We start from the raw sequence: 72,089 nt of genomic DNA, 5'->3' as shown, positions 1-72,089 counted from the left end.
CAGGGGTGGGACGCTGAAAGTTAGCTGAAAGACGAGGTACATTTCAACTAAGTATGGATTTTAGGGCTAAAATTCCGAGCTTAAAAATAGAAAGTAACGAGAATACTTACGGATCCGCCTGAACGAACGGTGTCGAGACGGGGACAGACCGTCTGTCCAGAAAAAAGCCTTCTTGAAGTCAGGAGGGTGGTTCGGAAGATCTTCAAAGATCTTTGTCTCTTTGGGGTAGCTCGAAAGATAGTAAAAGCCATCCCCTCCCCGAGCTCGGGAGGGATTACTCTTCAAACAAAAGAGATATAAAATCTCTTGGGGTGAAGGCCCTGTCCACCCCTGCTCGTGGAACAAGGACCTCAGGGCAGACAGCACCCTGTATGAATTGGTGTTGAGTTGGAATGGAGCCAACCCAACGAAATCAATGAAGTCGCTGAAAAAGGACTTCAGGGGCAGCAGAGCTCCTGCCCTTATATGTTCCTGGCTCCAGGCCGCGTATTTTACACTGGAATCGCAACCCCCAGGGGCGAAACAGCTCCGTTCGTGCCTTGTCGGAGCTCGACACTTCAGTGTGTCCAACGAACTAAGGCCATGGAGGGCCAAGATATCGGTTATTTGGTCGGTGGTGGTAACCGAGCTCTGGTAGAATTCGGCTTCAAACATCTCCCTCCTAGGCTGTGAAGACGAAGGCTCCGTCATTAAGGAAAACTGGAGTTCCCCTGGGCGGTATGCAACCGTGACCTTTAACGCTGGGTCGAGGGGGATTGGCCTAGGTCCTGGGTTGGGCTCCGGATAGATGGCCTCCCGAAGGACTTTTCTCTTCTTTTCAATGACCTCGTCTATCTGACGACGATAGTGGGCTCGAATGTCCTCCTGCTCGCGCGCAAGCTCGTATTCTTTTATCCGACGTTGGTTCCGGGCAAAGACCGATTCCGGGCTCGGAGATTTGGGCTCGTAAGGGATTGCTCGTAATGACCCCCACCGTCTTTCCAGATTCTGTGACATCTAACGAGAAAGAAAAAATGGTGAGGGCCATGCATGCAAGGATCACGAACTCGATAGGATGAGCTCGGATATCTAAGGACAAGAAACTAAGTATTAAGACCCTCACTAAAGAGTCAGAGCGCGTGTTCCACAGGGAAGAAAAAGAACGTGGATGATTTTTTGAAAATCCCGAAAGTCAAGGGAAAGAATGGTGGCGGTTAGCCAGGAAAGGGCATTTTTGGGTTTCGTGTAATTGTCAAGAACAAGGGCTTTTACCCGAAAAACTTAGTGTACAAGAAACATAGCCTAAAATTTTCAAAACCCAGAAAGTTGAAACTCCGTTCAAAGGACAAAACTGGGTATAAACCAGAGACGAACATCCAGAATAAAAATCTAGAAAACATAAAAGCCTATTGATTCAAAACTTCCTATCATATCATTCTAAGGACGAAAACTAGCATACACAACAAGAACAGTATGGGTAAAAATGGTAAAAACAAAAATGGCATACTTACACAGTGATGGTGATTGCAGCAAAATCGTCGTTCGGAGAAGAGGTTGCAAGAAAGAACTCACTGACTCGAACAGACCAGGATTCCTTTGTTTTTTGGGTCGAGAAAACATGCACGGGACGGAAGCTTCTTAAGAAAGTTTCTGGCTTTCTTGTTTTTTCTTTTCTTTCTGGTTTACGATGAACAAACGTAAAGAAGAAGACGAAGAGGAGGTCTTGTATATATAGGTGGGAAAATTGAATTAATCAGGAGCGTTGATTAAGATCCTCAACAGATCGGACGGATGGGGATCGGTGACAAGATGGCGCCGAAAAGTTGTCAGACGAACGATCGTGGGCGTGTTCCCAAGGTACTCGAGTACCTAAAGTGAGCAATACCCATCCGGCACGTGTCCATTTTCAAGAGTGTGACGGTATGGTTCCCAGAAAGAGTAGTTCAAAAGTTTCCTTCTCTTAGGATTCGAACAAATACTTTTGAGGGGGCAAAATGTTATACCCAGATTTCGAGCCATAGTAAATATGACCTCGAAAGCTGAGTTCGCAATAAATGGTCTCGTGAGGATTAGAGTGATCTAGGATTGTAAGTCGAGCCTGCAAAGTATGATGTATGATCTCGAAGGCGGTGATCTCGAAAGGTAGCTCCGAGAACACCTTCATCCTCAGGAACTTCGGAGCATGGGTCTTGAGCTCGATATCCCATCTCGACAGCAACGTTAGCTCAGTGGGATGTCAGTGGCTCGCATAGTGACATGAGACCAGAAATGCTGGAGCCTTGAAGATACGCTATAACCACCTTAAATATCTACAAGTATTATAACTATGAGATGTAGCCCTCATTAATTGATGTAAATCTCCAAGAATTGTGGGATATTATTTAATACAGTTATACGCCCCCTGATCTTTGGGGGACGTTTCCTTTTATATCTAATTATTGGCATTTAAAGCCATTTATTTTTATTCACAAAAGAGTAACTACCCAAAATATGTGGGATAGTATTCTGCATCCTTCTCTATAAATAGAGAAGCTATGCACCATTGTAAAGGACCGAAATTCTGATCCTTGAGAGAAAACTCTGGAGAATTCATGCTAAAGAATTGTTCAGAGATAATCTTAAGATTAATAACAGAGACTCGTGGACTAGGCAGATTTAACTGCTGAACCACGTAAAAAACCGTGTGTTTGATTCGTTTGTTTCTTTTGGCCATTGTCTTTAATTGTTTACGTGCTCTCTTCTTTTATCTGTTGACGAAAAATGGCGTCAACAGGTTGTTATATGAGTTGCTTAGGAGCTTTAGAGTTTCAAGGGTTACTTTCTGGGTTGCTTAAGGGTTTGAAGGGTTGCTCAATAAAGTTGATTACGAGTTTTAATGGTTGCTTAACATGTTGATATATAAGTTTGCTTAGGAGTTTCGAGGGCTATTTGAATGTTACTTAAGAGTTTCAAGGGAAATGGTTACTTAACATATTACTTATTAGATTACTTGTAAGAATTATGGGTTGCTTAATAAATTCAATGGTTTGTTAACAAGTTTAAATTGTCTTATTGTGTTGATTTATAAGTTACTTGGGAATTTCAAGGATTGTTTAACCTCATAATTTGCATATTTACTATAGGTTGTTTAAGTTTTTGTAGGTTGTGGTTGGTTGCATAACGGTTTAATTGTGATATAATTTCAAATTATATATTCTTAAAGCTACTTTAGGCTGATTAGGTTGCATAATGAGTTTGCTTTAGTTGCTTTACCATGTTGATTAAGTTGCATGATGAGTTGCTTTATCATGTTAATTAGGTTTTATAATGATTAAATTGCTTTGCCATGTTGAAAATAAAAATATATACTTGATTTGTTATTTGGGTTACATGAACTAGATAACATTGCAGTTATACTCCATCACAGTGGTCAACTTTGAAACATGTAGAATACTTATTCCAAATAATTGGTTGCTTAATAATTTCAATTTGGATGCTTAATTTGTTGCTAATAGTTGATTTGAGACATGATAACAAATATCACTTCAAATATGTTTCATATACATTAGAAGGGAAAGTAATACATATGACAAATTGGCAACCATAAGAACTCATGAGGAATGTTCTACTTGAAAAAATTCATGAATTTTCAAGAGTGATTTTCATGTGCTACAATTATCCCTAAATAAGAATATGAACACTTAGTATCAGAAGAACTAAACAAGACATTGTTCAAAAAATGCATCCAAGAAACCTTCAAAGCATCATCATAATTTTGCCAGTGTTCCCCATCAAAGCATTCCTTAACAATTTTCTTATTGATCTTTGAATAGTCCTTAAAATATATAGAATAAAGACCATCATCCTTCGTAACATACATCATCCTTCGTAACATATTTCATCTTTATATGTTGATCCCAAACAACGTAAACCTGTGACCAATGCAAACTCCCTCATCCTAAAACGAAGCTTCATTCCATTTATACCAACCCAAATCTCAAGTTTGTTGGGTTGTTGCATCTCTCTGAGCAATAGACTACAGATAAGTTGATGTTGCATTGTAAACTCTAGCAGAGTTAGGAAATAGCCAAAACATGAATTACCGAATTCACTAACTTGCTTTAGTGAAAGATTTTGGAGGATAGGTTGAATCTGTGAATGTTTGTTTGTAGAATAAATTTTTGAAGAACAGCAGTTATCCACATGAATTAGGAAATTCATACCCTACAAAACATAGTAAAAGAACAAACTAAATTAAATAGCAAAATACTTATTAATAAATTAAGCCACAATCGGCAACACATAAAGAAACATGTTAATTAACCATCGAAACTACAAAAACAACCCACAACAACCTATTAAGCAACACACAACAGCCTATTAAGCAACTCACACAACAACCAATTAAGCAACTGTTGAAACTTCTAATCAAACCATAATATGCTTTAAAAACATATAAAACAACCTAGTAAGGAACCCTATAAAATACTAAGCAACTCATAAATCAACAATGTAAAAAACTCACACAAAAACTAATTAAGAAACCCTTGAAACAATATAGCAACCCTATATAAAAACCCTAGGTAGCAACAAACTCATAAGCAACTCATAAACAACATGGTAAGAAACCCACACAGCAATCTCTTAATTAGCACTTGAAACAATACAACAACCCTCTATAACAACATAGAAAGCAACCCACACGACAAGCAGTTAAGCAACCCACACAACAACAATTTAAACAACCCTTAAAATAATACATCAAATCTATAGCAACCCTTTCTAACAACAAATAAAGAAACCCTTTCTAGCAACAAATAAAGCAGTCCTATAAACTTCGAAGCAATCCATAAACAATATAGTAAGAAACCACACAACAACCTCTTAAGCAATCATTGAAACAATACAATAACCATCTATAACAACATAGAAAACAATCTACACAACAACCAATTAAACAACCCACACAGCAACCAGTTAAGCAAATTGATGTAAATTAACATTTCCTTTTATTAGTATATATAAGATCGGGTCATACTTGGACACAATATTATAGGGTATATATGGTTTAGTCTTGGCTTTAATCAGATTAAGTCTCTGCTCTCTGGCAATCTAACTTATTATTACAACCATAAACCTTTATAAAATTTTTGTCAAATTAGACAATGATGTGTTTTTGTGCAGGGATTCCGATCCGAGCTCACTTTGTTGCCCAAAAAATTCATAAAATCAAGCAAGTGCCACACAAAGTGCCTAATAAATTGAAACCTTGAATTGGAAAACCCTACATTCCATTACCTTTTAGTGAAATCATTTAGAGTTCATCATAATGTGTAGTCCTCTAATATTTGTCTTTTTTATTGGTGTCTCTGATCTTAAGGTTCTCAATGAATTATGAAAATATGCACATATATATATATAGTAAGTTACATATAATAAAGTAGTGTGATAATACGAATCAAATATCTTAAAAGGGTCCAAAAATAGTACTTGTACTCTTCTAATAATCCATTTAGATCAGAGGCTTAAAGCACTGGCAAGTATAGTAGCCCCGTGGATCTCTACATAAAATACGTGGTCTAATTAGAAAAAAAACTAAATAAGTCTTGAAAAAGTTAAAACAAGATTATGAGTACATGAATATGAAAAGAAAAATGAGCCCTACGTATTTCTTTATCAAAATATAGGAGATAAAACATTTAAAAGATATAGTGAAAACAATAGAATTGACAAGCACTGCCTTAAAAAGTAATCCCCACATAAAAATAAATTTTATTTACAATAGACTCGAATGATTCGATGTGTGCAGTTTTATTTTTACTACACACGATTCTTCTGTTATATATATATATATATATATATATATTCATGCACATAAAAATTTGTACATACATGCATATATACAAAAGAACCACAGACCTAAACCCACTCTCAATCACTGAGATTTAACCAAATGCAATGATAGATAAAGATGAAAAATGAGAGAGTAATATGAACCAGAGATTTAACACACCAAAACAAGCAACTTTCTATTACAGAAGGAGCATTCATACCCAAAAACCAATTTTGAGAGCTTGGTTCTCTCCCAATGAATACTCAAGGGACGAATTGGCTTTGAGAGGGTATAATGATAGCTCAGTATCAGGGAAATGTATTCTTCGAGTCAATACAAAACTCCAAAAGTAATTAAGCTTAACAATCAACAACCGCCTCATTGAATACAATCTTGCTATTTAAACTAAGCAATTAGGGAAATCACAATAACAGAAAATCAGTTTGCTCCTCTGCTCCTTCTTCAGTGTCTCTCCATTCTAACAAACTCTTGGAGCCAACGAGGTCTCACACGCACGCGAGTCCCATGCGTTCTCACTCTCCCACCATTGCTGGTATGAGACTCCCTCTCTTCCTTGCTACCTTCGTTGGTTTCACGCAGAGGGCTGGGTTCTACTCCTTCTGCCGACTCCTCAAACCAGCCTTCCATTTTGTCTTGTATCTGATTTGGGTCAAGAGTTATTGGGCCACTCTTTTGATTTGGGTTTGGGCTAACACTACTCCCCTCCTCGAAAATGATCTTGTCCTCAAGGTTGGTAAGGTCATATAGTTGACAGAACTCATGAAAATCTTCCCAAGTAGCGTCTTCCGGTGCACTTAAAGACCACTGCACCAGTACTTGGGGCTTCTTGTGGTTGTTGTTGCCAATGAGTCTCGTAGCCAAAATGGCTTGTGGAACCATAACTGGTTTGTTGTTGATACTTAGTTCAGGTAGTGAATAGAAAGTGGGAGGTGAGTTACCATAGAATGGTTTAAGCAAGGATACATGAAATGTTGGGTGTATGCAACTGCCTTCTGGTAGCTCCAAAGTGTAGGCCACTAGACCAGCACGCACTTTGATTGTGAATGGCCCAAAATATCTTCTGCAGAGTTTAGAATTGAGGCGCTTAGCTACGGTGGACTGCCGATATGGCTGGAGTTTAACTAAGACCAAATCGCCAATCTTGAATTCAATGTCTCTGCGTTTCTTGTTAGCTTGTTGCCTCATTCGTTGTTGTGCTTGAAGTAAATTTTGTTTCAGCTGCTGCAGAATGTCTCGGGATATCAAGTCTTCTTCTACAGCCTGAATGGTGGTAGTACCCCGTGTATATGCAGGAATTGATGGTGGTGATCTGCCATAAATTGCTTGAAATGGAGTCATACCAATCACTGAGTGGTGACTAGTATTGTAATGGTACTCAGCCCACGAAAGAAACTTACTCCATTGTCGCGGGTTCTCAGCTGTAAACGCACGAAGATACTGCTCCAAATATCGATTAGTCACCTCGGTTTGACCATCTGTTTGAGGGTGGTAAGAGGAACTCATTTTCAAAGTTGTTCCCATAAGCTCAAATAATTTCTTCCAAAATGCACTGGTGAAAATTGGATCTCGATCAGATACGATGGATCTAGGCATCCCGTGTAATTGTATGACCATATGGGAGAATAGTTCGGCCACTTTGGTGGCTGAATAGTGAGTGGGCAAGGTGCCAAAATGAGCATACTTGGTGAAACGATCAACCACGACTAGTATATTAGTAACTCTAAAAGAATTTGGTAACCCCACGATGAAATCCATAGCTAAGTCTTCCCACACGCGGTCCGGAATTGGAAGTGGTTGTAGCAACCCGTGAGGAGGAGTAGGAGAATACTTGACAGTTTGACAGATCACACAAGACTGCACAAACTTACGTACCTCAGATTTCATATTAGGCCAGTAGAAATTTGCACTTAGGCGCAAGAAGGTCCGTTTTGCCCCAGCGTGTCCACCTACTGGGGTAGTATGGAATTACTGAATAATCTGTTGTTTCAAATTGGAATGTACACTCACATACAACTTCTGTTTATAGTACAGAAACCCATCCTGTGTTGAATAATTCGTAGTATCAATAGAACCATTGAGTAGCTGGTCATGTAGGTGTCTCAAGTCGGGACAGGTGATGTTCTCTCTTCTTAGTTCCTCCAAAAAATCAAAGCAACCTGATGTGATTGCAGCCATTAGTAAAGAAAGTGAACCCTCATGTTGACGAGATAGTGCATCAGCTGCTGAGTTCTCCTTCCCTGCCTTGTATTCAATTGAAAAATGAAAGCCAATAAGCTTACGAAGAAACTGTTGCTGCTCGGGGGTCTGAATAACTTGTGTAAGTAGCTCCTTAAGACTTTTGTGGTATGTACGAATGAGAAAGTGGCGTCCCAATAAGTATTGACGCCATTTCGTAACAGCTTCTACAATGGCACGCAGCTCTCTGAAATACGCTGAAGTGCCAGCGAATTTTGGGCCTAATTTCTTGCTGAAGAAACCAATAGGATGTCCTTCTTGCATCAATACTGCACCGATTCCCTCGCTTGAGGCATCAACTTCAATTACAAACTCTTTAGAGAAATCTGGCAAGATAAGAACTGGTGTCTCAGTCATGGCTTGTTTGAGTTGGTGGAAGGCGGCATCTGCGTGAGCATTCCAATGAAAATTATCTCGCTTCAACAACTCCATGAGAAGAGCAGCAATGGAGGCATAGTGCATGACAAAGCGACGGTAATATCCTGTGAGCCCCAGAAATCCCCTTAATTGTTTGAGATTACAATGCTGAGGCCATTCTAACATGGCAGAAATTTTTGAAGGATCTGCTTGCACTCCTTGAGCAGAAACTAAGTGCCCCAAATAATCAATAGTGGTTTGAAAAAACTTGCATTTACTTGCCGTGGCATAAAAACAGTGGTCACGAAGCAGCTGCAATACCACTCTCAGATGGTGGCCGTGGTCCTCCAATGATCTACTATATATGAGAATGTCATTAAAAAAAAAACGATAACGCATTGACGTAGCAATGGCTTGAATACTTGATTCATAGTAGCTTGGAAAGTAGACGGGGCATTCGTGAGGCCAAACAGCATTACGGTAAACTCGTAGTGGCCTTCATGCGTCCTAAATGTCGTTTTGTGAATATGTTGAGGGGCCATAAGGATCTGATGGTATCCCGCTTTAAGATCCAACTTAGAGAACACCTGCGCCCCCCCTAATTCATCTAGCAACTCATCAATGGTAGGAATTGGGAAACGGTCTTTAATAGTAATGTTATTCAATGCTCTATAATCCACACAAAAGCGCCATGACCCATCTTTCTTTTTTACTAACAACACTGGTGAAGAATAAGGGCTATTACTTGTCTGCACGAACCCATAGTTCATCATTTCTCGCACTAACTATTCTATGACATCTTTCTGAAAATAAGGGTAACGATAGGGTCTGACCTTGACCAGTTGAGTACCTGGTTGCAAGCAAATTCGGTGATCCGTTCCACGGTGAGGCGGTAAATGGGTCGGTTCAACAAAGACATCTGAGAATTCTGTAAGTATGCCCTTGGCAGCCATAGGTAAGGTAGCTTCTATTTCTGCCATCTCCAAAACAGTGTTATCCTGCTGTTCACGTCCCGCAGCCAGCATAAACATCTCGCACACATCACCCTCACGAACCATAGAGCAAAGTTGTGTGAACGATAACTGATGAGTTGCCAAATTCGATGATCCTGCTAATTTAACAACCGCACCTTGCCACTGAAATTCCATCGTTAAGGCTTTGTGATCATGGATGCAAGGCCCCAAGGTTTGAAGCCATTGCATTCCCAACACCACGTCGAGACCCCAAATAGGCAGAATATAAAGATCTACAAGAAATTTATGGCCCTGTAACAATAATTCCACTCTTTTGTAAAGCTGCAAACACCAGAGAGAATTCCCATTGCCCATGTATACTTTAAATCGTTTAGTTACCTCACAATTCAGACCCAACCGAGCTGCTAAGGCCTCTTGGATGAAATTATTGTTGCTTCCTGTATCAATTAGAACCTCTAGAGGCTCCTTGTCGTGGTGTGCCATAATGCGAAATATTCTCGGATTAGTTGAGTTAGATAATGAATTCAAACTAACCTCATCTGCTTGTGAGTCATCAAGTTCTGCCAATTCCTCTACGCCCGCAGGTGTATCCTCTTCCTCTTCTTCCTCTCCTTGAGCACATAAAATGAGTACCCTGTTTTTGCATTTATGACCGAAGCTATATTTCTCATCACAAGTGAAGCACAAACCCTTATCACGCTTCTCTTTAATCTCAGCAGGTGACAACCGTTTAACCGGTAAGGAAGAGTTGCTAGGTTTTTGAAACTTTGAAGCTGCTGTGACATTGGAAGTGGACCCAATGGAGACGGAACCTGCCCCATTGTGAGCCGCTGGAACTGAGGAATTCGAGAACTTAGGTGACCAACCAGAATGCACACTTTCGCCATGAGCACGACCTAACAAATCGTCATTGCGGTCTTCAAATAATTGAGCCCTGGCCATGGCATCCGCCAAATCAACGGGTTTAGCCATTAGCAATTCACTGCGTATCTCATTCTTCAAGCCCCACACAAAAAAATTCATAAAGTATTGTTCCGAAACCCTTGAAATCTGTGTCATCAGAGCTTCAAATTCCGCTCTAAAAGTCGATACACGCCCCGTCTGGACAAGCTTAGCAATCCTGCCCAATGGATCATCATAAATCGAGACTCCGAAACATAACCGTAATGCCCGCAAAAAGGACTCCCAATCCGAAAACCCTCCCCCCTTTTCCATCCATTGAAACCAAGTTGAAGGAGCTCCCTCAAGATGAAATGATACCATAGCCAATCTAATCTCGGGTAAGACACTGTGCAGATCAAAGAATTTATTTATTTTGTAAACCCAGTCCTCTACATTCGTTCTGTCAAAACGATGGACCTTCACTCTCATAATTTTGAGAATTGAATTCACATCCCGAGAGTCAATTGTAGCGTCCAGTCGTTGCCCAGGCGGTGAAACCATGCCACTACTCGCAGTTCCGTTAACCACTTGCGGTTTCGACGAGGATGATTGCAGCTGGTCCACACGGTCATCTAAACGAGCCACCTGCTCATCCAATCGTGCCTTGAATCGAGCGAATTGCTCCTCTGAGTGTTTCTGGAAATTAGTTCCAGAGCTTGAATCATGGCAGCGAGTTCCCTGTTCTTCATGCTGAAGATGAAGAGTCAATGAAGTCAATGAAAGCACCAGTGATAGCTCCGTATCAGGGAAATGTATTTTTCGAGTCAATACAAAACTCCAAAAGCAATTAAGCTTAACAATCAACAACAGCCTCATTGAATACAATCTTGCTCTTTAAACTAAGCAATTAGGGAAATCACAATAACAGTAAATCAGTTTGCTCCTCTGCTCCTTCTTCAACGTCTCTCCATTCTAACAAACTCTTGGAGCCAACGAGGTCTCACGCGCACGCTAGTCCCACGCGTTCTCACTCTCCCACCATCGCTGGTACGAGACTCCCTCTCTTCCTTGCTGCCTTCGTTGGTTTCACGCAGAGGGCTGGGTTCTACTCCTTCTGCCGACTCCTCAAACCAGCCTTCCATTTTGTCTTGTATCTGATTTGGGTCAAGAGTTATTGGGCCACTCTTTTGGTTTGGGTTTGGGCTAACATATAAGTTATGAAAAAAATGAAAATACAAACAAAAGTAATAAAAATGAATGAAGGCAATAATCTCAGGAACAAAATGAAGTTTCAAATCCCTAAGGGGCTGATTGGTTCGTGATTAGAAAACTGAGTTTTCTAAAATTGTGATTCTGAAATGAAAATCTGAATTTAGTTATTGAAAACATGTTTCTGAAAATGTGATTGGTTCACTGTCTGTAAATTGTTTTTGAATTTTAAAAAACTGAATCTGTGATTGGTAATAAATTTGAAAATATAACAGAAACAGAATATGTGATTGGTTCGGCTCAATCTGAAAATTATTTTAATTTTATATATTATATATATATAGGATGTATTATATTAAATTTTGATTTTTTAAAGAAACTTGATTAAGTAAAAATTAATAATATTGATAAATCAAAATTAAAATTTAATAATAGTACATTGATTATATTCATAATAATATTGCATGGTTACTAATTTTGGTTTTTTTCTAAATTAAAGTTACATTTTTTTTCAATTATTTAAGTATTGTTGTTATAACTAAGCCACATTTGTCCAGCAATGTCATCTCTAACATTTTCCATCTGGGCCATATAAGCTTGACTGAAATTCAACTCTGGTGTCTCGGAAATTCCTGCTCCATCTCCTTCTTGTTGGTTTTCAGTTGTTGTATTAGATTGGCTTTCAGTTCCTTCAATATCTTCTACAGTTCTGGCATCAACTGAATATTGTTCAAACATTTCATCATTAATAGAATGCATTCTAATCCAGTTATGGATAGCACAACATGCTATTGGTATTCGACGTTGCTTTCCAAGCAAGTATGGAGGCATTGACTTCAAAATTGGAAACCTAGCTTTTAGAAGTCCAAAACAACGTTCAATCACATTACGCAATGATGAGTGTCTATAATTGAATAACTCCATTGCACCTCTAGGGTGGTTCCCTCTTCCTCTAAAACGACGCAAGTGATAACGTTCACCACGATATGGTGCTAGAAACCCAGTCATATTTGGATAACCAGAATCAACAACATAGTATTTTCCTATATTAAAAGAAATTATTAATATATAAGAACATTTGAAAGAAAATTATAATGTATCAAAATTAGTTTATTTTAATACCTTGTGGTGGCATAGGGAAGTTATCATCTTTTCTCATTGCATCAAGAAGCACTCGGGAATCATTGGCTGTTCCTTCCCATCCAGCGTAGACATAAGTAAACATCATATTAAAGGAGCATGCAGCCATTACATTTTGTGTTACATCTATTTTTCTTCCTCTAAATGCAAGTTGTTTTAGAGTTGGTGCAACTGCACTTACATGAGTACCATCAATTGCTCCAACACAATCCTGCAGAACAAATTAGATAAATCATTACCAACATCAATTAAATTGATATGAATTATAACTGGTATATTATTAAAATTAACAGACAAAATTTACCTTAAACCATGGGAAATACTTTGAATTATTTTGAATTTCTGCTTGCACAGTGTTAAAGTCAAGAGGCCTTATTACTTCATTTCCTAAATAACACAATGCATCTAGCACTCTACCAAACTGACGACAAACAGTTTCTCCTGAATGTTGATATCTTTCAGCCACAGTTCTAACTCGTTGGTTGTGTGTAACTATCCATAGAAACATGACAACAGCTTCTTCAACACTAATTACCCTATCATGTTCTATGACTTCCATTTCAACTAATCGACGACATAAAGATCTAAAAGTATTAATGTCCATTCTAATTGTGTAAAACAATCTATCAGGGTGTCCATTTAACAGCTCAAGTAAATATTGACGTCCAGACATATCTGAAGTGCGTAGTGGTCGTCTAATCTGTTGAGATTTTTGCATCTCTTGTAATCGATTAAGCATGATAACTTGACCAATTAATTCCTCGCTTGATGAAGAAGAAGTATCACCAAATAATATTTCAAACTCCTCATCTGAATCATCCATCTTAGGTACCTAATTATGACAATAATAAAAGTTTAATTCGAAAATTCACAAAAGTTAAAGAAATAACAAGGCACCACATAAGATAGTTCAATCATGATAATAAATACCAAGTTAAGTTCATTACACATTATTTAAGAAAATGTAAACTTCATGGTTTAGTAGTTCATGACAGACAAACTCATAATTAATAAACAATATTAAATCACCCCATCAATGAATCAAGATAAGCACGACGACGCTCCTCATTCATTCTCATGAATATTCCACGCCATTCTGGGGTTGCTACAAACTCTTGCAACGCTTTGAGGTATATTTTGTTATCCAGATTTGGAATACCATCTAGAATGTTTTGACAATCTTCCACATTGTAAGAGTTAGTGACATTGCTGGTTTCCTCGCTAATTCTCCTTTCCCTCGATTCATAATACTTACGCATAGTCTCACTCCGTACTAGTGATGCCTCAGTCTTAGCAGAAATACTTTTTGCAAGTTCTTCCATCACATGGTCGATGGATGGATTGGCCCCTTTGTTCTTTTTCTCTTTTGGTTTTGGTGCATCTGGTGGAGCAGAAGTAGCTCGAGGACGTACACCAGTAACTTCTTCCTCCTCTCCATAATTATCACCATCAAATTCAAAACCAACATCAACATGTGCTCCAGTTCCAACAAAATGACGCTCTTGTTGGCGTTCTTCAACTGAAGAAGGCGGAAGTTGAGTGGAGGCATAACTCATCCCACCAGTGGCTGTTGTATTATTGAATATTTCTCCAAGCATCTCATAATGTTGCAATCCTTTTTTTCGAAATCTTTTCGCATTTGGATATTTCTACAAAAATCCAAAAACACATAACGTTACAATGTAACATGAATTTAGAATAATCAAGTAATCAACAACACAAGTATAATGTAAGTATATTACCTTTAGATAAGTGTCCCATACTTCATCATTTGCTGTAACAGTACTTGTTTGAGGATCCCATCCCATACCAGTTTGTTCCAAAAGATGAGAAAATTCACGATGTGCCTTTCTTAACCGATTGAATTTGGATTTCAATTGATGCATTTTATATCTCTTTCCAAAAGAATTTAATATGTCATTTTCTATTTTCAGCCATCCCTTTTTGTCCAAGGTTGTTGTTTGTAATCCTTTTTTGGCTTCTTCATATAGAAGACTAATAAAATGTGATTCAATAGCCTCAGGCCAAGAAGCATGATCGTCAATGTCTACATTCTTCTCAGCCATCTAATCATAATTTTAACTATCACAATCTATGTCTTCATAAATAATGCTTCTTTTAAATTTAATAGCCCAAGTTTTCAAAATCAAACATTCAAATCAAAGAATTCTAGAGATGTAAAGAAAGTAGAGAGAGGGAGAGAAAGAGCTCACCTTAGATGATGCAGGTTGAGCGTAAATGGACTACAATGGTGTGATGGTGTTGTGGTCAGCTATTGCTTCAAACAAAAGATAAAAAAAAAAAAAAAAAAGAATGCAAAACTTTTAGATTGGTATTCATCAAGAAGTCGAATATATGCTAATATACTAAACTCAACACAAAACAGAACACTATAAAGATTAAGCAAAACAAGAGAACTAAACTTATGAATCAAAACAGAAAGTAAAAATAAAAGGCAAGAAATTTTATTTTGTTTCGGCCTCAACAGTAATGGCCTACTTCTAGTTGTTTCACTCCAAACTAGAAATCAAAATGTCAACTAATTAATATTATTGGCTGCCAATCTGTCAACTTAAGATTGTCGCCAATATTTTTCATAAGGTTTTCCATTCTCTTTTTTAATTTTGATCTTGTTATAGATTTATTTCATAGTCAAATTGCTAAAATAAAACAATTTATATAACAATACTTTTATCAGCACCACCCATTTTATTATTTCCTAAGAACAAATTAAAAAATGGTTTGCACACCATACATGACAACGTGTCTATTATTCCTTTCTTAAATTGAAAAGTTTGTCTTTCAATAAATTCAACAGAATTCATCATAAAATAAAAAATAAAAAAAAAATTAACTCATCACCTCGTTCAATATAAAGTACAAACTTCATTCTTTTTTTTTTTCCAATGAAACCCGTCACAAAGGTACAAACCAGTAAAACACAAAGGCAAAACAAAACCAGGAAACACAAATTCAAAGTACTGCAAAACTGAAAACAAAATATAGACCACAAAAAATGAAGTTGCAAACATATAAATCGAAACATATAAATCGAACATGCTTATACAAAGAAACCTCAATCCACTTAGTCAGACTATACCTCAACCCGACTATCGCACTCAGTTCGGCAATGGTGTCTCTCCGTCAACCCGCAATCTTAGATCGAAAATGCTTCTCCCCTGCCTGGTGCTGGCAACGGCGTCCCTCCCCTGCCTGGTGTTGGCAACGGCGTCCCTGTGCTACAAATCAGCCAGCTGCACATGAGAAACCCCTCTACATATATATATATATATATATATATATTCAAAACTAAGTCATCTGCTGCAAAGCTATACATGAAAAATCTCTCTGTATATATATATTTGAAACTATACTTAAAAAAGTAGTAAATATATATATATATAAATATATACCCTGACCACTACTCAAAAGCCATACAATTTTTTCTTAAATCTATGTATATATATATATAGATATTCGAAACTATACTTAAAAAAGTAGTAAATATATATATATATATAAATATATACCCTGACCACTACTCAAAAGCCATACGATTTTTTCTTAAATCTATATATATATATATATTTACTACTTTACTACTCAGGAGATACTTTTATATATATATATACTTTTATATATATATATACTCATAACTTACTTCTTTACTACTCAGAAATACTCTTATATATATATATACCAATATATATAATATTAGAATATTTTACCTTGTGTAATGGAGAGGAAAAGGCTGGCTGATCACGAGAGAAGACAACAGAGGACTGGCTAGTTGATCTGATTAATAACAGAGAAGAAGAAAAGTTTGAATGGTGTGGTTTTGTGGAAGAAGAAGAAGAACTCTGCTTTTGACAGAGAGGCGGCGCAGAGAGAAAATGAGAAGGAGAAAGTTTACAAAATGATTTTAGGGTTTTTAGATTGAAATATTGCAAAACTCTGAAAACGTGTATTTATTGTTTTCTCATTTTCTTTATAAATTTGAGAAACTAATTTGAGTTTAGTTTTCAAAAATAAACTTCCAATCAGATATTTTAAAAGTCCCACCAAGCTTTAATATTTGAAAACAATAAATTCTATCCCAAAACCATACCAATCACACCCTAAATTTCTTATAAAAAATCAAGCTCAAAAATCAGTCATGCTGTTTTCAATTTAATCATAACTTAGAACAATAAGATGAAAATTAAATAGAAAAAAAAGGAAACATCAAGCTCAGAAAATCATCTAAGGAGCTGGAGTTGATTAAGAAAATCAACGTTAATGGCCGCCTCGACAAGACACTACTTGTTGAAATGCGTCGTCGGAGATTTCCCAACTCTGGCAAACGTTGTCGTTTCGGAAGAGATGAAACGAGGGAAGCTTTGTATTGGGGCGGAGCAACTCGCTTAGTTCAGTAATGCCGATGAATCGTCGACGAAGGTTGATTTAGAGTCTTAAATCGTCGACGAAGAACAGTGCGACTGAAATGGCGACGGAGCTCCGATGATGTTTGGATGATGGTGAGCGAGAAGGTGTCGAGGAAGCACGAGAGGGAGTTGGTTCTTTTGTTATTGGTTTTTGAAGAAGACAAATACAAAGAGGGAAAAAATAGAGAAGTCGTAAAGTTTGAAGAAACTTCTAGAGATAACAGTAAAATAAAATAAAGAAATATAAAAGTGGGTAAAAGAAAAAAATACCGTTAATAAGCAAAAAAAATTATAAAAATCTTGTACTATGGGTGATTTCCCTATTATTAATGGTCATATTAAAAAATGTAAACACAAAAATATAATATGTGTATTGAAGAGCAATTATTGAGAATATTTAAAACATCTTAAAACACGTGTATTATAAAAATATGTTTCAGTAGATATTAACCATTACTATTATTATTAATGATGGTTATCATTTTTTTAAAACGTGAACCAAAATAAATCTATATACAGAAAATCTATCTTTTTTAATTTCTAATTATTTTAAATAACCATTAATAATAATAGTAAAAATTGCGATTATTAATAAATATTAGCAAAAACAGTATATTTTGTATTATAAAAATATGTTTCAATAGATATTAAATAAAATATAACTTATACAATTTTCAAATTATTATAGATATTAATAATAGTATCAACCATTACTATTATTATTAATGGTTATCATTTTTTTAAAAATGTGAACCAAAAAAAATCTATATACAGAAAAATCTATCATTTTCAATTTCTTATTATTTTGAATAATCATTAACAATAATAGTAAAAATTGCTATTAATATTAAATATGAGCAAAGCTAGTATATTTTTGTTTCCATTTATTATTTAAGTGCATTTAAATAATTAATTATTATTTTATAAAAAAATTAATGAAAAGAAAGAGAACAATTAAGGTTTTGGAGATCCTTTATTATAGATTAAAATAATAATTAAGAAAAATAAATAATTGTGAAAAATTGAGAAAATAAAAAATAAGAGAAATAATTCATTTAGGCTACATATGAATATCAATAATGATGATTAATGATAATTATTATATTTTCTTAAGCTGTTACCGTTATTTATATTATTTTAAATTTATTTTGCATATTAAAAAGAATTAAAAAAACAGTAATAATCCCAATACCTACGAAAACTCTACTAACATATATCTCTACTATTTATTTATATATATATATATATATATATATAAGGATGAGCTTGGTCATCCTTTTTTTTTTTTGTTTTATTCTTAATTTGTTTTTTTTTTCAATTTTCTTTTATATTTTTTTAATCTTAAAAATCATCACACGTCTACATATTATGCGTTACATTATATTGTCTTTTTACTGAATAAATAAATATTTGACATTTATATTTTATTATTAATGTTATTTACTTGTTATATTTTTTATTACCTTTTTTTGTTTTGCCAAGATTTTTTTTCCTGGAGAACCATTATCCACTATATATATTTTTTTATACTATCATTGTATACTTTTATTTTTTCTTAAATCAATTATTCAGTAAAATTTACTCGAATATTTCTATTTTTCATTATTATTTTTATTCCCTTTCTTCTTTTATTTTGTATTGAGGTTTATTTTTTAATAGTATTTTTTAGAATTAAGTAATTAAAATGTGTTATCTTTTCATCATTTAAATAAATATTAACATTATAATATGATATATATTAGTTAATTATTTAATATCATATTATATATTTTTCAAAATATTATATTACTTTTTATAATATTTTCTTTTTAAATTTAATAAATAAAATATGTACTCTTTATGTCATATTTAAAAAAAAACATATTAACATTATGAAATGATATTTAATTATTTACTATCATATTTAAAATTTTTAAAAATATCATATTACAATATCTAGCAAAATTATAAAAAGATATCCACCAAATATAATTATGTTTAAGATTATTGTAAATAAAATTATACTATTGGTACAAAAAAAAATTAGTTTCATATTAATTATAAACAAATATATTACAACTTCATAGAATTATATTCAAAATAATAAAGAAGAAATAGTATTTTATGATAATTTTTTTAAGACAAATGTGATGATTCATTTTATTCATCTGTTATTGTTTTCTTTTTCTTTTAAGTTAATTGTTGTTACATTATTAAAACTATGTATGTATATTAATTTTTGCTAGATATGTATGTTATTGTATGTGTATTATTAACTTTGTAAAATTATCAAATAAAATATATTTTTTAAAAAACATTAAAAAAAATATATTTTCACTAATTAAGATTTTAGCTAAAGAGTCATTGTATGTTTATACACTGCTATGTGACATATATCTAAATTAATTTGAAATATATTTTTTACATACTAGACCGGTGTGATAAGTGTGTTACTTTTCTTTTGATATTTTACTTGGCGTTTCCTTTCCAATATATTATTATGAAGTTTTTCCAATGTATATAGTTAGTTTTTTTTTTTTTTTTAAAAAACTACTTAATTTAGTAAGTGTGTTAGTTTTCTTTTCTATTGAATATCCTCATTTAATTTTTCTTTTACACCTTATTGGAGTTTTTAAGAATAATTATATATACAATTTATTAATTTGCAAGGTAGTCATTATTTTTTTTTAATGGGAGAATGACGTCTTTATTTCTTCCAAATTAATAAAGTGTTTGTGATGTTGTAAATAGTTGAATTAAATATTTAGAAAAATATTAGTTTACAACTAAGTTATTTTCTCACAAAATATCAATTTATCAAACAAAGAAAATTGTCATAGAATCAGAGGAGTGACAAAATACATAATAATAATAATAATAATAACACAATCAATTCAATTTCCAAGCCAAGAGAAAAAAAATATTAATTATGAACTATTTGTTTATATTATTATTTAATTTCTTCACCTACAATTGTTTTATTCTTAATTTGTTTTTTTCTTTCAATTTTTTTTTGTATATTTCTTTAATCTTAAAAATCATCACACGTCTACATACTATGTATTACATTATATTGTCTATTTACTGAATAAATAAATATTTGACACTTATATTTTATTATTAATGTTATTTACTTGTTATATTTTTTGTTACTTTTTGTTACACCCAGATTTCGAGCCATGAGAATTGTGACCTCGAAAGCTGGATTTGTAATGAATGGACTCGTAATATCTGGAACACGTCCGAAGTCTAGGCATCGAGCCTGCGAAGCAGAGACGACTTCGAAGATGGTAGCCTCGAGATCCTCACAAGCTCGAAAGACAGACCCCGAAGTACGTTTGTTCTCGGGATGGCCTCGGATTAGGGCTCCGAGCCTGACACCCGTATGAGTCGAAGTCATGTGGTCTCGGAAAGATGCTATAGCTCGAAAGTCAACAAGAGACCTGGGTGAATAGGGCCTTGCCGATATAAGATAACAATTTTGAATATCTTTGTGAATCATCAATGAGAGATGAGGTCTACATTGATTGCTATAAATCCCCTATAATCAAGGGATATTAATTGTTCAGTTATACGCCCCCTGATCTTCAGGGGACATTTCCTTGTATATAGGATTACAGGCTTTGAATGCCATTAAATTTATTTGCATATAAAGAATAACTTCCCGAAATATGTGGGATAGTATTCTGAAACCTCCTCTATAAATAGAGAGGTCATGTATCATTGTAAGGGACCGAACTTTTGTAATCTTGAGAGAAAACTCTGGGGAATTCATCCTTGAATTTTCAGAGATCATCTTAAGTTTAATAACAAGGACTCGTGGACTAGGCAGAGTTAACTGCTGAACCACGTAAAAAATCTAATTTGTCTTATCATATTTTTATTGGCCATAACTGATTATTGTTTCGTGCTCTTATTTCACTGTTGACGAAAAACGGCATCAACAGTTTGGTGCTTTCATTGAGAGCCTTAAGCATTCAGTCCCTGAACAAGTTATGGCCGCTACTAATCAGAACATTCTTGAAGAAGATTATCCAAGACGTCCTGGGAAACAGCCGATGGAAAACCCAGATGTCGAAGAAAGAAGTGGATCCTCCGATTCTCGGGGACCACCTCCTCCACCAAGAGATGAGGATATGTATTACAATCCTGAGCGATATGTTCCCATTGTGGAACTTGAGAACCGGCAGTTGAAACAGCAGTTGGCAGAAGCCAACAAGCGAAATGTGGAGTTAGCGAGGATAGTCGCAGAGGCGCAGGTGGCTCAGCCCCCGCATTCGCGTGAAAATCAAGCTCCTCCTCCTAGGGACGTGCATGTTCCTCCCCGCAGGCCCCGTGGGCGTCCACGAAAGAATGCTGCCACAAGAAGGCCAGCACAACCTCTGGCACCAGCAGAGCCATCCGCTCCCCCTAGGCCCCAGAGAAGTACCCGGGCTAGGGCCCCAGTTAATCCACCTGTGGAAGTACCTACGGGAATTGAGAACAATCGAGTCCCTGCAGAGGCTCGGACTCAAGTCCTTGGGAATGCACCAGATGTAACCAACCCATCTTGGGCAAACTCCGGACCGTCTAGGCCGCGAAATGGGAGGCAGCCACTGTCACCTATACGGTTCCCTCCATCACCTATAAGATATCCTTCACCTCCTCGTAGGAATGCTCAACCAGTTCGAGATCAAGACGAAAGGCGTGCGGAGAGGAGACAAGGAAACAGGGAAACTTTTCAGGAGCGGAGAGGTGTCCTATCTGAAAGGAGTCAAACATCCCGATCTCGCACGGCAGAAACGAGGCGGCATGGAAAAGACCCATCTCGAAATAACCATGCCATAAGTTTTACTAGTGACGACTCTGGAGATACTAGATCGGTCAGCATGCATGATCGAGGTTGTAAGAATACTGGGGGCCGCAAGAATCGCTCCGACCTACGAGAACATTTGAATCAAAGTCGGGGTAATGTTAACCCAATAAACCCGGACCTGAGGGATCGCTTAAATAGGTGTAAAGATCCCCTACGGAGGCGCGAGCCTGCAATTGTGATCGACGACAACCGATTCCAGACAGTACCCCTCACGGACCCAGTCCAAGAAAGAATTGATCAGTTGGAAAAGGCCTTTAGGCTTTTGAAAAACGAGCAAGGTCAGGATCGATATGAAGATTTTGATGAGGAGCTTGAACCGTTTGCTCCCCATATTTCCAACACTCCATTTCCCCAAGGGTTCCAGATCCCTCACGTCCCAACGTTTGAGGGAAAGACCGACCCGTACAACCATTTGAGTACGTTCAACACCATAATGAGAGTCAGTAACGTGGGTTACGAGCTCAGATGCATGTTATTTCCAGCATCATTGACAGGACCAGCAAAAAGTTGGTTCGAAAAATATAAAAGACACTCAATAACTTCTTGGGAGCAGCTATCTAAAGACTTCAAGAAGCAGTTCAGAGCCATGATGGGGGTTAGACCTGAGGCGTCAACCCTAACTAATGTTTGGCAACACCCAGGTGAGACATTAAAAAGTTACCTTACAAGGTTTAATTTGGAAGTTGCCCGAGCTCGAAATGTGGATGACAGTGGACACCTAATGGCTGTCCAAGCCGGAGTAATGCCAAGAAGTGCCCTCTGGGATGACATGCAGAGAAAACCGGTGAGGTCCCTAACCGATTTTAATAGACGAGCGCAGAGGTTTGTCAATGTAGAGGAAGCAAGGTCGACACTTAATGTGACCTCCCAGCCTGAAACTACAACGATAAACGTAAACTCTGCCTCAACCTCGGCGGACCCAGTAGCTTCAAAGCCTACCGTGGAAAACCCTTCCAAGAGAAAAAAGAACGAAGGAAGTAACCCCGAGGCCGAAGGAGGAAAGAAAAAGAAGGGGGAGAGATATTTCTCTGTGTACAAAGTGTACACCGAGCTCAACGAGTCTCGGGAGAACATATACCTGGCTAATGAAAACCAGGTCCCCTTCAGGCGTCTGGACCCAATGAGAAATCAGAAGTCCAAGAGGGACTCCAGAAAGTATTGCCGATTTCACAGAGACACCGAGCATACTACTGATGAATGTCGACAGCTGAAAGACGAGATCGAAGGATTGATCTCGAGGGGTTACTTCAGACAATATGTCAAGAACCAGAGTACTAATCAAGTGACTGCGAGCCAGAGAGCAGCCGCGTCGCAACCCACGCAAAACAATAATTCTCAAGCTAGGGAAGAAGATAGGCCGCCGCCGATAGATGGAGAAGACGTGATAACCATCTCGGGAGGGCCTCATCCCGCGGGCATGGGCATAAATGCCCAAAAAAGATACGTTAACGAGCTGAAAACTAAGGACGGGTCTCCCTATGAACCCAAACCTAGAGCTCCAAAAAGTCAGAGAATTGAATCCTAACTAATAACCTTCACTGAGGAAGACGTGTCCCATGTTCAGTTTCCTCACCACGATCCGCTGGTCATCACTCTCCAGCTGGCAAATAAAAGGGTCCATCGAGTTCTCATAGACAATGGGAGCTCAGTTAACATTCTCTATAGAGCAACCCTCGAAAAGATGGGACTCTCCCTCCACGACCTGAAAGCACATGCGACTACTTTATACGGATTTTCAGGAGAAGGGACCGCCTGCATGGGATCCATCGAGCTCCCCGTAACCTTGGGAGACTACCCGATCTCGGCAACCAAGATGATGGAGTTTGTGGTAGTGGATCTACCTTCAGCCTACAATGTGCTGCTCGGGAGACCCGCCCTGGTTGGGCTGGGGGCAGTCACATCAGTAAGGCATCTGGCCCTTAAGTTCCCGACCCCTAGCGGCGTCGGGACATTGAAGGGAGATCAGTTTGCTTGGAGAGAATGCTACATCATTTCCTTAAGAGGAAAGAAACAGACGAGCGCACAAGCACTCGTCATTATTCAAAGTAAAGATGGGACGGTCTTAGAGATTGATGAAGAGATCGACCCCAAGGGTTGAGGAGAAAGCTGACCTCGAACCCTTAGAAGAGCTTGAAGAAATTCAGCTCGAACAAACCGATCCCTCGAAAAAGGTAAAGGTTGGAAAGCACCTCCAGGAAGAGACAAAATAGCAACTAATTTGCTTTTTAAAGAAAAACCAGGACGTCTTCGCATGGTCACATTCAGACATGGTGGGGATAAGTTCGAATATAGCAAGCCATGCATTAAATATAGACAAAAGCTTCCCTCCGAAGCAAAAAAAGCGAAGACAGCTGGATGATGACAGAAAGAAGGTGCTGAAGGAGGAGATCGACAGGTTAAAAGCAAACCGATTCATTAGGGATGCTTTTTACCCTGACTGGGTATCCAATCCGGTGTTGGTCCCAAAACCTAATGGGACGTGGCAGACCTGTATTGACTATTCAGACCTCAACAAAGCTTGCCCGAAGGACTGTTTTCCATTACCAAGGATCGACCAGCTCGTGGATGCCACGGCGGGGCATGGACTTATGTCGTTCATGGATGCCTATTCTGGATATAACCAGATTCCCATGCATGCCCCTGACCAGGAACATACGATCTTCATAACGGATAAGGGGCTATACTGCTATAATGTCATGCCATTCGGGCTCAAGAATGCTGGAGCCACATACCAGCGGCTCGTGAACATGATGTTTTCAGAAACGATAGGGAACATCATGGAAGTTTATGTTGAAGACATGCTTGTCAAATCTCAACTTAACAATAACCATGTTGATGACCTCAAAGAGTGCTTTGGCGTGCTCCGAAAGTATAACATGAAACTAAATCCCTAGAAGTGTACTTTCGGAGTATGTCAGGAAAATTCCTGGGCTTTATCGTGAACGCTCGTGGAATAGAAGCAAACCCCGACAAGATCCAGGCCCTGATTGACATGCCCTCACCTCGAAGACACAAGGATGTCCAAAGTTTGACCGGCAGGATGGCGGCCTTAAGTAGGTTCATTTCAAAATCTACGGACCGTTGTCTTCCGTTTTTCAACCTTTTGAGGGGAGGTAAGAAATTTGAATGGACGGAGGAGTGCGAGCTGGCTTTTCAGGAGCTTAAAAAGCACCTCGCAGAACCCCCCATCTTGTTAAAACCTGTTACGAGAGAAGTACTATACCTATACCTTTCCACCACCGAACACGTGATAAGTGCAGTGCTCGTGCGGGAAGAAGAGAAGGTACAGAGACCCGTTTATTACATCAGTAAAAGGTTACTGGGGGCATAATCGAGGTACCCCTTGATGGAGAAGCTGGCTCTCAGCTTAATACATTCATCTCGTAAACTTTGACCCTACTTTCAGGCGCACACCATCCATGTGTTGACTGATCAACCACTTAGGCAAGTCCTGTCTAAACCAAAGGCTTCAGGTTGACTTCTTAAATGGGCGGTTGAACTCAGACAGTTCGAGATCACCTACCACCCAAGGACGGCCATTAGGGCACAGGCCTTGGCTGACTTTATAGTGGAATGTACTGGCATGGCCAATGATGAGGTTATAGCCCCGGCCCACGAGCTGTGGAAACTTTACGTCGACGGCTCATCCAATGAAAATGGATCGGGGGCAGGGGTCATTTTGGTTACCCCCGCAGGGAGCTGATTTCATTCTGCCTTAAGATTTGGCTTCAAAGCGTCGAATAATGAGGCCAAATATGAGGCTTTACTAGCGGGACTTTGTATAGCCAAAGAACTCAAAGCTAAAGCTATACATTGCTACAACGACTCCCAGCTCGTGGTTAATCAAATCCTGGGAGAATACCAGGCTCGAGGCATGAGGATGGCAGCTTATTTAGAGAAGGCAAAATCCGCATTAGAGTGTTTCGAGTTTTATGCGATCGAACAGGTTCCCCGAGAGCGAAACTCAAATGCAGATGCTTTAGCTCGGCTCGCCACCTTCGCTGAGAATGATGAACTAAACGTTGTGCCCATAGAACACCTCTCGGCACCTAGCATTAACGAGCCAGAGGATGAAGACGTGTGTATGATTAAGTCCGAGCCTACCTGGATGACCCCAATAGTGGAATATCTTGAGACCGGCGTCCTTCCAAAAGACCGGAACCAGGCTCGAAAGTTAATGTATCAGCTTCCCCGTTACACCATGATGGACGGAAAGCTATATAGAAGGGGGTATTCCATGCCATTACTACGGTGCGTAACCCCACCCGAAGCCAAGAAAATCATCGAAGAAATTCATGAAGGGTTCTGTGGAGACCATACCGGGGGGCATAGCCTGTCCAAGAAAATCATACGCCAAGGATATTTCTGGCCTACCATTAAATCGGATTCTTTCGAGTACGTGAAGAAATGCGACAAATGCCAGAGATTTGCTACGATTCCTCGAGCTCCACCATCCGAGCCAACCATGTTGACATCCCCATGGCCATTCGCGGTATGGGGAATCGATCTCATAGGCTCTCTCCCAACTAGCAAGGGCGGCGTGAAATATGCTGTAGTCGCTGTGGATTACTTCACAAAGTGGACGGAGGCTGAACCGCTGGCAACAATAACCTCCAAAAAGGTCCTCGACTTCGTGGTAAAAAACATCGTATGCCGATATGGGATACCGAGGAAAATTGTATCCGACAACGGAACCCAGTTCGATAGCGACTTGTTTACCAACTTTTGTGAGAAAAATGGAATAATAAAGAGTTTTTCGTCAGTAGCTCATCCTCAGGAGAATGGACAAGTCGAAGCTGTAAACAAAACTCTCAAGAGTTCACTTAAGAAAAAGTTGGAGGAAGCGAAAGGACGATGGCCCGAAGAGTTGCCCCAAGTCCTATGGGGGTATAGGACCACAGCTCGAACATCAACATGACACACCCCATTCTCTCTAGCATACGGATGTGAGGCTATGTTGCCTATCGAGGTCGAAATCCCTACAATTCGAACTCACATTTATAACCAAAGCTCGAACCATACTCAGCTCGAAGAAACCTTAGACTTGATTGAAGAAAAAAGAAACGAAGCTCAGTTAAGGAACGCTGCCTACCAGCAACGAGCTACCATGTACTTCAACAAGAGGGTTCGAGATTGAAAATTCAGTGTGGGAGACTTGGTGTTAAGACGCGTATTTTTAGCAACCCGAGATCCAGAAGCTGGTGTGCTCGGGCCAAATTGGGAAGGACCATATCAGATAGAGTCCGTCATCCGGCCTAGTGTTTACAAACTAGCGAGGTTGGATGGGAGCCTGGTACCGCGAGCATGGAATGACGAACACCTAAGACCTTACTATCAATAGTATAGGAAGAGTGTTGCCTGTAACCATGATTGTTTATCTGTACTAATTTGTCTACTTTTGAATTCCATCAAATAAAGATTTATTTCGTTCAATATGTTATATCTCTTTTTATTTTTGCAAACTCTCTTAATTTAATAACCTATGGTCACACTCATAGGATATTAAGGGGGCATCATTGGTATATATACCATGAACTTGAAAAATAAAATAACACACACGAAATACATGCAAGTGTTTGGATGTAACCAGATGCGCGAGCTTGGATAGTTTGGACATAACCGAATTATCAAAAACATACAAGTATTTGGATGTAACCAGATACGCGAGCTTAGATAGTTTGGATGTAACCAAATTATCAAAAGATAAAAATGTTTGGATATAACCAAATATGTGAACTAGATTAAAAATATAAGTGTATGGATTACAAACCAAACACGACCTTAATAGGTTTGGAACAAACCAGCTAAAACTAATCGACAAGTTGGAATTTAAACCTACTTCGAGATAAGTTGAGATCGAGGCTGGAATATCTTATGGGAAAATAGTTTCGAAATCATAACTACAGAGAAGTAACCGAGGATGAGAAAAAGTAACTAAGCAATAAGATATAACTAAACCGCTTGCATTACACACCATACAAGTACTTTCGGGTCCATGGTTAAAGTAATATCCGACCTTGATAAATAATGAGATCGGAAGCGGATAATTCAAGCAAACGATGCATGAACGCGTTGAGTCTCGAGCCTAAATCCAAACTATGTTTGTATGAATAAATAAACATAAACGATTCATTAATATAAAATGTGCAAAATATTTCGAACCAAGAAATGTAAAGCATATGTATTAATATAAAAAAAAAATTTATCAGCCCTACGGGCATAAATTAAAGTAATTACAAAAATAAGGGGACGTAGCCCTAAGATGAGATTTCCCCCGAAATCATATTCAAGAAGAAGCACCCTCCTTGGCCTTCTCAGCGCCAACAGCATCGGACCCCTCAGGACGAATAGCATGACTATCCTTCTGAGCACCCTTGGAGGCGACCTCCCGAGCAGCCTCTTCCGCCTCAAGCCTAGCACTCCACTTATCTAGAAGCTTCGCCTCATGAGGACCTAGGAAGCTGGTATCGAGGTCTTCGTTGTTGGCCCACATTCTATACATGGCCGAATCAATAGCCTGGTCCTTCTTCTCTTTATACTCAGCAAGGAGGCGAGCCTTTTCACCCTCAATTATATCAAAAGTGGCGGCCCATTCTTCTTCGAGCTTTTTGTTAGCCTCTTGGAGCCAAGTGTTCTCCTTCTCAAGCTCTACGAGCCTGGAATTCTCCTTCTCAAGCTCCGCGAGCCTAGCATTCAGCTTCTCAAGCTCGGATGCCTTGGCCTTAAGCTCCTCGGCTCCTGCCTCAAGCTTTGCATTTGCTGCCTTCAGGTCATCACTTACTTTGAGTGGAAGGTCCTTCGCCTCCTGAGCATGAGACTTGCTCGAATGGATCTCATTGTTCAACTTATAGTTGAGCTGGGCAGTAACAGCAAGAGTCTGACAAAAGATAAAATCGTCATTAACACTAGAACTATCTATAAATATAACTAAGAAGTAGAAGAAAAGTTACCGCGGCAGCAAGCTCGACACTCTTCTCGTAGAGGGCAGTGCAGTCTTGGGCATTGTTCAAAAATTGCCAGTGAGGAGCGTCGAAGCTGCTAAAACTCTGGCTGATTCGGGACATAACATCCGAGCCCAGCATGGACCCATGGGATCCAGTCGCATTATCAATTACATACTCCTCAACGTGAGTAGAAACTGACAGCTTGTGAGTTCGAGAAGCAGAAGGCTTTCTGGGAGGTGGACCAAATGTCGGCTGGACCACTACAGGAAGTTGGGGCTCGGTCATAATAGAGGCATCGACCTGCGAAGTCGGTGCCGCGATGGAGCTCGTAACAGGCGGAGTCGGGGGAGGAGGTGTTTTCTCGGTCCTCTTGGGGACTTTGGCAGGCCGGTCAACCTTTCGTGACCCCACCCTGGGACGCTTGCTCCTCTTGGCACCGCCACTCTCGAGGATGTTTTCAAGGCCAGAATCCATCTTGCCAAAACAATCACGCCACAATATGAATGAAAAAAAAGGGGGGAAAAGTATATAAAGTGATTCAGCATCGCATAGATATACAAAGTAATGATAGAAGAAACCTAACTGGAACTCTCCCCCGAGCTCGAGCTCGGAGACCATAAAATTCCCCCATCTTCAGAAGAGGCGGGGGGAGTACCTTCCCTATAGGTGGACATCAACCTCGAGAGGTCCCTATAGTCATTGGTCCCATATTGGACGGCTATCCCATCCCACACCTCGTTCAGACTGTACATGGTGTCATACTTCCTGAGCCAACTATCAAACCTATGAACTCGGTCATCTACCCAAGTCCATATATAGAAGTGGTCCCTATCATCTGGGCACAAGACTAACCTATTGGGTTTGTGCTTTAATAAGGTGGGGGACCACATTTTTGAGCTAAGGATGACTTTACCTTGATCATCCGAGTCTGAGCTCGAGGCTTCATCGTTAGCCTCGTTCCCCAATGGCGGGCTTCTTCGGCGAGCTGGAGGCGGGGGCCTCACCTCTCTCCTTGGAGGGAGGATGCCTGTGGGCAAAGGCACAAGCTCCCAGTGGTCGTACTTTTTATTGGACCAGTCTAAGGTGGACTGGCCATCTCCCAAAAGCCCGCAAGCTCAGAGCTTACTCTCATGCAAAAGGTATGAGAGAGACCTCCTGCCGTAAGGGAGTTGGAGCAGAGTCTCTCTATGCTCGTTCATTGCGTCGTTGGGAGTAGGACGGTGAAAATTGGCTGGAAAATAAGACACATTTCAACTAAGTACGGACCTACAAATAAAAGCCCGAGAACAAAGATAAAGAAGGTTGAAGTACCTACGAATCCGTCTGAATGAGTAGCATCGAGACGAGGACAAGCCATCTGTCCAGAAGAAGGCTTTCTTAAAGTCAGGTGGATGGTTAGGGAGGTCCTCAAACACCTTTTTCTCTTTGGGGTAGCTCGAGAGATAGTAGAAGCCGTCTCCTCCCCGAGCTCGGGAGGGGTTGCTTTTCAGACAGAAGAGGTACAAAATCTCCTGTGGTGAAGGTCCTTTCCACTTCAATTCGTGGTATAACGACCTCAGGGCAGACAAAACCCTGTAGGAATTAGTGTTGAGCTGGAACGGGGCCAACCCAACAAAGTTCGTGAAATCCTTGAAGAAAGACTTCAAAGGTAGTAGCGCTCCTGCCTTCATGTGTTCCTGGCTCCATGCCGCATACCTCAGCCTGTTGTCAGGGTTTCTAGTCCCTGGAGCATAGCAGCTTCGTTCACTAGAGGTTGGAGCTCGACACCTTAAGGAGCTTGACAACCTGAGACCATGGAAGGCCAGGATATCAGTTACCTGATTTATCGAGGTGACCGAGCTCCAGTAGTGCTCGTCCTCAAAGAATTCCCTCTTCGGCTGCGAGGTAGAGGCTCCCCCATCAGTGAAAATTGGAGCTCTCTTGGACTGTATGCAACGATCACTTTTAACCCAGGGTCGAGGGGGATCGACCTGGGCCCTGAATTAGATTCTGGATAAAGAGCCTCTTGAAGGGTTCTCCTCTTCTTTTCTATGACCTCGATGATTTGGCGGCGATAGTGAGCTCGGGTTTCCTCCTGTTCGCGTGCGAGATCGTATTCACGAATCAGACGTTGATTCCGAGCAAACAGCGAATCTGGGCTCGGGGTTTTTGGCGAGTAAGGGATTGCCAGCAACGACCCCCACCGTCTTTCCAGATTCTGTGACATCTAGCGAGAAAGAAAAAATGGTGAGGGCCATGCATGCAAGGGCTCAAGAAATGCAAGCTTGACAAGACAAGCTCGAAGAATGCTTGAATACGAAATGAGCTCGATACTAAAAGCCCGATTAAAGAGTCGGAACGTGTACTCTACGAGAAAAAGGAGGAGAGTGGATAATTTTTTTTGAAAATCCCGAAATATCAGGGAAAAAGGGTGGCGGTTATTCAGAAATGGTAATCTTGGTTATCGTGCGTTCTTTAAAACCAAGATTTTATACCCGATATCTTGGTGTGCAAGATATGTCTTTTAAAATTTTGAAACCTAGAAAAAAGAGACCTTGTTCTACACCAAAACTGGATTTGGAACCAGTGATTTAAACCTAGTATGGAGACTTAAACGTGAAAGCCTATCGGTCAAAAATTTCCTAGCGTATCATACTAAGAAAATAAACTAGCGCACTCCCAAAAATAACAAGAACAACATAGACAGAAACCGGCATAATGGGAAATAAAAAGACAATCAGATACTTACACAATGATGGCGATTGCAAAGAAATTATTGATTGAAGGAGAGGCTGCAGGTATGAGCTCACGGTCTCGAACTGTTATCCCAAAATTTGAAAATGGTGACGTGGCAATATAATTGACACGTGGCATGGATTAGTTGGGTGATCTGGCTTAGTAATAGCCCAGTGCGTCAGTGAAGAGTTTGGACTGCTTGGGAGATGTCATAACCAAGCCAAATGCACCCGAGGGGAATACTTGGGCTGAGGAGTGCTTGGCTCGGACCCTGGTCCAAGGATGGCATCCCAAGTGCTTGCCTCGGACCTTAGTCCGAGGAGATAATTCAAATAGTTGGCTCGGACTCTAGTCCGAGGAGAAGCCAAGTCATTGGCTTGGACCTTGGTTCGAGGAAAGGCCATAAAAGCTCCGATCGGACCTTAGTCCGAGGAGCCCTTAAATGCTTGGCTCGGACCTCAGTCCAAGGAGCTCCTAGATGATTGGCTCGGACCATGTCCGAGGAGAGCCCTGGGTGATTGGCTCGGACCATGTCTGAGGAGAGCCATGCATGTGTGCCAAGGGATTGGCTCGGATCCTAGTCCGAGGAGCCCCCTAGATGCTTGGCTCGGATCCTAGTCCGAGGAGGCGCCATGAGGTTGGTTCGGACCTTAGTCCGAGGAGGAGCCATGAGGTTGGCTCGGACCCTAGTCCGAGGAGGAGCCATGAGGTTGGCTCGGACCTTAGTTCGAGGAGGGCCAAAAATATGTGGCTCGGACCCTAGTCCGAGGAGAGGCTCCAAGTGATTGCCTCGGACCTTAGTCCGAGGAGAGCCAAAGTGATTGCCTCGGACCTTAGTCCGAGGAGAGCTATGCATGCATAATCTTGGTCCGAGGAGAGTAAGGGGTATGGTCCATATGCAGGTGTCCAGCATGCATATGACCGACCAGAAGACGATATTCATCAGCAAAATAGACTAGACTACGTCAAAATTCCAGAAACAACTTCAGTAAGAATCGGTTTGGGCACCGCGTGAATCTCTCATTCCTCACTCAAATTGAGGAATCTGTTGTATTTTGAATATTTTGTGTAATTTAAATGTAATATAAATAATAGAATACCCCGATTCTAGAGGGATATCAGTTTAAAATCCCAAGCCTATAAATAGAGGGTGAATGGGATCAAAAAAGGACTTTTTGGGCAATTTGAGAATTAGTCTGAGTTCTAGAGAGAGAAAGTGCCTTTTTCTTGAGAGAATCCTTTTTGTATTCTTGAATATTTACACTTAAGAAACTTAGTTGACACTGGTTCATCTGATCTTGAGTGTGGATAAAGTAATAAAATCTCTAAGTGGATTAGGCTATTACCGACTGATCGGGGCTGAACCACTATAAAATCTCTTGTGTTATTTACTTTTCTTGATAAAACTGTCTGTGTCGTTTACATTCTCTTGAAGGCTTGTCGTTATTGACGTTCTCACGTCGTTGGCTAAAAACACAGTCAACACGAACAAACTGGCGGTCCTCTGTTTCTTCGGCTGAGAAAACATGCACAAGCAAGAAGTTCTCAGGGATAGTTTCTGGTTTTGTCTCTTTTCTTTCTTCTGATGAGCGCAAAATAAAAGGAAGACGATGATTGGGGTCTTATATATAGATGGTAAAAGGGGATTAATCTGAGCCATTGAACAAAACCCTTGTAAAATCCAACGGATAGGGATTAATGATATGATGGTACCAGAAAGGTGGCAGACGAACGATCGCGGCAGATTTCCAAGGTACTCGAGTACCCTGAATGAGCAATACCCAACTGACACGTGTCCATTTTTAAGTATGTGACGGTGCGATTCCCGAAGAAAGTAGTTCAAAAGTTTCCTTCTCATAGGATTCGAACAAATACTTTTGAGGGGGCAAAATGTTACACCCAGATTTCGAGCCATGAGAATTGTGACCTCGAAAGCTGGATTCGTAATGAATGGACTCGTAATATCTGGAACACGTCCGAAGTCTAGGCATCGAGCCTGTGAAGCAGAGACGACTTCGAAGATGGTAGCCTCGAGATCCTCACAAGCTCGAAAGACAGACCCCGAAGTACGTCTGTTCTCGGGATGGCCTCGGATTAGGGCTCCGAGCCTGACACCCGTATGAGCTCGAAGTCATGTGGTCTCGGGAAGATGCTATAGCTCGAAAGTCAACAAGAGACCTGGGTGAATAGGGCCTTGGCGATATAAGATAACAATTTTGAATATCTTTGTGAATCATCAATGAGAGACGCGGTCTACATTGATTGCTATAAATCCCCTATAATAAAGGGATATTAATTGTTCAGTTATACGCCCCCTGATCTTCAGGGGACGTTTCCTTGTATATAGGATTACAGGCTTTGAATGCCATTAAATTTATTTGCATATAAAGAATAACTTCCCGAAATATGTGGGATAGTATTCTGAAACCTCCTCTATAAATAGAGAGGTCATGTATCATTGTAAGGGACCGAACTTTTGTAATCTTGAGAGAAAACTCTAGGGAATTCATCCTTGAATTTTCAGAGATCATCTTAAGTTTAATAACAAGGACTCGTGGACTAGGCAGAGTTAACTGCTGAACTACGTAAAAAATCTCATTTGTCTTATCATATTTTTATTGGCCATGACTGATTATTGTTTTCGTGCTCTTATTTCACTGTTGACGAAAAATGGTGTCAACACTTTTTTTTTGTTTTGCCAAGTTTTTTTTTTTCTGGAGAACCATCATCCACTATATATATATATATATTTTTTATACTATCATTGTATATTTTAGTTTTTTCTTAAATCAATTATTCAATCAAATTTACTCGAATATTTCTATTTTTCGTTATTATTTTTATTCCCTTTCTTCTTTTATTTTGTGTTGAGGTTTATTTTTTAATAGTATTTTTTAGAATTAAGTAATTAAAATGTGTTATCTTTTCATCATTTAAATAAATATTAACATTATAATATGATATATATTAGTTAATTATTTAATATCATATTATATATTTTTCAAAATATCATATTATTTTTTTATAATATTTTCTTTTTAAATTTAATAAATAAAATCTGTACTCTTTATGTCATATTTAAAAAAAAACATATTAACATTATAAAATGATATACATTATTTAATTATTTACTATCATATTTAAAATTTTTAAAAATATCATATTACAATATCTAGCAAAATTATAAAAAGATATCCACTAAATATAATTATGTTTAAGATTATTGTAAATAAAATCATACTATTGGTACAAAAAAAATAGTTTCATATTAATTATAAACAAATATATTACAACTTTATAGAATTATTTTCAAAATAATAAAGAAGAAATAGTATTTTATGATTATTTTTTTAAAGACAAATATGATCATTCATTTTATTTATCTGTTATTGTTTTCTTTTTCTTTTAAGTTAATTGTTGTTACATTATTAAAACTATGTATGTGTATTAATTTTTGCTAGATATGTATGTTATTGTATGTGTATTATTAACTTTGTAAAATTATCAAATAAAATATATTTTTTTAAAAACATTAAAAAGATATATTTTCACTAATTAAGATTTTAGCTAAAGAGTCATTGTATGTTTATACACTGCTATGTGACATATATCTAAATTAATTTGAAATATATTTTTTACATACTAGATCGGTGTGATAAGTGTGTTACTTTTCTTTTGATATTTTACTTGACGTTTTCTTTCCAATATATTATTATGAAGTTTTTCCAATGTATATAGTTAGTTTTTTTTTTTTTAAAAACTACTTAATTTAGTAAGTGTGTTAGTTTTCTTTTCTATTGAATATCCTCATTTAATTTTTCCTTTACACTTTATTGGAGTTTTTAAGAATAATTATATATACAATTTATTAATTTGCAAGGTAGTCATTATTTTTTTTAATGGGAGAATGACGTCTTTATTTCTTCCAAATTAATAAACTGTTTGTGATGTTGTAAATAGTTGAATTAAATATTTAGAAAAATATTAGTTTACAACTAAGTTATTTTCTCACAAAATATCAATTTATCAAACAAAGAAAAATTGTCATAGAATCAGAGGAGTGACAAAATACATAATAATAATAATAATAATAATAATAATAATAATAATAATAATAACACAATCAATTCAATTTCCAAGTCAAGAGAAAAAAAATATTAATTATGAACTATTTGTTTATATTATTATTTAATTTCTTCACCTACAAGAATTCACCACAAAAATATATTTCTTCACTTATTCATTTTTAAATCACTTTTAGTTTTTTGGCAAGAAGCAAAACGCTAGAGAAAGAATAACAATATTAACTGGTTGCTCGTGCTTTAGGCACGAGCCATTCACTAGTATATATATATATATATATACACTAGATATAGGTGGACCATGTGTTTAGATTATTATTATTGTGGGTACAGATTTTCTTTTCTTTTATTTTTTTGTTGATTAAAACAGACCTGGGTCCTGAAATTCTAAGGATTGATTAATAGGTTACCTAATATAATTGACATAGTTAGTAGTGCTAAGATGAATATATATATTATAGGTACAACCAACATATAATACATGTTTCCTTAGTTTTTAAGTTGTATACATTGTCAATAATTTTAAAGTTGTCAATATATATTAGAACCAACATATAATACATGTTTCTTAGTTTTAAAGTTGTAAACATTGTCAATAATTTTAATAAAAATTGGTTCATTATTTAAAAATATATATATATATATAATAGAATGAATTATAGTACTATAGTATATACAAATATTTATATCAATAATATCTACATACATGATATATATATATAAAATACAATAATATTTAAAAAGAAATTTATAATAAAAATAAAAAAAGTCATAGTGTAGACAGTAATATATGTGCATCAACTATTTTTAGTTTCTAATGTATTTCGCAATGTTTTTTTAGTGAATTTGATGAAGAAAAAGAGTTCCAATCACTTGATAAAAAATAAACTATCACACAAATTTATAAGATAAAAAAAATGATACATACGCCTTTATTATTTTTAAATAAATATGATTTAATTATTTAAATTATTATAAATTTTCTTAAAGATATCCTATATGTTTTAATTAATTAATTAATTTTTGTTTAAGTTTATGTTTGTTCTAGTTTTTAAATTTTGTAGTGATAACAAAATATTATATATTATATGTTTAATATAATATTAAGTTTAAATTTAATTAAATTTTATTTAAGTTAAAAAATGTATGATTTTATTATTTTTAAATAATTATTGAGGTAAAATATCTTATTTTAATTTTTTTAATTATTTATTTATTTAAGCTTAAGTCATGTTTACAATCTAATGTTAAATATTAGAATATTCTGTTAAAGTTAGCGAAAAAAATAAAAAACGGTTAAAACTAATAATTTTCGTTATCTACACACTTATTATATAGAAGAGATATATAATCTCTAATTTTTCTTAATTATTATATTCCTAGTTCAGATTATTAAATATATATATTTTGTGAATCTCTAATTTTTTCTCTCAATAAATATATAGTCCACGTTTTATTTTGTTTATAAGAAGTAGCTTATCTCTTTGTTCATGTATATACAATATTTATTAATATTATTTTTTCAAAACTCGTTGCTTGAAGTTGGTGGATGCATTTAGCTCACTAATCCAAATAGTGAGAAATAGTAAAATGATTTTTTTTTAATGAGAATCACGTCACATGAGTCATGAGATAACGATTCACAATCACATGACTTGCTAACTTTTGTATACTCAATTGGGAAAAGGCCTTATCACAATTTCAAATTAATAATAAATTGCTCCCAATTTAATTTTGTGTTACTGAAAATTAGATAACAAAAAATAATTGTATTCAATGCAATAGTAGTTCCAAACATGCACATAGATAGACCGAAAATAGAAAATGAAATGTAACACCATACCATACTAAAATTGTAGAACTTAAAATAGAAAACATACACACATGTAGAAAGATAAACAATAACAATACTAAACACAATTTTTGTACTTATTACTTCCACCATCACTAACTTCTTCATCATCTTCATCTTGAATTTGGTTTCTTCTCTTCTTATTATTAGAAGAAAAAGTAGTAGGATAATTTTCCACATAATCTTCTAATTCATTCGATAAGATATCCTAATGATCCTGTAATTTATTTTTATTAAAAAAAATTGTACACACTAATCATATTAAAATCAAAATGTGATTTAGAGTAATTAAAATTACCTTCTCTTGGGAATGGTCTTCCTTCCTTTCATTTAATTTTTCATTTGGATAAACTTTTTCCTACAAAAGGCATTCAATAATTAGTTTATTTACATCACGTATACTGCATACAAATTGAACTTTGCATAAGTAAATAGTAGTACATTCTTCCCTTTCTTCAATTCACGAGCTTGTTCAAATTTCTCCTTAGGCGTGAAAAACTTTGACACAGTATAATTCTAAAGCCCCTCTTTCAAATTATATTAATTCAATCTTAGTTTGTAAAAGAAATCTTTCCGACAAAGGGTTTTAATTTCAGTAGGAACATCATTGTTTACGCTGTTTTTCGTCAACTTAATTATGTACAACAATAAACAATTAATTAGGAAGAAAAGAAAAGACAAATATTTTTAATGTGGTTCAACAGTTTGTAATCTGTCTACGTCCATGAGTCACTATTATTATGAACTTTGTGTGAAAGCTTCAAGCAATTTGGTAGAATCTTTCTTAGTACAAAATTGTGCTTGAGTATAAATGACTGAATCCGGGCTATATAAAGGTCTGGTTACAAGAATATCTTTCCCCCAATTTAGGAAAGTTACAATCATGTATTTAAATTCAAATAAATATCAGATATATCATAATAATACACCTTAAATGCATTGTTTAAATAATGATCCCATAAAAATAGGGATTTGACACACGGTCTTATAACTAATCCCAAAGAAATAGAGATTTTCTAACAGCTTTTCCGTGTGGTAAACACATCGTCGAGCTTGAACATTGCTTCAACGCACTTTCAAGATCACTCATAGCCTCGAGCTTATCATTCCAGTTGTTGCTTCCTCCTCCCTCACTAAGTCTGTTGAGCTCATCCTTTGGAGAAGGTTAATTCCTTCGAGCCTGAAACTCCTGCTCAAACACTTATGGTAGATCTAGAACCATGTGGCCATGACATTCCATGATAATCATCACAAGTGTAATGTGGAAATTAATTTATTTTGAGCCTGTGCTCTTACGAGCCTACATTACGAGGTCATTTACTTAATCTCGAAATTTGGGTGTAATAATTTTCCTGCTCAAAAGTGTTGGTTCGAATTATGTGAGAAGGAAACTTTTGAAATTTACTTTTGGGAAACGTACCTACCTACCACACTCGAGTGTGGAATGGTGTCCTTAGGAGATTGCATATTGAGAGTACTCGAGTACTCTTTTCTCTGCACATGTGCTTTCCTATTCCCGTTCTTGCCGCCAACCTTCGGAATTAAACACGGTCCATTGGATCATGATTCAATCCGCTTCAAGGGCTTAGATCGATTTCCCAATGCCACCTTTTCTCCTACTTTCACTTATTTAAACTCCCATTCATCTCCTCCATCCCCACTTTACAATCTTATCTTTCAGAAAGAAAACTCGAACCAGAACCGAAGCTCTTGCATGCAATCTGAGAAGAAACAAAGGGAAATTTCAAGAATCTCCCAATTTCCCACTTGATCTCCTTTTGAAAACGAGTTTTGGAGGATCTCCTTGCACCATACTACCAGTCGGCTCTTCAATCTCCCCATCAACTTCCTACGTGTAAGTTCTCTTATCTTACTTCTTTTTTTTACGATTCTTGATGTGTTCTTACAATCTTTACTATGTATATGAGTTTTTTTATTCGTAGGGTGCATAAGTTTGATGGGTAGAGACTTGTTTAGGCCAAAATTGGTAAAAAAAGGCTTCTTTTAAATCATAGGGTAATATGATATAGGTTTCATGTAGTGTAAGGAATAGGGTTTTGAATTAGGGTTTTAACACACATATCCCAATGAGATCTACTCTTTGGGTAACGACCCATTTCTTAGAAGTTCTATATACTCCAAATTAGAAGTAACTGTCCCACTTGGACGTGGACTCACTCTCGATGCCCCAAGCTTTTAATATCTTGGTTATGACGTTTGAGCAGTCTCGCTATTTTGAGCCTTCGGGCTCGATTAATTCGAGCTTGTCATCTCGAGCTTACATGCTTGAGTTAAGTTTCTACCTTCCCATTTTTCTAAATAATGGACCCTCACCTTTTTCTTTCTTTTTAGTTGTCGCAGTCTTCAAAGAATTGGTGGGGGCCCGAGCTTGCGATTCCTTACCACCCACAGTCTCCTCGAGTTGAGTCTCCATTTTCTCGAAACCAGCGGCTGATCCGGGAGCACAAGGAGTGCCTCGAATAGGAAGACATTCGCGCCCATTTCTGATGTCAGATTGACAAGGTCGAAGAGGGGAAAAGAAGGAGATTACGATTTTCCGTGCATTTGGATCTAGACCCCGAGGTTTGGCCAGTTTGCTATATCCTAAGTGTAGGGTCACAATAGCTTTTTCTCTAGGAGAACTCTCATCCGACTTCATGGAGTGTACATCGAACCAAATAACCACACACACCGCCTCCAAAGTCCCTTCTGCCTCGACCTCGGAGAACTCTTTCTTCGAGGCTAAACATTATCAGAGTTCTGTCACATCCACTAGGCAGATTTTGGAACTCCTGTCCTGCCATAGATTAAAATTGTTCGGAAAGCTTGTGTGTTCGCCCACTAGCTTCGATGAAAGGACCTACTTTGCTCCGGGTGAAAACAACCCAGAGAAGAAAATCAATCTTGTGGCCTGGAGTCGCGAGCACATGCGAGCTGGGGCATTACTACCTCTAAAGGACTATTTTTTTGGAATTTTACTGACTACGTTGGTATTGCCATGTTCCAGCTCCAGTCCAACTCATACAAGGTCCTGGCAGCACTAAGGTCACTATACCACGAGATGAAGTGGGATGGACCCTCGGCATACGAGATCCTATATCTCTTCTGCCTTAAAAGTAATCTATATCGAGCTCATGGTGGGGATGGCTTTTATTATCTTTCGAGCTACCCAAAGGAGAAAATGTTGTTTGAGGACATCCCCAACCATCCTTTCAACTTCAAGACCATATTCTTCTGGACTGACAGTTTCAGTCCGCCCAGATTTTACTCGTTTCAACGGATTCGTAAGTATTCTGTCATAGTTTTCTTTGATCTCATTTCTTTATTTCATTTTGAGCTCGTAATGCTCATATAAATGAATTGTTCAGCCAACTACCACCGCCCATAACCTTCAAAAGACATGATAGACCACCGGGAAGATCTCAAATATATCCCCATAACACTGAGGTCTCACTCACAACACATACATAAATCAAATATACCCTCAACAGGTCAAAAATTACAAATTTGCCCCAATTTACAGAAACGGTCCCACATGCATATTTAATACACATAAACATGCATAATATTCACATTACCACATATATCAATTATACCGCATAATCACACATATGTTCCACTAATCCCACCTATAATTCTGATTATGCCCTTGAGGCACAGTAATCAAGGCACTTAGCCTTCATAACAAATTTGGGATGTTACAACTATCCATGCCTTATCGAAATTTCATCCTTGAAGTTTATTCAAACGTCTTGGGATACTAATCCCGCAACTCGGACTATAACTTTAGAGTCTAGTCCTTTACCTTGTTATCTCTTTGTAACACCCTCGCTAAAGTAATAGTCTTATTCCATAATACTTTATCTCATTTATCCAGAGTTCCATTGGCTTTTCCTTGCAAAATGAATTCCACTGAAATTCCAGGGTCTCTTCACCCAATCAGGGGTAGTGCTCAATACCCTTCCTTTAACATTGGCACCGGTACACCTTATAAGCCTCTACCCATGTTGGGGTAAGGGTAATCTATAGGCCCTTGGCCTAATCCTTATTAGGATCTCACAAGTCTATCAAATCCAGAGTCAAAACTCCTCTTTCTTTCCCAAACTATTTTATCCTTCTTAGTCCACAATACTCGGAGAAGTACAAAGTCTCCAATCCTGGAACCCACGTACCCATACTTAAATTTGCGAACTTTTTGTCCTTTCAATAAAGCAGACACTCCTGCCCTAACAATCCTTAACAATTTCATTGGTCCTCCAAACCAATTTTGAACCAGGATACTTCCTGTCCCTCATCTCATTTCCCCAGAATAGGAAATTCTCATTACCTATCTCACAATACCTTATTCAAAGTCACTCTGACCATCGACTGGTATTCATCACTAGAACAATCCATCCAAGGGACCGTGTTTGCCTTACTGTCCTGAAAACTTATATATTCAAGGTAAAATTCATAAAATTTGAGTCGTTCCTTCAGGTTTTCAGTCTATCTAAAGGTAACCAATAATTCTAAATCCCAATCTTATACTCTTCACCCTCTACAACCTTTTACAGAAATTGGGAAATAAAGGGTCTCAATTCGACACTATCGACTTAGGTGCCCCACGGAGACGTACGGTCTCCCTTCGCACATACACATTCCTATGATAACACACTCATACAAACTAGAGTGTGCTAATATAATATGTCAAGTCACCACTCCCCGCACCCACTCATCTCACCTGCAATATGAGGTGATCCACCCTTACAGCCCATAATTATATTCCTCCATACTAATTCCAGGATACCCTAGAGTCATAATAGCCCTTCTAGCTTTTGTTTATAATTTCTCACTTACTAAAATATTAGGCAGTGCACCTCTCGATATAAATTTTTTCTGGCCTTAACACCCATTCAATCTTCCTGGATACAACAATTATAAGGGGTAACCTAAGACTCGTCCCGAATCTCCCCCTCGACACCAGCATCCATCAGATCACTCATCTGATCCGCATATCTTAACCTATTCATGCAAAAGTTGTAGGATTCTTAACCATTCCTATAAGATCTTCTTTTTGTGTTTCATTGTTGTTCATACAAGTATATCAGCCAATCATTAATCATAGGTTCCATACCAATCTCGGTCGTTACTTCACCCTAACCGTGGCTAACTGGCATCATTATCAACTTAAAGTCCCATGTAGAGCATCTATGTTATTATTCCTTTATCCACCATGAAGCATGAACAATCACCTTTCCAATTTACACACGACACACCCTAATCTTTAATGCACCGCACTATAACTTCGTGTTTTAAGTGTCCATCACACCGTCCACCTGTATCAGCCCATCACATGCATATTTTAATACCATGGCGTGTGAGCTAACCCTTATTTCAACTTCTAAAAATCTGGCATGCAACTATCCATTTAGATAGACTTTAGGTTCCCACATTACTTCAATCAAGGGTATGGTAGTCCTCGAAGATGCTTCAAGTAAAAGCCGATGTGCTTCGCCAATCTCACCATGCTTCTAACCCTTCAAGGCGTTCCTTTAGAAAATTCCTTATTGTTTCTATCTCAATTAAGTCATACACAATCCCATCCTTTCCCCATAATGTGACCTTGATTATTCTATGGAGAAGTCAAAACTTATTCCCTCTAAAACCCCACCTGTAATCCTCGCTTCCTTAGCCTTGGTAATATCAGCGAAGTTGATACTCGTGTTCTGTTCTTAACCAGAAGTAGTCCAAAACATTCTCGATCGAGCTGGATATGACTTGTCCAAATCATCCCTATATTCCCCACTTGTTAAATTTATGTGGGCTACTGGAGCATTATTCGGTTCAAGAGCCTTCACTGAAGATCCATCACATCATACCTGATGCAAGAGGTAATCTTTGAAATGTCTCTTTCCTCAATCCTCAGCTGGTAATAACCAGGTCGAGGGTCAATTCTTGAGAATACTGTCCTACTTTGCAATCGATCAAATAAATACTTCATTCTTGGAAATGGATATCTATTCTTAACAATTACTTTATTTGCCTATCCATATGCAGTACAAATTTTTGCAGACTTGGCCTTCTCCTTAACAAATGGCACTGACATGTCCCATGGTGAGATGCTCCGTTTGATCACCCTTAAGTCAAATAGCTTCTTTGACTGAACCTTTAATTATTTCTGCTCAGCTCGCATCAATCTTCATAACGTCTCTGATACTGGTTCTATTCTTGCCTTAATTTCGTAGCACACTTAATTTCCTAGTCGCGACAGCAATCCTGACGAATCCTTGTAAACCTATCTAAAACCTCACTGATCAATCCAGTTTCCCTCTGGTCCAATTGATATAATCCTGGTGGTACATACTACAATAGCTAAGCATCTCATGAACACAACCGGGTCCTTCCCTTTTCAAACTCAGAATTCTCCATCCTTCCCCACGGTACATGGTTGTCCCTTATTTGGCAACTAATCCATACTCGGAATCATTTCAAAATCCTCATATAACCAGCTTAATCATTATTACTGCTAACTTTCTACCCATAATACTCTGACCCGTTTCCTGGAAATTACCAACTTTTCCTAACAGACACAAGATCTCGAGCCCCATAGCATAATAACCATACAGTATGTACCACATATCTATGTCTCCACTAGGAGATATGTAGGACCAGGCTTCATCATCACAATATAAAAGAACGAGAACTAGAAAATCAACTTGTCACCTCTGAGGGGCTGGCCTTGAGCTCTAGCTGCATCAAGGCGGACTCTCAAGCCAGAGTCAGGCTATCTTCACTTCTTGGTTCTTCACTCTTCGATCTCGGGCAATCCTTCTTGAAGTGCCCAGCTATTCCACACAAAAGACATGTCTACACTTGACATCCTCTCAGATGGCGTCTCCTCCACTTGCGCACATTGGATAAATTCTCCAAACCTCATTGCCGCTTTAGCGGCCACATTGAGTACTATAAGCCCTCCTGTTAAGACTATGAGTGGTAAAACTATCAATGGTCTTTCTTTTCTGGTTACTGGGGCCTCCGCCCCTACCTGATCCCGCAAACGGAGGTACCATTGTCATAGCTTCCTGCCTTACAACACTCTCGCTCCATATCTCACCTCCTGTGTGTTGGGAATAATACCCTTAAAGCAATTGTGTTGAAAAATGTTTTAAATGAAATAAATAATTGAATTAAATTATTATATATATATACTATGTCCAATATTATATGATAATATTTAGTGAATATCAGAAAATTCCAAAGTTAATCTATATGGTCTTAATCTCATATTGGTATAAGAGGATCAGAATTAAGATAATAAACTTAAAACAGTTCGCAGTAAAATAAAGTTATGGAATCTTTAGATTAATTACTGCTAGTACGGTCCACTAGTATTATGAATACGTGTGACCTAGATCAGGGTTACTAGTGTACTAGTAAACTTTAGTGGAGGTACTTTGCATGCTAAGAGTATGTAGAACTGGACCAGAAGTGATTTGTTAATACTTGCTTAAACACCATTTCATAGTATTAATCAAACACATCAAACAATGATCTTAATCCCAAGGTTGCTATGAACTCCTATATATGTCATCTGATCCTTTGATTCATGCGTTAAGTATTGTCAGAATGATTAGGCTAAGAACAATTATTTTGGGGACTCAATGATGTTTATGGTTTGGATGTAGTTTAACAAATATGGGATTTGTACCTTCTTATAGATTGAATAATGGTTACCTATTGGGTTGGCTTTTGGAACTGAAAAGGTTATGAGCGTTCACGTTGCAAACTTGTTGTGACATAACCTTCAATAGTAAAGTCAATGGTACTCTAGGAACAAGATATAGTTAAAGGGTAAAATGGTAATTTTATTCCCTTTTAATTATGAAGCATTAATTGAGGATTAATGTTGTATGTAATGATTATATCAATGGATACTTTATTCTTTAATAAAATACTCAGTAAATATGTTTGTAATTATCAAGAGTTCAATCTCATATTTATAGTGGAGTAATCATGAGATTAATAAATATGATTATATAATCAAAGAGCTTTGATTAATAATGTAATATTTATTGGAGCTTGATATTATAGGTCCATAGGTCTCCAGGGTGGCTCTATCAACACCATATAAAAGTAAGAGTTGATACAAGGGTATAATTGTAATTTGGGAATTTGAGAAGAATTTTATTCTTCGGGTGAAGTATACAATTATATGATAATTGAGGTTGAATAATTAATGTGGAATTAATTATTAAATTTTGAAAATATATTTATTAATTTAAATATATAAAATTTCGAATTTCCAATATATATAAATAAATAAAATTTTGAAATTAATTATTTTATTTGAGTGGGAGAAAATAAAATTGTTAAGTCAAAAATAGTTTTTGATTTATTGAATTTTAAAAGATGACGATAATGATTATCATCAATTTGAATTTTGAATTTAAATTTTGAAATATGGTTGTCATCTTTTCCTTAAAAATATTATTGTTATTAGAACTTAAGATGATTTCTGGAAATTCTTCAAGAATGAATTCTCTAGAGTTTCTCTCAAGATCACCAAATTTTGGTCCTCTACAAAGGTACAAGACTTCTCTATTTATAGAGTAAGTCTCAGAATACTCTCCCACACGTCTCTGGGAAGTTATTCTTTATGTAAATAAATTTAATGGCTTTAAAAGCCTATAACTCCTATATACAAGGAAACGTCCCCTGAAGACCAGGGGGCATAATAAATACCCCTTTATTATAGGGAAGTTACAACAATAAATGTAGACTGCGCCTCTCCAAAATGACTCATTAAGATATTCAAAGTTATCAATCTACATCGTCAGTGCCGTGCCAGCCCAGGTCTCTTAATGACTTTTGAGTTGTATTATTTCCCCCGAGATCATGTGGCTTCGAGCTCATACTTATGTCAGGCTCGGAACCCCTGATTCGAGGTCATCCGAGAATAGACGTACTTCGAAGTCTGTCTTTCGAGCTTGTGAGGATTTCGAGGCTACCATCTTCGAGGTCGCCACCTGCTTTATAGGTTCGGTGCCTAGGTTGCGGACACGTATTTCTAGATATCGCGAGCCCATACCTGACGAATCCAGCTTTCGAGATCACAATTCTTAAGGCTCGAAATCTGGGTGTAACAAAAATCAATCTCCTACAAAATATGGTTAAAGTGATATCTGACCTTGATGAATAACGAGATCGGAAGCGGATAAATTCGAGCAAACGGTGCATGAATGCATTGAGCCTCGAGCCTAAATCCAAACTATGTTTGTACGAACAAATAAACATACGCGATTCTTTAATATAAAAAGTGTAAAATATTTCAAACCAAGAAATGAAAAGCATGAGTATTAAAAGAAGAGAAAAAGAAATTGTATCATCCCTACGGGCATAAAATAAAACAATTATAAAAATATAGGGACGCATCCCCGAGATGAGATTCAAGGAGCAGTCTCCTTAGCCTTCTCAGCACCAGCAGCACTAGGCTCCTCAGAACGAATAGCATGACTATCCTTCTGAGTAGCCTCCCGAGCATCCTCCTCCACCTCAAGCCGAGCATTCGACTTATCTAGGAGCTTTGCCTCAAGAGGGCCTAGGAAGCTGGTATTGAGGTCGTCGTTATTGGCCCATATTCTGTACATTGCCAGATCGACCGCCTGGTCCTTCTTCTCTTTGTACTTGGCAAGGAGGCGAGCCTTTTCACCTTCAATTATATCAAAAGTGGCGGCCTGGTCTTCTTCAAGCTTTTTATTAGCCTCTTGGAGTCGAGTGTTCTCCTTCTCAAGCTCCGCGAGCCTGGCATTCTCCTTCTCAAGCTCTGCGAGCCTAGCATTCAGCTTCTCAAGCTCAGATGCCTTGGCCTTAAGCTCCTCGACTCCTGCCTCGAGCTTTGCATTTGCTGCCCTTAGGTCATCACTTAGTTTGAGTTGAAGATCCTTCGCCTCTTGAGCATAGGACTTGCTTGAATGGATCTCGTTGTTCAACTTATAGTTGAGTTGAGTAGAAATAGCAAGAGTCTGACACATAAAAAAATCATCACTAACACTCGGACCGTCTATAAATGTAGCTAAAGGAGAAAAAAAAAGTTACTGCGGCGGCAAGCTCAATACTCTTCTCATAGAGGGCGGTGCAGTCTCGGGCGTTGTTCAAAAATTGTCATTGGGGAGCGTCAAAACTGCTAAAGCTCTGGCCCACTCGGGACAAGACGTCTGAGCCCAGCATAGCCCCATGAGATCCAGCAGCATTGTCAATTACATACTCCTCAACGTGAGTAGAAACTGACAGCTTGTGAGTTAGAGAGCAGAAGGATTTTTGGGAGGTGGATCGAGTGTCGGGTGAAACAATACAGGAGGTTGAGGCTTAGCCATAATGGAGGCACCGACCTGTGAAGTCGGTACCACAGTGGAGCTCGTGGCAGGCGGAGTCGGGGGAGGAGGTATCTTTTCGGTCCTCTTAAGGACCTTGGCAGGCCGGTTAACCTTTCGCGACCCCCTGGGGCGTTTGCTCCTCTTGGCACCGCCACTCTCGAGGATATTGTCGAGGTCGGAGTCCATCTCACCTACACAGTCGCACCGTAGTAGAGTCAACAAAAAGAAAGGAATATATAAAAAGTAACTCAAACATCACACCAGTATGTGAAGCGAAAAAAAGGACAGGTGGAGAAAAACCTAACTGGAACTCTCCGTCGAACTTGAGCTCGGAGACCAAGAAATTCCCCCATCTTCAGAAAAGGCGGGGGGAGTTCCTTCCCTATATGTAGACGTCAACCTCAAAAGGTCCCTATAATCATTGGTTCCGTATTGAACGGCTATTCCGTTCCATACCTCGTTCAGGCTATACATAGTATCGTATTGCCCGAGCCAGCTATCGAACCTATGAACCCGTTCATCTACCCAAGTCCACACATAGAAGTGGTTCCTATCGTCCTTGCACAACACTAACCTATCGGGCTTGTGTTTTAGTAAGGTGGGGGACCACATTTTCGAGCTTAGGATGACTGTACCTTGATCATTTGAGCCCGAGCTCGAGGCTTCATCGTTGGCCTCATTCCCTGATTGTGGGCTCCTCCGCCAAACTGGAGGCGGGGGCCTCACCTCTCTTCTCGGGGGAAGGGTGCCTGTCGGCAAGGGCACGAGATCCCAGCGGTCATATTTTTTGTTAGACCAGTCCGAGGTGGACTGGCCATCTTCCAAGAGCCCGCAAGCTTGAAGTTTACCTTCATGCAAAAGGTATGGGAGTGATCTCCTACCATAAGGTAGTTGAATTAGGGTCTCCCTACGCTCCTTCATCTCGTCAGAAGGAGTGGGACGATGATAGTTGGCTAGAAAATAAAATACAACTCAACTAAGTGCAAGCCTATAGACAAAAGTTCGAGCACAGAGATAAAGGAAGTTGGGGTACTTACGAATCCGTCTGAAGGAATAGCATGGTGACGGAGACAGGCCATCCGTTTAGAAGAAGGCCTTCTTAAAATCAGGAGGATGGTTGAGAAGATCCTCAAACATCTTTTTCTCCTTTGGGTAGCTCGAGAGGTAATAAAATCCATCTCCTCCCCGAGCTCTGGAGGGATTGCTTTTCAAATAAAAGAGATACAAGATCTCTTATGGTGTGGGTCCTTCCCACTTCAGCTCGTTGTAAATCGACTTCAGGGCAGACAGAACCCTATACAAATTGGTGTTGAGCTGGAATGGAGCCAACCCAACGAAGTCTGTGAAGTCCTTGAAGAAAGACTTCAAAGGCAGTAACGCTTCTGCCTTCATATGCTCCTGACTCCAAGCCGCATACCTCAGCTTGTTATCAGGGTTTCCATCTCCTGGGGCGTGATAGCTTCGTTCTTGGGAGGTAGGAGCTCGACACCTTAAGGAGCCTGACAGTCTGAGACTGTAGGAGGCCAGAATATCATTTATCTGTCCCAGCGAGGTAACCGAGCTCCAGTAGTGCTCGGCCTCGAAAAATTCTCTCCTTGGCTGCGAGGTAGAGGGCTCCCCCATCAGTGAGAATTGAAGCTCTCTCGGGTTGTATGCGATCGTCACCTTTAACCTGGGATCAAGGGGGATCGGTCTGGGCCCTAAACCAGATTCTGGATAAAGTGCTTCCCGAAGGACTCTTCTCTTTTTCTCTATGACCTCGATGATTTGGTGGTGATAATGAGCTCGGGTATCTTCTTGTTCGCGCGCGAGGTCGTATTCACGAATCAGACGCTGATTCCGAGAAAATAACGATTCTGGGCTCGGAGTTTTTGGGGAGTACGGAATGGCAAGCAGCGACCCCCACCGTTTTTCCAGATTATGTGACATCTAGCGAGAAATAAAAAATGGTGAAGGGCCATGCATGCAAGGAGTTAAGAATTACGAGCTAGGCAAAATAAGCTCGGAAAGTGCTTGGGTACGAAATGAGCTCGATCCTGGAAACCCGATTAAGGGTCAGAACGTGCATTCTACGAGAAAAAGGAGGGGAGTGGATCTAATTTTTGAGAATCCCGAAATATCAAGGAAAAAGGTGACGATTATTCAGAAATGGTAGTCTTGGGTATCGTGCATTCTTTAGAACCAAGATTTTGTACCCGATATCTTGGTGTGCAAGATATGTCTTTTAAATTTTGAAAAGCCAGAAAAAAGAGACCTTATTTGAGTTTGTTCTACATCAAGACTGGATTTGGAACCAGTGACTAAAACCTAGCGTGGAAACTTAAACTTAAATGCCTATCGGTCAAAGCTTCCTAGCATGTCAAACTAAAAAATAAACCAGCACATTCCCAAAAATAAAAAAGCAACACAGACAGAAACCGGCATGAAGGAAAACGAAAAGATCATCAGATACTTACACAATGATGGCGATTGCAGAGAAATCGTTGATTGAAGGAGAGGCCGCAGGTATAACCTCATGGTCTCGAACAAGCTGGCGGTCCTTTGTTTCTTTGGCTGGGAGAACATGCAAAAGCAAAAAGCTCTCTGGGATGGCTTCTGGTTTTGTCTCTTGTCTTTTTTTTCTCTGATGAGTGCAAAATAAGAGGAAGAAGATGTCCAGGGCCTTATATATAAATAGTAAAAAGTGGTAAAAAGGATTAATCCAAACCGGCCAGAATCCTTATAAAATCCGACGGCCAGGGACCAACGACAAGATGGTACCGAAAAGGTGATAGGCAAACGATCGTGGGCGGATTTCCAAGGTACTCGAGTACCTTGGATGAGCAATACCAAACTAACACGTGTCCACCCTCAAGTATGTGTGACGGTGCGGTTCCCGAAGAAAGTAGTTCAAAAGTTTCCTTCTCATAGGATTCGAACAAATACTTTTGAGGGGGCAAAATGTTACACCCAGATTTCGAGCCTTAAGAATTGTGATCTCGAAAGCTGGATTCGTCAGGTATGGGCTCGCGATATCTAGAAATACGTGTCCGCAACCTAGGCACCGAACCTATAAAGCAGGTGGCAACCTCGAAGATGGTAGCCTCAAAATCCTCACAAGCTCGAAAGACAGACATCGAAGTACGTCTATTCTCGGATGACCTCGGATCAGGGGTTCCGAGCCTGACATAAGTATGAGCTTGAAGCCACATGATCTCGGGGGAAATACTACAACTCGAAAGTCATTAAGAGACCTGGGCTGGCACGGCACTGACGATGTAGATTGATAACTTTGAATATCTTAATGAGTCATTTTGGAGAGGCGCAGTCTACATTTATTGTTGTAACTTCCCTATAATAAAGGGGTATTTATTATGCCCCCTGGTCTTCAGGGGACGTTTCCTTGTATATAGGAGTTACAGGCTTTTAAAGCCATTAAATTTATTTACATAAAGAATAACTTCCCAGAGACGTGTGGGAGAGTATTCTGAGACTTACTCTATAAATAGAGAAGTCCAATACCTTTGTAGAGGACCGAAATTTGGTGATCTTGAGAGAAACTCTGGAGAATGCATTCTTGAAGAATTTCTAGAAATCATCTTAAGTTCTAATAACATAGACTCGTGGACTAGATAGAGTTAACTGCTGAACCACGTAAAAAATCCTGTTTGTCTTATTGTATTTTTCTGGCCATAACTATTTATTGTTTTCGTGCTCTTTATTCACTGTTGACGAAAAACGGCGTCAACAATTTTAATTAAATAATTACATAAAAGAAAAATGCAAAATCCCTGAAAAAGGAATAGTGGGTCACGCACGATAAAGTCCAGAGACTGTACCATGCGTGTAAGTTAGATATTTACCTAAATCAAATCCTATCATCATTATGATATTTTATAATATTACTATTTTATTATGAATAATAAGGTATTAGGAATATCTCTCTATATATGATATAGAATAAAGAGAAAGAAGATAGAACAGAACAATACAATACAATACAATACAATACATAATTCAGAATTGTTCTTAGAGTTTTTGTCAGACAAAACTCTTTCTTTTTCTTCTTTATTCTAGCCATTCTCAGACCATAATCCAAGATCTCATGTGTTGAGAAATACGTGTGATTCTTAAAATACAAACCCATGTTCTCCATGTGCTCACACACATCTTGAGGTGTAGAGAACACTTTCGAAGATCGTGGTTTGAGTGCTCAAGTTTTGGATAGGAAGATCGATAAATATACGAAAAGACTCAAGGACACTTGATAGGCTTCAAGAGGTAAAAGTTCATGTTATTGTATGTTTATATATTTATATATATGTTGCATGATTAATAATATTGTAAATGTTTTTGGATTATTTTCTTGTTCATATAAACTTTTTATATGAGTGATGGAATTTTTTTATTGTTGTTGTTCTGGTAAATAGTGGGCCCTCCACGCCAATTTTGCTGCGTTCTCTGAATGTTTTTCCAACAATTGGTACCAAATCAGGTCATTAATCTATACATATTATTAATTGCTGCGTGGGGTTATATGCATTTTTATATTATATGTGATATATGTTTGAATGGATGGATGTTTATTTTTCATGATGATAGATTCTTAAGGGTTGTTTATAATTGTGTTTTTGGGTTTAAGAATTGTTCTTAAAATTTCTAGATGAAAAATGTAAGCCATTTTGGGGCATAGGATTTTTGTAATTTTTGTTTAAAAATTATGGGTAAAAACTAGAGCACGAGCCCGAACCCCAAGCTGCTGCCCAGCAAGCGTGCCCCAGCCAGTCGCGCGCTGTGCCTGCTGCCAGCCACCACACCCCTTCACGCCTAGGCACCGCGCCCCTGCTGTGAGCCTCCTGCGCCCAGTCGAGCTTCACCGCCGGACCACCTGCTGCCGGCGCACCATTGGTATCCACCTAGTGTGTTGTTACCATAAATATATTTTTAATTATTCATTTAATTATAAATTAGAAATTGAATTAAAATGGTTTTAATTTAGAAATTTCTTTAATTGAAATAATGTTGATTATTTACCTTAATTAAAAATGTTTTATTTGTTATCTTCCATAATTAAAATTGTTTTAATTAAGATATAAAAAATTAAAATTATCTGGAATTTTAATTTATTAAAATTAAACTATCTAATTTTATTTTTGAATTAAATTACCCAAATTCAAATTGGGCCTTAGAAACTTTTGAGTGTTAAAACCTAAAGTTTAATTATTTTAAAAAGTTTGTTTAAAATAATTAAAAAGTTGTATAATTCAAAATGGATATGGAAAAATGATGACATTAGCTCAACAAGACTACAATTCAAGGATAAAAATCAAAGTGCTCTTTATCACACCTTAGTTAGTCTAGGTTACTTTTTCATGTATATTTTTGCAAGTGTTGTAATTTTTCTAGAAATACCCAAAAGTTACCATACCCGATTTTATTTACTTATTATAAATGTTTGAATGTGATTAAAATGTTTAATATTTTGTCATGCATTATAACATGCCATTCATATACCCACACAGTATGCAACTAGCATGCATTACATTCGTGTAGAAACATTCTATTAGGAACGTCTTATAATTTTTGCTATATGTCTATATTTGATAATTCATATAATAATAAATTTAATCTTAATTAGTTAAGATGGTAAATCAAAATTAAAGTTGTTTAATTTGTTGTTTTAAAGAAAAATGTTTTATTAGAATAAAAATGATATTCTCTTAATTAAAGCAAAATTAGAATTAGAATTAAGGGCACAATTTTGTTTGGTTTTTCTTAATTGTATTAGTAATTATTAGAATATCATTTGGTAAAAATAATTAAATTTATTTTTATAACTAAATTAAAAAAATATTGATTTTGTGAAAAACACACTTTTCCAAAATAGTGAGTGAGAGAGGGAGTTATGACAATAAGTCCTATGGTCTCCATTATTGGTTGAACATCGAGAGACATATGAAGGGCCTCGTGTCGCCTCCGTTTGCGGCCTCCCTAAGGAAAGACTTCCGAATCTGTTTATTTTAACTAAAGGTTGACTTCTCTTATGTGAATATAATTAGTGATGTATTTCAAGTTTGCTGACCCTAAGGCACACTCTTAAGTTAAGTCATTGATTGAAAATAATGGGTTACACTCCAAAGGTGTATCTAGGCTTTCTAGCACGACTAGTGCATCTTGACCAAACTAGCGGTAGTTCATAAGTGTAAAACGCCCTAAACTAATTCTTTGTAAAACATCTCCATGCTCATAATCTTATAGAAGGAAACCATTTATTATATGAAAATTTCAGTGGAGCCTTGCTAAAACATGCAAGTTGGGCCTAATAGTTTAAAATAAAATAAAGTTCTCATGCAATGTTTTCAAAGAAAGTAAATGTAGTTCAAGTCCTATTGATAAGTTTTGAAAACAAAATAAAACATAATATCATTCTTTAAAATTGGGGTTTAAGCTGATCGTTTTCTTGCCCATAGGATACCCCCATGCCATACACACTTTGACGTCAGAACTTCCCACATCACCCCCATGCCAAAGAGAAACCATATTTGCTACCTGGAAGGGAAAGTAAGAGGGGGTGAGCTAAAAACCCAGCAAGGAAGTACAAACAACACACAAGTATTATTGCACCAAATCAAAGTGGTTTTGTACAAGGTAGATCCATAACCCATAACATAATGATTTGCCAAGATTTGATTAGGCATTTTGGTTGGAAAAATTCAAAACCAAAATGTATGATAAAACTGGATTTGCGGAAAGCCTATGATATGCTTGAATGGGAATTCTTGGAAGAGATGTTAAAAGCTTTTAATTTCGCAGATCGATTTATTGGGCTGATTATGACCTGTATTAGGACCCCAAGATATAGCCTAATGTTTAATGGAGTTCTACATGGATTTTTTAATGCAAAAAGAGGGCTGAGGCAGGGAGACCCTTTATCACCCCTATTGTTTGTAATTGGGATGGAATACTTATCAAGAATCTTGGTGAAAATAGGCAAGAAAGAGGGCTTCAAATATTATGACAGATGTGATAAACTCAAGCTTAATCACCTCTGTTTTGCAGATGATGTAATGCTATTTTTTCATGGAGATTTCAAGTCAATATACACTATGCTTCAGGGACTTAAACTGTTTTCCCTTTCTTCTGGTTTGTACCCGAATGAAACCAAAACAGGGTTGTATTGCAGCAACATGGTTGAAACAGAGGTGAACAGGATCATATCAGCATCAGGATTTTCTAGAAGCAAAGTGCCATTCAGCTACCTAGGGATACCCATATGCCCAACTAGAATTTCAGCAGCTGATTGCGATATTTTAGTGGAAAAGATGGTTCAAAGGATCAAAATATGGAGTACCAAGAATATTTCCTATGCAGGCAGAGCAACATTGGTAAATTCAGTCTTGCTGTCCATCCATTCATACTGGGCTCAAGTACTGATCTTACCTCAAAAAGTAATACATAAAATAACTTCAATATGTAGGAATTTTCTATGGAAAGGAGAGGCTGAGTTTAGAAGATCAGGGGTAGTATCATGGGAAGATATGAGTACAACCAAAAAGGAAGGAGGATTGGGGTTTAGGAAGATAAAGGAATGGAACATAGCAGCAATGGGGAAATACGTATGGGCAGTGGCAGTAAAGAAAGACTCATTATGGGTAAAATGGATTCATGCTGTATATATCAAGGACATCAAGGGGTGGACTTATAAAGCACCAATCACAAGTAGTTGGTATTGGAAGCAACTGGTCAAAGTCAAGGAGAAACTAAAGGACATGCAAATGCTGAAACTGTTATCAAATGGAGAATACAGGATGAATGAAGGGTACCATGCTTTGGTTACTGCTAAACAATCAGTGAAATGGTACAGGGAAGTTTGGAATAGGATGGCATTACCAAAACACAGGTTCATTTTATGGCTTGTGGTACTTGACAGAATGCAGATGAAAGAAAGGCTATTCAGATTTCAAATTGTGGCAGATGAAAATTGCCTGCTGTGTGGAACAAAAAAGGAAAACAGAGAACACTTATTTTTCGAATGCCATCTGAGTTGTCAAGTGTTGGAACAAATCAAAGATTGGCTGGGATGGCATACAGCAGTAAGAACAATACCGAAACTTCTGAGATGGATAGCTAAAGCAAGGTTGACAAGGTTCAGAAAGCAAGTATACTCAACGACAGTAGCTGCTATGGTTTATCAACTCTGGTGGTGTAAAAATGAGGCACTGTGGAATCATAAAGTGTATAGAGTGAGCATAGTTGTAGAAAGGATTCAAAACAATGTAAAAAATAGAGTTAGGAGTTATATGCCGAACAAAATACAACAAATAGATCAAGATTGGTTTGACCAGCTGTAATAGAGAATATCAGGCCTAATATGGTGCTGAGATAGGTGTAAAATGTTTGTTTATGAGCAATATACAGATCTGAATTACCAAAAAAAAAAAAAAAACAACACACAAGTAAACACAACAAAATATATTCATAGTCATACATTGTTATACATCATACTTAACTTCATCATCATAAGCATTATCATCATAAACATTATCATCATAAGCATTATCATCATAAACATCGTCATCATAAACATTATCATCATAAACATCATCATCATAAACATCATCATCATATCTTTGTGAACATGGCCCCCTATCTTGTGAGGTAAACAGGAGGCCCTGGTCCTTGAATAACCTCGGCGCGTCTGCCCTATGAGTTACATCTTTATATCCTTAGTAACTCAAGTTATGTCTTAGATCCTTAGTAACCCATTTGTTGTGTCGTGTTCATCACGCTAACAACCATTTACATATCATACAACATAAAGACATACATGCAATCCAGTAGCATCAACACAAAAAGGATATACATGATTAATCAATTTTCACCATATCAATTAGCAACAACATTTCATACTTCATATCACAATGTATATCATCATACATAAAATTTATCTTCATAAAAACCAATCTTACTGTTCATATCATACTTAAACAAAAATTCCTATCTAACTTCCTTACCTCAGGTCCGAGCAAAGCAAAAATGAACAAACTTCACAACGAGCCTATACCATAATCAAATAGCATTATTTAGCATCACATAAGACTTTATTGTGCCCAACTCATATACCCCATGTGTCCATGGGACATGCACACATGGTGCAATTTACACCTAATTTCCAGACATGCACTTTTTTCACATAAAATCACAAAAGAATAATGCAACTTCTACCTATCATATATGCATGGTTTTCAAGTAAAAATCATATGGTTGAATATTAGAAACATTTTTGAACATAAAAGTGTATTTGCATGTGACATGCATACGTGAGAGCGTTCTTAAAACCTAATGTCTTAAAACGACAGTTCCTATATGCTTATTTCTTGCCTCTTCAAACAAAATTCAACAACATATTTTATTTACCATTAATTGTTTCTCTAAATCCAAAAATTTTTTATACAAATTTTAATACAACATATTTACTTTATAAAATAATCCATTAAGCCTTTTAAAATTTCTCATAAAATAATAATTTCATTTATTATTTAAATAGCATAAAAAAATGAGACAAATTTTGTAGCTATTTAGAATAACTAAATAAGTTTCTTGTTCCTTTTTAGAAAATAATTTTACTTATCTCTTAAAAAAATGGCATGTTTATAAATGTGAAAATTCATAAATAAAGTGCAATAAAATTACATTTTCATATATTATTTAAGACTTAATTTATTGGGGTGTTTGACTAACTTATTTTAAATTATAAGACATTTTTCTTTTAATCACTCCAAGTTTCAGCAAGCTAAATATTTGTTTAGTATCACAAAATGAATTTAAACCATATTCTTTTTCTCATTTTAAAAAAAAAAATTGCACATAAATAATAGTGTAAAAAAACACATATTTTTATTTGAAAATACTACAATCATCATATACATAGCTAGGGTTCAATTTATTTGATGCACTTGTTTTACTTATCTCATATACAATCTTTTTCTTATTATTAACCAACAATTCCAACAAGTATTTATTTAATTATAATCACATTCTTGGATTAAAACAATATTTTCTTTCATAAAATATACAAAAAGAAACTGCATGCATTAGATTGAAGAAAAATGCATATTTTCATGTGAAATGTACCCCTTTTGCTTGTCTTTTGTTTTAAAATGTGAATTACCAAAACATGATTGATTCTTTTGCAAAATTATATATATTTCCACAGAAGGCATAACAAAAGAAACATGCATAAAATTGAAACACATGCTTATATGCATCTTACTCCACATTTAAACATGCAAAACTAACAACCTTAACTTGAACAAGTCTAGGCCACAATATACACCCACGGCTGAAACCCCTATCATGACTTTAACATCACTTTTTGCAACTTTTATCATAAGACACCATTATCTCTTTAAATGTATATGCTCCCATTTAATCTTTCACAAGGATATGTTCAAATAATCAAATAAATACATACATAAAACTCTTAACAATTTACAAGAAACTTTAGGTTACAAAATATGGAAATAACGCATATTCTACTCTAACGTGCTTCCTAATAAAACAAGAATACACCTATAACAATAACATGCAACAAGATCATGATTTCCAAAGCATGCACTAGCCTAAATCCATATGCTCAAAATAATAACTAATCTTTCCAAACCCATAAAAAAAATTTGAGATCCTTAGCATGTTTCTAAAATGCAAGTATTAAATTATATATATCATTTCATTATTCAATATAAAATCTTTAATCTACAACAAAGTGTTGACGGTGAGAACTCGCCAACCAAGTTAAGTTAGAAAAATAGAAATGTAGAGATTATCAAAAGAAAAACTTCAAAGATCTAATTGGAAACTCAAAGAACACTTCCAGAAGGAAAATGGTGAACTGAATTTGTATTTCTTATGGTGTAGTGCTACAGTGTTTTTTCCAACCCCCCTCCAAGTGGAAGTGGAATTCCTTTTATAGTGGGCTCTAATGGCCCCTGATACAATGTGGTCCAGGGGACCAGATAGTACGCAAGTATGGTATCAGGAGAGTGGTATCAGGTGTAGTGGTGTTGGCTCCAGTACATGATCAGGGTTGATGGGAGCACCTATACTTTAGTACTTGATTATGCCATCACTACTCACTCAGCACGAGTGTCAGGAGAAGTGGCACCAGATGTAGTGGTGCAGGTGGCTGTGGTGTCGACCTTGACACATGGTCGACGACGTACAGGTAGTGCCTTTGCCATTAGTAATAACTTGTACCACCAATACCTGTCTAGTACGGACCCCAGAATCATGCCCCTGTGCTCCTCCTGGTCGTACAACCCATTCCCATACACGTGCTTTGTATTTGAAGGTCTCTCTTGTGTATTCAAGATATGCCCTTGCTGCAACCCTTTTCATTTTGCGAAATATAAGTGTACTTGCATCTTTGAGTATGCTAAGCAGGGGGGTGTCATACCCCACTGGTGCTACCTTCCTTAGAGAGTAAAGAAGGGCCTCATCAGCGGGGCCTATGCTCATATCATAGGGGATGCAGGTGTGTGGGCGTAGCCGAGGTGTGCCCTGCAGATGGCCTCGTGCGAATGGCCTCGCAGATGTTGGAGCATGGACGCAGCCGAGGCGAGGCCCTGCGGATGGTGGGAGCACTGAGGCGAGGCCCTGGGGATTTCCTCGTGAGATGGCCTTGCAAGAGAGGCCTCACGAATGATGAGTGCGCTGAGCCGAGGCGAGGCCCTGCGGATGGCCTCGCGGAAGGGGCCTCGCGGATGACGAGTGCACCGAGGCGAGGCGAGGCCCTGTGGAAGGCCTCGCAGGAGGGGCCTTGTGGATGATGGGTGCGACAAGTCGAGGCAAGGCCCTGTGGATGGCCTCGCGTGATGGCCTCTCAGGAGAGGCCTTGCGGATGACAGATGCGCCAAGGCGAGGCAAGGCCTTGCGGATGGCCTCACGGGTGACGGATGCGCCAAGGCGAGGCGAGGCCCTACGGATGGCCTCGCGGGAGGGGCCTCGCGGATGAAAGATGCGCCAAGGGGAGGCGAGGCATTTGCCAGGTGAACCGAGGTGTGGCGAGACAATGGTCTCGCGAGACGGTTGCGAGATATCAGGGGTGCGCGAGACCCTCACGCACCTGCGAGGCCACATGGGCATGAGGTGCCACATGAACCTGTGAGGCTACATGGGTGCGAGGCGCTATGTGTATTCGCGAGGCGCCGTATGCGCTTGTGAGGTGCAAGGCGCCTTGGCTGGTGCAAGGCGACGAGTCCCGTGAGACGTCTGGGATGCCCGTGGGGGTTCGAGGCGAATTGGTCATTTGGATTAGGGTCATTTGGAGCAGGGTCGATTTGAGCACTAATTTGAGGGTTCAAATGGACTTCAAACATGGTTGCTTTGGACCTTCCAAGGACCTGAGGCTTGAGAGGTGGGTTCTTTACCGGTGTTGAATTTTGAGCATCCACACTTGCCCCCAAAGTCTAGGAGAGGACCTTTAGGTGCTCTGGTAGACTCTTCTCTTTGAGTCTTATAAATAGGCCCCCATGCCAAGCCTATTATTTATGCTTCATCTCCTTAGATTAGTGGCATTTAGATCCTTGCTCCTTTCAAGAGGTAAGGGGTTCAATCCCCCACAACCTGACTTTTGCTATAGTTTCCTCTCTTTTTATATATATATTTGAGCTAATATTTTGTATGTTTATATCCCTTCATATATTTGAAGGCTAACACATCTTTTCTATTTATTTTTGCAGACGCGTACTTTCGACCACTTGCCTCTATTTGACCGTGACGATGCTTTTGGCCCTCGACCTCCTTTTGACCACGCCAACGCCCCATTTTACTTGCTTGAGGTATACTTTCTTTCTCCCTTATGTTTATTGGGTCCACATTAGCACCACTCGGAATGGGGAACTTTTTCCTAAGCTCGTCGTGAGTCAGCCTTGATGCATGCCCCTTTATTCACACCCCGTAGTGGGTAATTTAGAGCGTTTGTGCCTAGAGGTTTTGAGCCAATTCCTTTGTATTTTGTAGCAATCCTCTCATTTATACGTGAACCCTTTTTTCTTTTAGGACGAGGTCTCATGGCAACTGAAGGTCTGTTCGGCATTCGTCCGGGGATTGAGTTTGTTGACTTGTCTTCAGACTCAGAGTCCCTTGAGGAAAATCCTTACCATGACCATGACACCTTAAGGCAAGCCCATATTCGTCATCTTGAGAACATGGCTGAACTTAGGCGTAAAATTTGGGTGGTAGAGAGCGAAATTGACTCGGTGTTGAGAGGAGACGAAGTACCTTTCCCTCCTGACCTTAGTGACCATGTAGCGAGCCTTAGAGTGACCCTTTTAGATTTGCATAGGGAGTTGGAGTTTATGGAGGGACATCTTCCGCCTGAGCCTTCTAGCCCATCCTTGCCTGATGACTGTCATGGGGCCGCTCTTGCTTTTCTTCAGTTCTTATTTTCGATCTTCCCTAGCTTAGTGCTTCCATAGCCGGTGCCCTGGTGGAAGAATCTTGCTAGGAAGAGAAAATGGAGGGTCAAGTGTTCTGTCTCCTCCTCACCTTTTTCTTTTGGTTTTACAGATATGCCGAAGAGAGGACGATGACAGGTGTCCGTTAATGACCAGGATGATGCCCCCCTATTGGCATCCACCCTAGTGTCCCACGTGTCTGAAAATAAATTGATGGAAATTGTAGAGCACTACCGTGTTCCCCCAGAGTACGCATTATACACCCCTTCGGAAAAGTGCCGGGCTGACTGCCCTAATCCTAGCTTCGTGGCCCTTAGCAAGCATATCTTGAAGGCAGGTGGTACCATCCCATTACACCCGTTCTTCGTTGGGGTTCTCAACTATTTTGACCTCGTTCCACTGCAGCTGGCACCCAACAGTTGGCTGACCTTGAGCTGCCTCTTTATCGCGTTTATGGAACTTGTCAAACGTGCTCCTACGGCCTAAAAGGTGCACTTCTTGTACAATCTCATGCCCTCTCCCAAATCCAAGGGCTTTTATTTCCTGCAAAAAGCCAATAATGAAGTCCCTTTGATAGACGGCGTAGTGTCCAACCCGGGGTCCTGGAAGTAGGACTTTTTCTTTGTGAAAGGCCCTCTTTCTGTTCGTGAGCACTTCCGTTCTGCTCCCAGTAAGTACCTCGAGCCACCTTTTCTTCTCTTTTTTTTGTTGAAACTTATTGTTTTATAACTTATGTTTGTGTCGACAATGGTGTGGATCGTGCAGAGCAGTTCGCCATACCTGTAGTTGTTGGGTCGGAGGCGAACGCCGTGAACGATCTTATCAGTCCTAACCACGCCGTGAGAAAGGCTGCATACCTATTCACTGTGGAAAATCTTAACTTTCACAAGTTGTCCCCGGTTTCAGATCCCAGGTTGCTGTGGACTATTCCTGGGTCAAAGAAGAAGAAGGCTACCTCGGCTGAGCCTTGTTCGGGTGAAGGTGAGGCTGAGGGTGTGCCGGAGGGAGTCTCCCTTGGACACGGGAAACCTTACCAGCTATCTTCGTCCCCCGGGGGATGTCCTCCCTTTGTCCCTTTCGACCCTGACATGGCTTCCCAATCCCAAGGTCAACAAGCCATGCCGGGGCATTTTGTTTGCCCTGACCCCGAGGACTTTGACACATTTCCTCAGGCCTCCCTCGACCCCGGTCCATTAGGGGCTTACTTTCCCGATCTTCCTGCACCACCTCCTGATCTACTCGGGGCTCATTTTTCTGATCTTCCTGCGCCTCCTCCTATTTCGGCGAGCGGGTCGTCTGTCCTTACCCAGCCAGGTACCCTTGGCTCGGAAGGGGCGCCCTGGGTGGGTCGCATGGCGGCCTCTTACGGGCGGCGGTATGTCCAGATCGCCTCAGACCTCCTTGAAGCTGATTGGATTGGTCTTCGGAGTTTCGCCATGTCAGATCTTGGGGAGACTCTTACGCGCACTACTGCTTGGGTGAGTTCATGCATCTTGTGTCAGCCTTATTTTTATTTTTTTATCCCTTTTTTTTGTTACTTATCATTGTTGTTGTTATCTTTCTTATGCAGGCCTATACCGTGGCTCAGTGGTTTGCCGACTTAGCTCACAACCTTTCCACGTCGAATACCGAGAGGGACCATCTTGTGGCTCGGGTCCTGGAGCTCGAGAGGGAGCTTGCTGAGACTAGGTCTAGGCTAGAAAATGGCAAAAATTCCTGCCTCATCAAAAAGGAAGAAGAGGGCGATTGCCCAGGCCACAATGTTGCAGGAAAGGGTCACCAGCCTAGAGGCCGAACTCCAGGGTGCCAAGGCTACCACGGCTGCGTCGCAGGAGAGGGTTGCTTCCTTAGAGGCCGAACTTGAGGGTGCTAAGGCTGCTGTAGTTGCGTCGCAGGAAAGGGTCGCTTCCTTAGAGGAGAACAGGGCAGCTATTGAGTATAGGTCCATAGAGCGCGCCCTTTATGGTGTATGGAGGCAGGATCCAAACTTCATTTTTTCTTCCTTTGGCGAGCACGTCGTCGCCCGGGAGGCTGGGTGGAACGCCCGTGGCAGGATGCCTTGAGGTCGTCGTTTCATAATTTCTGTCAGTTAGTCCACTGTGGGTGTATGCTCATTCGAGCCTTGTTATGCTTGTAATAATAATTTTTTTTTTAAATCTTGCCATGTTACCAAGACTCTCTTTTAATATATACATATGCGGTTATTCATCTCTTATTCCTCTGTGTTTGAGGCCTTTTTGAGCCCGTATGATGGGGTTTGGGTAGGTTCCCCTCTTTTATTTGTCAGGCTGGAGGTCCTTTGGAGCCCAAGTGAAAGGGTTCAATGGGTCCTTTTTTGGCGCCTCTTGATTATTTTTATAAGGATATATTGACCCCTTGGGTTCTAGCTATCCTTTTATATATTTTTGTGCGCGCTTATTATTTTTTGCGAGAAGCGTCCTTCTCATCATTATTCATAGTACTATTTTTGCAAGGGCCTCTTTTAGGACCCTTTTTGGCTAGACAGCTTGGTGGCCGCTCTAGGCTTATTGGACCTTTTGGGCTCCTTGATGTTCATAAGGGTAGCTAATCCTTGCGAACTTCAGGAGATGCCTTGCAAGGTCTCCACCCTATTTGTTAGGGTTCACCATGCATTTTTTTTAAAGAATTCGTTTAAGGCCCTGATACAAGGGGTCCTTTTGGGTTCCTCCTGATAGAGGGTCCTTTTTAGGATCCTCCTGATAGAGGGTCCTTTTTAGGATCTTCTTGATACGAGGAGTCCTTTTTAGGATCCTCTTGTAGAGGGTCCTTTTTAGGATCCTCCTGATACAAGGAATCCTTTTAAGGATCCTCCTTTTTAGGAGCCTTTTAAAAAAAAAAAAAAAGAATTCGTTTAAGGCCCTGATACAAGGGGTCCTTTTGGATTCCCCCTGATAGAGGGTCCTTTTTAGGATCTTCCTGATAGAGGGTCCTTTTTAGGATCTTCATGATACGAGGAGTCCTTTTTAGGATCCTTCTGTTAGAGGGTCCTTTTTAGGATCCTCCTGATTGCTGTATGCGTTGCCTTCATGGGCCACTATCAGGATTCCCCCTTGTTGTATGCTTTAAGGCCCTGATACAAGGGGTCCTTTTGGATTCCCCCTGATAGAGGGTCCTTTTTAGGATCCTCCTGATAGAGGGTCCTTTTTAGGATCTTCCTGATACGAGGAGTCCCTTTTAGGATCCTCCTGTTAGAGGGTCCTTTTTAGGATCCTCCTGATTGCTGTATGCTTTGCCTTCATGGGACACTATTCCCCCCAAGTGTCTGGTGAAATTTATTTCGGCAGGAACTTTGGTTGATGCTCACATAGAGAAGAAAAATAACATGCAAATATGTGAAAAGTTTCATTCATAGTAGACAGGTTACAATGATATATATATATAAAGTTTACACCTACTTGGAAGGTTATCTAGGCAACCTTTTTGATTCTTGTCTACTGAGCTAACATAACACGTAACAAACTAAGCACAGATACTGCTTGCATTGGATGTGGAAGTGTCACTGGTCGTACTTCTTGAGGTGTTCCGCATTCCATGCTCGAGGCACGACGGTGCCGTTCATGCGCGCCAACTTATAGGTGTTTGGTGGTATGCACTGAGCGACCTGGTAGGGTCCTTCCCAGTTCGCCCCCAGTACCCCCGCCCCCAGGTCTCGCGTGTTGGGGAGTACCTTCCTCAATATTAAGTCTCCTACCCTAAACTTTCTCTCTCGCACCCTTGAATTGCAATACCTCACTGCCCGTTGCTGATATGTGGCCAGCCTTAATTGTGCCATTTCTCTCTTGGCTTCCAGCAGGTCCAAGTTCTCGACCAACGCTGTGGTGTTAGCCTGGTCATTGTATGTTTGCATGCAGAAGGAGTTAACCTTCATTTCTGCCGGAAGGATAGCCTCACAGCCGTAGGCCAAGGCGAAAGTTTTTCCCCAGTGGTGGAATGGGGGGTGGTCCTGTAGGCCCAGAGCACATTTGGGAATTCTTTGACCTAGGCCCCTTTCAACTTTTCCAACTTAGTTTTCAAGTTCCTTTTCAGGATCTTATTGATGGCCTCTACTTACCCATTGGCTTGGGGGTGTACTACTGCGGAGAAACTCCTCCTGATTCCTTTTGCCTTGCAGTAGCCCTAGAACACTCCTCCTTCAAATTGTGTTCCATTGTCAGAGATGGTCTTGTAAGGTACTCCGAATCTGCAAACAATATATTTGTTAACGAAGGTGGTGCTTAGCAGTTATGTTGACTAAAGGTTCCGCTTCCACCTACTTAGTGAAATAGTCGACCGCTACCACCGCATATTTAGCTCCTCCTCTTCCGGTTGGCAGTGCCTCTATCAAATCAATTCCCCACGCAGCGAAGGGCCACGGGCTGGTCATGTTCAAGAGCCCATTTGGTGACTGTCATGGGTAAGTCACATGTCTCTGGCACCTGTCAAATTTTCTCGCGAAGTGACTCATGTCCTTCTCCATGGTAGGCCAATAATACCCCTGGTGGACGGCCTTTTTTGCCGTGGACTGCCCCCCAGCATGGCTCCCACATTCCCCTTCATGTATCTCTTGTAAAATTTTTGACCCCTCTCCCTTATCAACGCACCGCAGGAGTGGGGTAGGGAAGTCTCTTTTATACAAGATTCCATCTACTAGGGTGTACTGGGCGGCTTTGTAAACCAGTCTGCGGGCCTCCTTCTTGTCAAAGGGCGAGGTCCCGTCATTCAAGTACCTCCTAATGGGGGCAAACCATGGCTCCTCGGAGTTATTGACCGTGTTGACCCTCTCTTCGGCTATGCTTGGCTTGGGGAGATATTTGACCCGTATAGACTCAAGCGTATCTTCGTCTCATGTGGAGGCGAGTTTCACGAGTGCATCGACGTTCGCGTTATGCTCCCTGGGGATCTGTTCTATCGTGTATTTTTCGAACTGGTCCAAATACTCCTTCACCTTGGTGAGGTATGCAGCCATTTTTGGACCTCTAGCTTGGTATTCGCCCTTCACCTGAAACACTACCAGCTATGAGTCACTAATGACATGCAAGTGGGATACCTTTAATTCCTTTGCTAGCCGCAAGCCAGCCAACAGCGCCTCATATTCTGCCTCATTATTGGAAGCCTCGAATCCAAATCTCAAGGCACAATACATCTTGTGCCCTTCAGGTCCCTTCATCACTATGCTAGCACCGACTCCCCCTTCATTAGACGCCCCATCTACATGGAGGCTCCATTCTTCGAGGTGCCTCTCCTCTTCATGTGCCAGTTCATCCTCCTCTATTTCCCCCTCCTCTTGGGGTCGGTAGGCAAACTCGACTATAAAGTCTGCAAGTACCTGCCCGTTGATTGAGGTCCTTGGGGTGTAAGTGATGTCGAACTGACTCAATTCAATCGACCATTTTAACAATCTTCCTGAAGTTTTTGGCTTATGCAAGACTTGATGCAGGGGGTGTTGGTGAGCACCTCAATCGCATGAGCATGAAAATAGGGCCTCAATTTTCGAGAAGCCACTATCAGGGCATATGCTAACTTCTCTATTTTCGGGTATCGGGTTTCTGCATCTTCCAACCGCTTACTCACGTAGTAGACAGGTTGCTGGTGCTTCCTTTCTCCCTTGACCAAGGCAGCCCTTATAGCATGCTCTGATACAGCTAGATACAGGTACAACTTCTCCCTTTTTTCTGGCTTGGCCAAAAGGGGTGGCCTTCCAAGGTGCTCCTTCAGCTTGGTGAAGGCACCCTGGCATTCGTCATCCCAAGTGAACTTTTTGTTCCCTTTTTAGGATGTTGAAAAAATGGAGGCATTTGTCAGTCGACCTGGAGATGAATCTATTGAGGGCTGCCACTCTCCCTGTCAGGCACTGCACCTTTTTTTTTGCTTCGTGGTGGGCTCATTTCCAGCAAGGCCTTGATTTTTTCAAGATTAGCCTCAATACCTCGGGAATTCACCATGAAACCCAGGAATTTTCCTGACGAAACTCCGAAGGTGCATTTGAGTGGATTTAGCTTCATTGTATACTTGCGAAGGGTGTTGAACATCTCCATGAGGTCGCTAGTGAGCTCTTCCGATTTTTTTGTCTTCACCAGCATATCGTCCACGTACACTTCCATGTTCCTTTTTATTTGATTTGCGAACATTTTGTTCACCAACCTCTGGTAAGTGGCACCTATGTTTTTTAAACCAAAGGGCATCACTTTATAGCAGTACAACCCCTTGTCCGTTATGAACGAAATGTGATCCTCGTCAGCAGGGTTCATGGGTATTTGGTTATACCCTGAATATGCGTCCATGAAGCTAAGTAGCTCGTGTCCCGCTGTGGCGTCTACCAACTGGTCTATCCTAGGAAGTGGGAAGCTGTCCTTAGGGCAGGTCTTGTTGAGGCTGGTAAAATCCACACAAGTCCTCCATTTTTCGTTGGGCTTTGGGACCAGCACTGGGTTTGACACCCATAGTGGGTAAAATGCCTCTCGAATGAACTCGTTCGCCTTCAGCTTGTCAACCTCCTCTTTCAGGGCCGCGTATCTCTCTGGGTCTAGTGCTCTCCTTTTTTGCCTCACCGACCTTGCTTTCGGGTCGATGTTCAGATGGTGGCACATGACCGCTGGGTCTATCCCTACCATATCCTCGTTACTCCAGGCGAATACATCGAGGTTGGCTTTTAAGAACTCTACTAGATTCTCCTTCATGTCACCGGAAAGGTTTTTTCCTACTTTCAACTTCCTCAACGGCTCATTCATGACCGTTATTTCCTCCAATTCCTCTACCGGTTCAGCTCTGGGCTCTTCTGTGACTTGTGGGTCCAACTTGCTTGGGTTCGTGCCTTCATGCACAACCATTTCCATAGGTATTGTCGGCTTTGTAGCTGTGCGGAGGGATGTGTTATAACATTCCCTCGCTTCCTTCTGCAATCCTTTCATACATGCTATTCCCCTGGGAGTTGGGAATTTCATTGCTAAATGGTATACAGAAGTTATCGCCTTCAATTCTCTTAGGGAAGGTCTCCCTAATACCGCATTGAAGGCTGAGGCGTAATCTACGACAACAAAGTTTGCGATTATGGTGGTTTGTCTGGGCTGCTCTCCCATAGTAAGGGATAACTCGATTTCCCCCAGGGGCTGTATCGAATCTCCCGTAAATCCATATAAAGACGTAGTGCAAGGCTTTAGGTGGCGGAGGCTTAGTCCCATCTTCTCCAGTGATGGGCGATACAGGATGTCCACAGAGCTTCCATTATCCACCAAGACCCAATGCACCCTCATGTTAGCAAGCTGGACAGTCAACACTAAGGGATCATTGTGGGGGAAGTGTACACCCTGAGCGTCTTCTTCAGTGAAGGTTATTGAGTCATTTTCACCCTTGAAACTCTTCGGGGGGCGTTGCTCCAGACTTAGGACGCACGGTGGTGGACTTCGTCTGGCCTCCCTGGCATATCTGTCTCGTCCCTTCCTTGATTCACCCCCGAATCCTGGTCCTCCAAAGATGGTCCTGACCTCTCCTTGCACTTCTGGGGCTACTTCTCATGCTCGTGGCGAGGAAGCTCCTTCTTCTGGCCTATGGTTCTCCTTGCACACATATCTGCCCAAATGCCCCCTGCAGATGAGCTCCTCAATTTCCACCTTCAAATGGTTGCATTCCGCAGTTGTGTGGCCTATATCTTTATGATACTGGCAATACTTGCTGGGGTCTCTTTTAGAACGATCTTTTTTCATTGGCGGGGGCCTTCTAAAAGGGACCTGGTTTTCGTTTGTAACGAAAATATGCCCTCTCGCATGGGTGAGGTCAGTATAATAGGTGTAGGGGCCTTGTCTGCGCTCATCAGAGCGCTGATGCTTCTGGGGTCGATCATCTCTTGCCCCCTCATAGACCCTCTTTTTCTTTCCATTGCCTTAGCTCTCCTGGATTGAGGGCTTCGGTGAATTCTGGCCTTTTCTGGCCTTGAGGCTCTCGTGACCATCTTCCACGCGAATATACTTTTGTGCCCATTCGTAGAAATCATACAAGTCCATGACCTCCCTCTCGAGCATGTTATCCCATAACTTGCTCCCTGGGCGCACTCCAGCTGTGATGGCCATTTTTCAGTTCTCGGCGAGTCAGGCTCCCTACTTTAGCTGCCTCCATATTGAACCTGTGAATGTAGCTCTTTAGACTCTCATTTTCTCCTTGCTTCACATTGGCGAGGTTGGTGCCTGGCATCGTGTAGTCCCGCACGGCGTGGTGTTGCTGGAGGAATTCATCGGAAAACTATTGCCAGGATCTGATGGTCCCTGGTCTAAGTCTTTTGAACCATTTATACGCAGGTCCTTTCAATGTGACAGCGAAGCAGTGACATTTGGCCTCGCTACTAATTCCCCTCAGTTTCATCAGATCGTTAAATGCATCCAGATGGTAATTTGGATCTGTGCTTCCTTCGTAGGGGGTCATATGGGGCTCCTTAAAGTTGGCTGGGAGCCGGATGGCCTGGATCTCCTTGATGAAGGGCAACTCATGATCGAACTCTTCCTCAAAGGCTTGACCTCCAGAGGCGGTGACGATTTTGCTTCGCAGGCTACTCATTTCTGTGTCAAGGTCCTGCCTCCTCTTGCTTAGGGAGTCTCTCAAAGTGGACGGGTTAGGAACACCTTTTCCTTTGCCTTCTCGAGGTGCCATAGGGGGTGTGGTCCTTTTACCCGCCCTCTTTTTGTTGAGTTCCTCTAGTAAATCTGAGGGTGTTCTCCTTGAGGTGACCTCGTCATCGTTATGAGGGGCAGCATTGGTCTTCAGCTTTGGCTTCTGGGGCTATTTCAGTGGTCTGGGACGTTCGCGCTGCTTCGTTCGGGGGGTGTTATTAGTGGAGAGTCAGGTCTTTCCGTCATCTACTGGGACGGTGGTTTCAAATCCCCTCTGGTCTCTCTCTTTCCGCTTAGGGAGTGTCACGTTTGATCTCCCTAGCAACAGCCCATTTAGCACCTCTTGCATGTTTTCCAGGGTGGTTTCTAGCCTCTAATTCTTGCGATGAAGTTCTCGTATCTCGTCTTCGTAGAATTGAGACTTCGAGCTCGAGCTGACGAAGTGGACCCGAGGGTGCTTGTCAGCCCGACGCTTCGATGCGCCTGGATCCTGCCGACCGAGGTTTGGCACCTGCGGCGACTTTGGAGGCAGGAACTCATCGGCGCCCCTTGCTGGGGCAGCCGCCGACCTTGGGCGATCCTCCTTAGGTGGGACTACCGGGGACGAGGCCTCCCTTTCATCTCTGGGCGCCTCAGGCTCCCTTGGGGCCTCCATATTTGAAGGTGGAGGAGGATCCCTTATGGAGGCTTTTAACTGATCTCCGTCAAGGTGGACTTCCACCTCGCGCGGCTCTCTCAACCGTTTTGAACGTCGCGTCATTTTTTCTTATCGGAATCGACGGAAAACAGTGACTTGCAATCTATCCTTCCCACAGACGGCGCCAAACTGTGGATGGTGAGAACTCGTCAACCAAGTTAAGTTAGAAAAATAGAAATGTAGAGATTATCAAAAGAAAAACTTCAAGGATCTAATTGGAAACTCAAAGAACACTTGCAGAAGGAAAATGGTGAACTGAATTTGTATTTCTTATGGTGTAGGGCTACAGTGTTTTTTCCAACCCTCCTCCAAGTGGAAGTGGAATTCCTTTCATAGTGGGCTCTAATGGCCCCGGATACAATGTGGTCCAGGGGACCAGATAGTACGCAAGCACGGTGTCAGGAGAGTGGTATCAGGTGTAGCGGTGTTGGCTCCAGTACATGATCAGGGTCGGTGGGAGCACCTCCACTTTAGTACTTGATTGTGCCTCCACTACTCGCCCAGTACGAGTGTCAGTAGAAGTGGCACCAGATGTAGTGGTGCAGGTGGCTATGGTGTTGACCCTGACACATGGTCGACGACATACAGGTAGTGCCTTTGCCATTGGTACTAACTTGTACCACCAATACATGTCTAGTACGGACCCCAGAATCACGCCCCTGTGCTCCTCCTGGTCGTACAACCCGTTCCCACACACGTGCTTTGTATTTGAAGGTCTCTCTCGTGTATTCAAGATATGCCCTTGCTGCAACCCCTTTTCATTTTGCGAAATATAAGAGTACTTGCATCTTTGAGTATGCTAAGCAGGGGGGTGTCATACCTCGCTGGTGACACATTCCTTAGAGAGTAAAGAAGGGCCTCATTAGCGGGGCCTATGCTCATATCATAGGGGATGCAGGTGTGTGGGCATAGCCGAGGCGTGCCCTGCGAATGACCTCGTGGGAGTGGCCTCGCGGATGCTGGAGCATGGATGCAACCGAGGCGAGGCCCTGGGGATTTCCTCATGAGATGGCCTCGCAGGAGGGGCCTTGCGAATGATGAGTGCGCTGAGGCGAGGCGAGGCCCTGCGGATGGCCTCGCGAGATGGCCTCGCGGAAGGGGCCTCGCGAATGACGAGTGCGCTGAGCTGAGGCGAGGCCCTGCTGATGGCCTCACGAGATGGCCTAGCGGGAGGGGCCTTGCTGATGATGGGTGCGCCGAGGCGAGGTGAGGCCTTGCAGATGGCCTCGCGAGTGACGGATGCGCCAAGGCGTGGCGAGGCCCTGCAGGTGGCCTCGCGTGATGGCCTCGCGGGAGGGGCATCGCGGATGACGGATGCGCCAAGGCGAGGTGATGCCCTTGCCAGGTGCACCGAGGTGTGGCGAGACAATGGTCTCGCGAGATAGTTGCGGGATATCAGGGGTGCGCGAGACCCTCACGCACCTGCGAGGCCACATGGGGGCGAGGCGCCACATGCACCTATGAGGCTACATGGGCATGAGGCGCTATGTGTATTCACGAGGCACCGTATGCACCCGTGAGGTGCGAGGTGCCTTGGCTGGTGCAAG

The 72,089-nt window shown here is 39.9% G+C and overlaps 1 protein-coding gene across 5 annotated transcripts; it reads right to left on the bottom strand.

Annotated features, from left to right (window-relative positions):
• Positions 1-13,510: 13,510 nt before the first annotated feature.
• LOC133822733 (L10-interacting MYB domain-containing protein-like) lies at positions 13,511-17,184 on the bottom strand. Of its 5 annotated transcripts, none has more exons than XM_062255169.1 (6): positions 16,884-17,184; positions 16,338-16,404; positions 15,710-15,848; positions 14,823-14,887; positions 14,352-14,675; positions 13,511-14,258 (listed from the first exon to the last, which is right to left on the bottom strand). In XM_062255169.1, the coding sequence occupies exons 5-6, from the start codon at positions 14,673-14,675 to the stop codon at positions 13,635-13,637; spliced, it is 948 nt and encodes a 315-aa protein (XP_062111153.1). In that variant the 5' UTR covers positions 14,823-14,887; positions 15,710-15,848; positions 16,338-16,404; positions 16,884-17,184; the 3' UTR covers positions 13,511-13,634. The 5 variants fall into 5 exon arrangements, 4 of the variants coding, with proteins under 4 accessions (XP_062111153.1, XP_062111155.1, XP_062111154.1 ...); XM_062255171.1 differs by having other exon boundaries at positions 16,912-17,184; XM_062255170.1 differs by having other exon boundaries at positions 15,710-15,843; positions 16,912-17,184.
• Positions 17,185-72,089: the final 54,905 nt, after the last annotated feature.

Source organism: Humulus lupulus, chromosome 3 (genome assembly GCF_963169125.1).
Source record: "Humulus lupulus chromosome 3, drHumLupu1.1, whole genome shotgun sequence".
In the NCBI taxonomy this organism is placed as follows: Eukaryota; Viridiplantae; Streptophyta; class Magnoliopsida; order Rosales; family Cannabaceae; genus Humulus; species Humulus lupulus.
Note: the sequence above shows the minus strand (reverse complement) of the source record. Positions and strands in the feature narration are given on the sequence as shown.

Excerpts from the sequence above, each read along its gene's own strand:
- LOC133822733 (XM_062255172.1), bottom strand. The coding sequence starts at position 14,675 with ATGGCTGAGAAGAATGTAGACATTGACGATCATGCTTCTTGGCCTGAG. Across the intron at positions 14,259-14,351 it reads TATGGGACACTTATCTAAAG|AAATATCCAAATGCGAAAAG; the intron begins GTAATATACTTA and ends GGATTTTTGTAG.